This window comes from Oryzias latipes, chromosome 20, assembly GCF_053564925.1.
Source record: "Oryzias latipes strain Hd-rR chromosome 20, Olatipes_Hd-rR_3.1".
Taxonomy (NCBI): Eukaryota; Metazoa; Chordata; class Actinopteri; order Beloniformes; family Adrianichthyidae; genus Oryzias; species Oryzias latipes.
In genome coordinates this window covers 3,167,836-3,228,783 of record NC_136256.1, presented here as the reverse complement: position 1 = coordinate 3,228,783, position 60,948 = coordinate 3,167,836, and the positions used below count along the sequence as shown (strand labels likewise).

Genomic DNA, 60,948 nt, shown 5'->3' with positions numbered 1-60,948 from the left:
TGAGTGAAGTTACGTTTTTTTCATTTCCTCTCGGTGTTTGCCATGATTTAGCAAGCCATGAATATTAATTTGTGGGCGTTTCACGGACTATTTATGGGCAACTATGGGCGTGTCATGTAGCCGCAAAAGCTGCGCTGCATTTAGAATCGGTTGTGATTTATTAATGGAAAGATGCGTAGGATGTGCGTGCGCACGGTTTTATAAATCCGAATATTTCTGTGCGTACGCACGTCCTATGTTTCATCCGTACGCCACTTCTGACGCAAATCCTACGCAAAGTTTTATAAATGAGGCCCAAGGAGAGGAGGGGGAGAGACCCCCAGGCCAGGAGCCCCTCAGCATCAGGACCCAGGCAGCCCGGGAGGGGGGGAGGAGGGGATCGCCCAGCCAAACAGCCAGAAGCAGAGAAGGCCCCCTACAGGGGCCCCCCTCAACGCCCAGAGGCATAAGCGAACCCGGTGTCCGGCCCCCAGGCCACAGGACAGGAGCGCTTAGCCGTACCAGGCGGCAGCCATGGGGGCCACCGGACACCGAGACAAGGGCCAAGGGCTAAGCCAGGGCCCCCAGAAACCATGAGCCGCCCACCAACCGACCGGCTTCCCGTCTCCGCAAGCCAGCCCCGGCACGCGACACGAGCAACCCGGAGATTGCCAGGCACCCACAGCCACCCCATAACCCTACACACTACAGCCTCTCCCCCCCCCCCCCCCCCCCGCCATATTGTCTGAGCCCTCCTCCCCAACCCTCCCAGTGCCCTCCCCTCTCTGATGAGAGAGGGGAGGGCACTGAGAGGACCAGGGGGGTGAAGACCGGTCGCCCCTCCCCGACCCCACCCATGTATGGTGGTGGGGTGTGCTGTGTGTGTGCTGCAGTTAAAATAGGAGGTCCCCAGTGTGGGGGGCCCCACTGCTGCCAAGCCGCAGAGCTCCCCACTCCTGGTTCCCTCTGTGAGTGGTGTGTATTTGCTGTGTGTGTGCTGCTAGCATGCAGTGTGTGTGTCTACAGTGGGAGTTAAAATTGTGGGGGGGGCCAGTGATAGACGAGCACAGATGTTTCACCGTGCCCCCCTCCAACAGACCTTCCTCACAAGGCCCTAGATGAATCAGAGTGTCTAATATGCAAGTAAAAGCGGAATGGAGGGCGGGCGCCAACGCGAGAGAGACACCCCCAGTGAGCCCAGCCATAACCCACATATCCAGTTCCCGTAGTCCTATGTGCCTGTGTGCAATATTTGTTTGGGTGAGAGCTGGGAGGAGCAGGCGGATGGGTACAACTGGAGGAAGAAGGCTCCCCCGAGCAACCGGCCCCCCAGCCGGCCGCGGTAGGCTACCCCCTCCCTGGGCTGCCAGTCAGCCAGGAGGCGGCAAGCCAGACGCGGATAGAGGCCAGAGCCCCGTAGCGCCGAGACACAGCCACCAAGGAAGGGTCTCGGAGCCAGAACAGAAGGGCAGGGGGTCCAGCCCAACCATTCATTCAACAAAGTAAAAAGAATGTAATAATAATAAAAATAAATGCAAATAATAATAAAATTAATGAGTTAATAAAAACACACAAAAACCCAACACATACACATCCCTTCTTTAAAATAAAAACAAATAAAATTAGCTGTTAAAATTTTATAAAATCAAATGAAAAAAAATGTAAAAGCTTTACTAAAAAGATGTGTCTTAAGTTTTTTCTTAAAAACCTCCACAGTGGCTGAAGCCCTCACGTCCTCAGGCAGGCTGTTCCACAGGCGAGGCCCACAGTGCTGAAAGGAGGCCTTGCCGTGGGTTTTAGTTCTGACCTTTGGGACCACTAGCAGACCTGCACCTGTGGACCATATTCATGCCCTGACCTTCCTAAGGACTAAAACTCTCCCCCCTCCCCAAAAAAGAGAACCCAAAATAGATTAAATAATAAGAAGAAGAAGACAATAATAATAATAAAAAAAATGTTTTAAATAAAAATAAAAAATAATAAAATAAACCCGCCCAATTGAACCTCTTAACCCCTGCTGTGAATGCAGCGTCGACCCCCGGGAGGCCAGGCCACGCGCCAACTACTGGCCACGGGCGATATACTACTCCTGATAAAAATCAGCGCCCAATCCTTGCCCACAAGCACCTGTATGAAGGATGTATGGCAATGTCGGATTGGCAAAGGCGAGGATCGGAGCAGATGTTAATCTTTCAATCAGCACCTGAAAGGCACTGTCACATTCGGGAGTCCACTCATCACCAAACGGAACTTTTGAGTTGGGATCACCTCCCACACTGAGCCTTTTGTAAATTTTGCCTCTTTTCCGTGCTGGGTGATAACCGCCTGTTAGTTGGTTTAATAGTTTGGCTATCTTCAAATACCCTTCGACGAAACGCTGATAGTATCCTGCGAAGCCTAAAAAACATTTCAGCTCTTTCCGGTTTGAAGGATGGGGCCAAGTCTTCAGAGCAGAAAGCTTATCAGGATCTGTATGGACCCCCTTGGCGTCCACTACATGACCTAAGTACTTGACTGATGTTCTGAAAAAATGACACTTCTCGGGAGACAACTTCAACCCATAGTCTCTCAATCGAGTGAGGACTTTCATAAGTCGAACTTCATGTTCCTCCAATGTCTCAGAGAAAACGATTAAATCATCAAGAAAGACAAGTACTTCATTCAAATGCAAATCACCAACACACTTTTCCATGAGGCGCTGGAACGTACTTGGTGCATTAGTTACACCATGGGGCATTTGGTTAAATTCAAAGAAGCTTAGAGGGCACACAAATGCTGTTTTGTGCTTGTCCTCTTCAGCAACTTCAACCTGGTAATATCCAGACTTAAGGTCCATCACTGAAAACCACTTTGCTCCATTTAAAGCAGTGAAAGTCTCCTCAATATTTGGGAGGGCATACGCATCTTTAACAGTGCGTGAGTTCCACTTCCTATAGTCGACACAAAGTCGGATTGCTCCGTTCTTTTTCCGTACCACAACGATGGGAGAAGCAAATGGGCTCTCAGACTCTCTGATAATCCCTGAGGCAAGTAGTTCTCTCAGATGCTGCTTTACAGCTTCCCTATCACATGGGTGAATGGGTCTTGACCTTTCTTTAAATGGGGTTTCATCTTGCAACCTAATGTGATGTTTGACTGCGGTGGTGTGTCCATGAGTCAGATCTTCCATCGCGAAAACCTCAGAAATGCTGTTCAGCTTCTCTGTGATGCGTACTTTCCACTGTTCAGAGACAGGGGAGTCCTCCAAGTTAACCTTAAGCTGACTAGGAAAGGTTCCTCTGGGAGCATGATTATCAGAGCCAAGTGGTGTGACACATTGAGCTGCTGATATTTGAGCAAGAATCCTCTGTGGATGAAGTGTTACATCGTGTTTGCTCACGTTACGCAGAACAATAGGAACTTTACAACTAGCTTCACATGGAACATTCACCAGGGCAGGTTCGAGAAGCACACTGCCTGGGAGCGAATAACATTCATGCGGCTCAAGTACAAAGCCAGCATGCTGCAGAGCTTTTCCCACTCTAACAATGCCGGTAGTACAAAGTTTCTGTTTAGCATGAATGATGAGAGGTTTCCGCCCTCGCAGTTTAACAGTGTGGCAGCACTTATTGGTCTCATGAACCTGGGCAATATGCTGGAAAAGCTGAGCATAGCCACCATTTTCATTAGCTCGAAAAAAAGACGTAAGACCATCTCGCCCCTTATCACGTTTATAAAGTCTGTCAAGGACATTGGTGCCAATCAATAGGGGAATCTTACTGTTGAGATGATGTTCTGGAACCACAAGCACCAGAGCCATCAATTCTTCCTTTTTTCCTGTTACAATCTGAGGAAAAGAGATGCACGCTTCAATGTAGCCAAGATAGGGCACAATCTGGCCACCTGCACCTTCAACTTCAAGAAGAGCCTGAATAGGCTGAATAGTAACAGCAGACAAATACATTTTATGAAAGGACTCAGAAATGGTGGTAACCTGTGAACCAGTGTCAAGTATGGATTCACAAGGAACACCTTCAATAGAAACTGATGCTACACAACGAGGACCAACAAGTCCTGGAGGTAAGGGTGGAATGACATGGTAACTCCCCCCACTGCTTTCTGGTGTGATAACCTTACAGTCAGCTACTGTGGGACGGTTAAAGTTTGAACTCTGAGCTCCTGCGTGTCCCGCAGCAGGAGCCCTCAGTAGTTTAAAGATGACTGGGAGTAATTTTGCTGACGTCTGAAGTTATTTTGCCTTTCTCTCAGTTCAGCTTTCTTCTCCTGTACCAGGGTTGGGTTGGCGTTTTGTGAACATCTAACAGCTTTGTGGCCATCTCCGACACACTTAAAGCAAAACCATGCCCTTGGCATTCCAGAGGGCACAAAGGTTCTCTGGAAAGTGTTGCTGGCTGCTAGACACCCACTAGTTTCGATGTTACTATCCTCTCTAGCATTTTGTGTTTGATGTGACAGTCTTTCCACTTGTTTTGTCAATGCCTCTATCTGTCTTTTCAGTTCAGTGGTGCCTTCTTGATGTTTGTCTCTGTTCAACTTATTTGGTTGTTTTGCAGGCTTTAAGTTCACGCTTTGATTGTAGTTGTGCGTCACGACAGGGTCTGCATCATGAGCAGGCATACCAAGAATAGAATGGGCATGTACTGCAGCTCTAGTGGACCCCAAGTGCTTCTTCATACGGTCATATATTGCAGACCTGCGGTCTTCCTCTGTCCTCAGCATGAGGAGCAGGTCAGAGAAAAAAAAGGTGGGTGGTCTTTCTTAAGTTCTAGCTGCAAACTTGTGATGAGGCTCTGATCCCAACAGCCTCTACAAAACAGACGAAGCAGCAGTTTACTTGCATCATTACGGGAAGCTCCCCCTCTAGAAATAGCTTTGGTGAGAAGTGTGTGCAGTTTAGTGAGATACATAGATGTTAGAGTTCACGAGGCTGGACCCAGAAGCAGGACAGAACAGAGATGGTTGGTGAGAAAGAGTTTTTAATCAGTCCCAGTGGTGGGGGGGAAGTTCCGGCTGGATCCTGGACGGCAGATGAGACCAAAGGTGTGGAGGATGCTGGAGGCAATGTCGGAAGGAAACAGATTAACAGTGGATTAGGATTCTTGGCATAGGCATGAGCATATGCATAGAAATGGTTTTGACAAGGTCTAGAGTTTAGCATAGGTCAGTACTCTACCGCTGAGAGCAGACGGACTGACATCGGCTGGAAGGTGAGGAGTCCATAAATAGGCTGAAGGTTGACAAGGAGACTGGAAACAGGTGAGGCGATTCTTCCCCGGCAGGAGTGGGAGGAGCTCATAATCCTAACAGGACCCCCCCCCCCCCCCTCAAGGGACGCCACCCGGCGGATGAAAACGGTCAGGGTGTAGGCGGCGAAACTCCCGCACCAGAGCAGGGTCCACAATAAACGAACGAGGCACCCAGCAGCGCTCCTCCGGGCCATAGCCCTCCCAGTCCACCAAGAACTGGAGGCCACGACCCCGCCGACGCACATCCAGAAGGCGACGGACAGTGTAGACCGGATGGCCGTCCACCAGCCGGGCGGGAGGAGGGGGTCCGGACTGAGGGCACAGCGGACTGGAGACCACAGGTTTGAGGCGGGAGACGTGGAAGACCGGATGAACCTTCGTGGAGCGTGAGAGACGTAGCTTGACACTGGCAGGATTAATGACAGAGTCCACAATGAAGGGTTCGATCAAGTGAGGTGACAACTTCCGTGACTCTGTGTGAAGGCGAAGGTCCTTGGTGGACAGCCAAACCTCCTGTCCAGGAGCGTAAGGGGGAGCTGGAGAACGGCGCCTGTCAGCAGAGGTCTTAGCATGTAGAAGCGACTGTCTAGTCGCCGACCAGACCCTGCGACAGCGTCGGATGTGATCTGCCACAGAGGGAACAGTTGAGTCAACCTCTTCGAAGGGAAACAGAGGCGACTCAAATAGGCCTCAAAAGGGGACCTTCCTGTGGCGGAAGAGACCAGACTATTATGGGCGTATTCTATCCAGCTCAGATGGTTAGACCACGAACTGGGGTTCTGGGAACAAATGCATCGAAGGGCAGACTCCAAATCCTGGTTTGTGCGTTCAGTCTGGCCATTGGTTTGGGGATGGAAACCAGAGGACAAGCTGGCCGTGGCACCCAGTCCCTGGCAAAAGTTCTTCCAGACCTGGGAAGAAAACTGGGGGCCACGGTCAGAAACAATGTCACAGGGAATGCCATGGAGCCGCAAAACATTGTCAGTGAGGCACCTGGTGCTCTCAGTAGCAGTGGGAAGTTTGAAGAGCGCCACGAAATGAGCAGCCTTGGAGAATCTGTCCACAATCGTTAAGATGACAGTGTTCCCTTGAGAGGCGGGGAGTCCGGTGACGAAATCCACTGCTATGTGAGACCATGGTCTGGAAGGGACAGGAAGTGGATTAAGAAGGCCAGCAGGAGTTTGATGGGAGGATTTGCTGGTGGCGCAAATGGTGCAAGCAGCCACATAGGCCTTAGTGTCTGAGATGATGGAAGGCCACCAGAAATGCCGCTGGACTTGGAGTAGAGTCCGACGGAACCCCGAATGGCAGGAGAACCGAGACGCATGGACCCAAGTCAACACTCGAGACCGGACCAACGCTGGGACATACTGGCGATTGGGTGGTCCACCTCCGGGGTCCGGATCAGTGGCCAGAGCTTACTGGATGGCGGTCTCGATCTCCTAGCAGAGACTGGCAAGAACACAGGACGGAGGGAGGATGGGACTAGAGGAGGTCTCTGGTTCTTCAGGGGAATGCAGGCGAGTGAGTGCATCAGGCTTCACGTTGCGTGACCCAGGGCGAAAGGAGACAGTAATATTAAACCGGCTAAAAAACAAAGCCCAACGGGCCTGACGAGGGTTGAGTCTTCTGGCAGAAACGATGTATTCGAGGTTTTTATGATCTGTCCAGACTATAAAGGGAAGTTCGGCACCCTCCAGCCAATGGTGCCATTCTTCCAAAGCCAATTTAATGGCCAGCAATTCCCTATTACAAACGTCGTAATTGCGCTCGTAAGGTGACAGTTTGCGGGAAAAGAATGCACACGGGTGAAGCTTCCCATCTTGAGTACGTTGGGAGAGGACCGCCCCCACCCCGGTATCAGAGGCATCCACCTCCACCACAAACTGTCGAGAGGGATCGGCTTGGGCCAACACGGGGGCGGTGGTGAACCGGGTCTTGCGAAGGTTGAAGGCATCCTCAGCTTCCTGGCTCCACAAAAAAGGAGTCTTGGGAGATGTAAGAGACGTTAGGGGGCGTGCAATGCTGCTGAAGTTGCGCATGAAGCGACGATAAAAATTAGAAAAACCAAGGAAACGCTGAAGGTCTTTACGGGAGGTTGGTCGGGGCCATTCCTTAATGGCAGCGACCTTCGTGGGATCCATGTTAACATGACCCTTTTCTATAATGAAACCTAGGAACGAGATCTTGGGGACATGGAATTCACATTTCTCCGCCTTGATGTACAGTTTATCTTCGAGGAGTCTTTGGAGGACCAAATGCACATGTTGGACATGGGAATCGAGAGAGGGGGAATAGATAAGAATGTTGTCCAGGTAGACAAACACAAACGATTAAGAAAGTCTCTGAGCACGTCATTTACGAGTGCCTGGAATACTGCTGGTGCATTGGTTAACCCAAAAGGCATCACCAGGTACTCGAAGTGGCCTAAAGGTGTGTTGAATGCTGTCTTCCATTCGTCTCCCTCTCGCACCCGCACAAGATGGTAAGCATTACGGAGATCTAATTTGGTAAAGACCGAAGCTCCCTGGAGATACTCAAAGGCTGAATTTAGTAACGGCAAGGGGTATTTGTTCTTTACCGTGATGTTATTGAGATGATGGTAGTCAATACAGGGCCAAAGAGACTTGTCCTTCTTTTCCACAAAGAAAAAGGCAGCCGCCAGGGGAGAAGAGGATGGTCGGATTATGCCCGCAGCGAGGGACTCCTTGATGTACTGTTCCATGGCCGTGAGTTCTGGTCTGGAGAGACTGTACAGTTTGGAAGAAGGTAAGGTGACACCTGGGAGCAGATCTATGGCAAAGTCATACGGTCTGTGAGGAGGAAGGGTGGAAGCCCTTTGTTTACTGAACACCGCTGCAAGGTCATGATACACCGGAGGGACGCCAGACAGGTCTGGGGAAACAGGTGGCAAATCAGTAGTCTGTAAATCAGGAAGGGCAGAGCGAAGACAGGTGGAGTGACAGTAAGGACTCCAACTTATAATGCAGTTTGTCTGCCAGTCAATGTGGGGATTATGCAAACTAAGCCATGGACGTCCCAAAATGATCTGGCAGGAAGTAGCCTGAAAAACATAAAACTGGAGAGACTCACAGTGGTTGCCAGAAAAACACAGGGTAACGGGAGTAGTCTGGTGCTGAATCAGAGTTAGTCTGTCCGGTAGCTGCACTGACCTTTAAGCAGGGGTCCAGGGGGAGGAGAGTTAGTCCAGCTTCAAGGGCTAGGTTCCTATTGATGAAGATTTTCCTCAGCACCGGAGTCGATGAGGCCGGATATGGATCGGGACCAGGAACCAAAAGAGAGAGTGACCAGGAATTCAATTCTAGCTGGGGTTTGAGAGTCAGAGACAGCGCCCTTCAGTGTCCCCATGATCACTGAAGGGCTCTCTCTTTTGGCTTGAGGGGGAAGACTGCCACTTGGTGATTTTTACTGCCACAGTAAAAACATTCTCCTCTTGTCCGACGCTCATCTCTTTCCTTTGGTGTTAAACGCGTCCTACCAAGCTGCATCGGTTCCTCAGGGGTTAATGAGTGAGCAGGAATATCGGCAGAAGAAAAAACAGAAGGGGGCGTGACCGGACGTGACGTGGGTCTCGGGAAGGCCAGCTGGGACTTGTAGTTTCGAGAGCTGCGGCGCTCGCGGAGGCGGTTATCAGTTCGAATGGAAAGTGTAATCAAAGACTCAAGGGAGTCCGGTTTATCATAATGCAATAGTTCATCTTTGATTGAATCTGTTAATCCGTTATAGAACACTTCCTGTAGGGCTCGCATGTCCCAACCTGCTTCCGTGGCTAAGATGCGGAAGTCAACGGATTACTCAGCCACAGAGCGTCTCTCCTGTCGGAGACTGAGCAGTTTCCTGGAGGAGTCGTGGTATTTTTCTGGCGTTTCAAACACTTGTTTGAAATGCCCCCAAAAGGCTTGAAAAGATAATGGAGCGGAGCTGCGATTAGCCAGGAAGGCTTCTGCCCATTCCAGAGCCCGACCTTGCAATAAACCAATGACGAAGGCGATCTTGGCTTCATCCAAGGAATACGTGGCAGACTGTTGCGAGAAGACCAGAGTGCATTGCAGGAGAAAACCACGACAGGAAAATGGATCCGGGTTAGGAATACGTGCTTCATGTATGGGCGAGGAACTCACAGGAGGCGGCTGAGGAGGAGGAGCAGCTGAAGCCAAAGGTAAGTGCGTCGCGTCTGCGATGGTCTGAAGCAGAGATTGGAGTTGTGCTAGTTGCTGCGAGATGGTCTGTTGATTGTTTGACAGAGCGTCGATCATCTGTCCTTGTCGGTCCAGGGTGGAGGCATGGGTAGACAGAGTCTGATTAATGGGGTCTGTGCCTGCTGGGTCCATAATGGTCAGTCCGTTCTGTTAGAGTTCATGAGGCTGGACCCAGAAGCAGGACAGAACAGAGATGGTTGGTGAGAAAGAGTTTTTAATCAGTCCCAGTGGTAGGGGGAAGTTCTGGCTTAGACGGCTGGATCCTGGACGGCAGATGAGACCAAAGGTGTGGAGGATGCTGGAGGCAATGTCTGAAGGAAACTGATTAACAGTGAATTAGGATTCTTGGCATAGGCATGAGCATAGGCATAGAAATGGTTTTGACAAGGTCTAGAGTTTAGCATAGGTCAGTACTCTACCGCTGAGAGCAGACGGACTGGCATCGGCTGGAAAGTGAGGAGTCCATAAATAGGCTGAAGGTTGACGAGGAGACTGGAAACAGGTGAGGCGATTCTTCCCCGGTAGGAGTGGGAGGAGCTCATAATCCTAACAATAGAAGGTTTTTCACCATTTTTTTGGCTACAGTTCAGAAAGGCAGCAAACAAATCTTCCCCATCCTCAACAACTCCAAATGCAGACTCGAGCTGAGCAACATATGCGTTGGGAAGTGAGTCTATGCCGAGGGGCTTTACTACATCAGTAGCAGGAGTTATTAAGCTCTCAAGGATCTTTCGCACTTTCTGGTTGTTGGTTAAGTACGGATCACTAATTAGAAGATCAGCCTGAGTGCGCCAGGTTTCATAGTCAACTTCTTCGTTTAGGCAGGGGTATGCGCCCAGAAAAAGTCCGAAGTCTGGGATGAGAAGAGGACTGTAGTGGGGCTGACTCACTGCGAATGACATGCTCAACAATCACTTTTTGAAGGTGTGGGGGGTTCACAATACCTTCATCAATGGGGGCAGAGCTAGCTTGAAAGCTAGGTGAAGGTGCACTAGAAACACGTGGAACTGACAAGGGTGTGGCTGTCACACTCGGAGCACTGGAGGTGGTAGGTGAGGTGTATTCAGTACCTCTGCTACCTTGTAGCTCATCCTGAAGCGCTTTTAAAAACCCTGCTCGGCTGTTTCCTGCAACTGCCTCAAGTTCATCCAAATAGCGTTTAGCTAACCGCCTCCCCAGCTCTTCTTCATATATTCCCCGCACAGTTCTAACATGCCATGCCACATTTGGGTCATTTGGGCTGGGTATCTTACCCAAAACTATTGGATCAATCTTGGTGATGGCGCTGTCAGTTGAATATTCTATCAAGACTCTTCCCCGCACCCCGTTCTCCTCATCTGGGATCCTGACAACACAAGAAATATTGCCATTGACAGAAAACACTTGTTCAACTTCCTCATCAGTGTAAATGTCTTCAATGCCAGTGACTAAGAGGGTTTTCTGCCCATCCACGCTAAAACGATCACACAGATCCATTATCTGTCTACTTCTTGAAACAGAGAAAAGAGTGAATTGTGGGTAGGTGAAGCAACTAGCTATTGCATTCCTCCTGGCTGGCTCGACACTTTTATGTAACCCTGCCTACCTGGATAACCCTAGGTGGGAGGTCAACTAAGCTCGCACGGTGAACTTCTTTCTTTATACTCAAGGTTTGTGGAGGAGGAATGCGGTAGTAGATACTAATTACCCTTCCGACCCACAATAACACACTTGACACAGATCAAATTGTATAAAGGAAAAATATTCTATATTCAGACTTTTTTCAAGTTATTCAGTACACATTCTTTCAAGGAAATAAAATGTTGACATCAACATATAAATTGAGAACAAAAAATAAATTATGGGTGTGGTGTGGAAAAAGAAATAAGACAATGAAAGAACCGAAAAATTAATCAATCACAACATAGAATAATATTCAGTATTTCTTAATAAATCACCGTTGGATCCAACAATACCTGAAATGGTAACTGAATACAAATACCTTGTATGGAGTAAAGTCCTTAAATTCTGAGATCTCAGAAGAAAAAGTAGAAAAAACTGAAAAAGACTCCAGTAATGGAGCGGGGGGGAATAAGAAGTGCACTTAGAAAAATTGAAAAAATAATACTTGCACGTCCTGAGACGGGAAATTAAGCTTTACCACTCCTTTGGTTTCGAAGCTGTGAGTCTGGGTAAATCAGGTGAGCTTGAGTTCAGGTGGAGCCACAGCAAAAGTGTGAATTCTGCGTAGATCCGGAGGAATGCGGTCCACTCCTTGAAGCACATGGAAAAAACCAGCCTTCACACATGTGTAAGGTAGTTAGCCAACTCAAGTTTTTCTTCTTGCAGTATCCTCAAAAATAATATCTTGCACATTCCTACTCCTCAACATTAACAAGGCAATTGTGCTTTTTTGTTAAATAGAAATTCTCATTAAAGTAAACACAGAACATAAAATAAACATTTCTCTACTTGGCTCCGTGTACGCACGCTAGCTTGCTAGCTTGTAAGCTTGCTAACTCGGCCAGCTTATTCAACATCAACTGAAAACAACTTTCAACTCACCAAGATATCTTTTCATTCAAACACACTCTGTCTTGAATCCTTAAACCGATTTTCCAGTGTCTGGATCACTGCCAAGCTGCATATGATTTTTTCAAGGAGCACGATGTCTCGTCATCTAGCAGTGTCGTCGCAGATCAAAGAAAAACAATGAGAAGAAGCTTCCTCCTTCCTTGAACTTTAGGAAACGTCTTTCAAAAAGGGTGTCTCCCCCTAGTGTCTGAGTAAGGGTACTGTACATAAGATGTATGAGTGAACATCTAAACTTAAACAGGGTTACAATCACATTAGTCCTGTGCTCAGGTCTCTGCACTGGCTCCCTGCACCTCAAAGAATAGACTTCAAAGCAGCTCTGCTTGTGTACAAGTCTCTCCATGGCCGAGCACCAAAGTACATCTCTGGCATGTTAGTGCCATATAAACCATCTCGTACTCTGAGGACCTCAGGGGCCGGCCTCCTGTTGATTCCCAGAGTCAGAACTAAACAAGGGGAATCAGCGTTTCAATATTCTGCAGCTAAAATCTGGAACAGCCTCCCTGAAGTCGTAAGACAGGCCTCTTCTGTGTTCATGTTCAAATCTATACTTAAAACATTTCTGTTTAGCCGTGTATATGACTGAAAGTTCCTATCTGCACTTTTCTTTCCTTTCCTTCCTTTATTTTTAAATCAATTTTCAAATTTTTTTCGTGCTCAACGTAAATTTTACGTTGATTATTTCTATGATGTATTGTGGAGCCGGTTTAGCTCGTGCTGATTTGTGGCGCCTTCTGTCCGTGAAACCAGGGTTCAAATCCGGGCTGCTCCTTGTTCCCTTCTCTACTTCTGTGCCCGTCCCAAATCCGGTTGCTTTGAGAAGGTTGGGTCAGGAAGGGCATCCGGCGTAAAAACATTGCCAAGTTTACCATGCGACTTGTTCGCTGTGGCAACCCCTGATGGGAAAAGCCGAAAGAGAAAGAAGAAGATTTCTATAATGTATTGTGATTTTAATGCATTTTTCTGTTTTGTGAAGCACCTTGAATTACTTTGGGTACGAATTGTGCTATACAAATAAACTTGCCTTGCCTTGCCTAAATTGTTTCATCTATGTTGGATAACAACTTGTAAATTTTGGAGGTGAGCTTGGGATTCTTAAGGTCAATGAAATGTGTTACTGTAAGGGGAGGGTCTAGGTCTATTTGGGTCAGGCAGTATTTAGTGCTTATAGCTGATTTAAGCTGCTGATATTCTAGAAATTTGTTTATATTAATTCCATAGGTTGAGGATAACGTTGAGAGGGACATAACTGTTCTATTCTGAATTATATGCTGGAACTGCTGGATTCCTTTGTTCTTCCATGAAGCAAAATTAATCATTTTTTTGTTAATTAAAATGTCAGGGTTGTTCCCAATGGGGGTAAGTTTACATGGAAATAATGTGAGGTTGTTTTTTTTTTAACCCTTGTGCTATCTTAGATGGTCTAGTTACATGGGATAGGTGTTACATTACAACATCAAAGGTGAGCTTTCAGCATTAGATACATTCATCCTCAGAGGTTTAAGGATTGTTACACCGGTTTCTGTGAGACCCATTCTATTTACACCTGCCAATGAGAGTCATTAAGGAATTGTGCGCACTAAACAGCGCTTGAGGGACCTTTATTAATGGCCAGAGATGGACTCCCAACCAAGTGCAGGCTGCTATAGCCTCATGTGTGATTTGTCAGACTAATGACAAAACTGCCCAATCACATCCTGCTCCCCTGCAGCCTGTTTCACTTCCTGATGGACCATTGAAGAAGCTGGGAGATGACATTGTTGGTACTTTTGAGACAGCTGACCCTACCTGCAGATTTGCCATCACGCTGATTACTATTACTACTAAGTGGCCTGAACTTACTTTTTCACCTACTGCTACCGCTAATGATGGCATTCGGTTCTTGTATAGTGTTTTTAGTCGACATGGCAAACCTGAAAACATAGTCACTGATAATGGTACACAGTTTACCTCTCATGTTTTCGCCTCTTTTCTGTATCCAGACTGCAATTCAGCAGTCCCTACCTTGGACAGAGACTGTGACAGACTGGCTCCAGGTGTACCATGAGCTCCACATGCAACCACTTTCATTTCTCCTTATGAACCACTCTACAGCAGGAAGATGTGAACCAAACTCGACAGTCTTCCAATACCCCCTGCTGTTTCTCCTTTGAATAATGTAGCACGTTATTCAGCTCAAAACCAGCAGAGCACTATGCAACGTTACACCAACGCTAGACATGGTGCACATAGACCATCCTTTCTGCCATTAGAGAAAGTGCGAATAAGAAAACCATATCCTGTTGCTAAAGCACACCCCAGGTTTACTGCTGCTGCAGCTGTGGAGAGGGCCAAAGGTACAAACTCATTCCCACTCAGTGACAGGAGGATATGGAACGCTACACATATTGCTCGTCTTCCTGAGGTGACTGAACAAAATTGCTACTCGATCATCGCATACTGCTGACACTTCTCCAGCTACATAGAAACCAGTCCGTGCTAAAAGCCCAGATGGCGTAAGGACTATGTAGTGTAATCAATCGTTTTTAGCTGAATGTTCAGTAAATTTCAGATTTTCAAGTCATAGTTACTCATAGAGCAGAGAAACGACATGTTACAGATTTTGTTTACTGGTTTAATACTTATTATTTTGAGTGAGTGACTCGGATACTAAAGATGAAATGGGATGTAAGATGAGAAGATGAGGAAGTGGAGGAAAGGATAAAAATGGAGAACTGTTGTTGAACGTAAATAAAGCTTTTTGTTAACCAACAACGTTCGTCTTCTTACGCCTGAACACTACCCATCCATCCATCCATCCATCCATCCATCCATCCATCCATCCATCCACCTTCAAAACCTGCTGTATCCCTTTAAGGGTAACAGGGTTGCTGGAGTCAAACCAGCTGTGGTTGGGTAATGGCAAAGTACACCCTGAACAGATCACCACAACCACACTCACACACACACCCACACACACACACACACACACACACACACACACACTCACCTAATGACAATGTAAAAATCACCAACTATCCTAAGAAGCATGTTTCAGTCAGACAACTCATGCAGTAATAATATTATTTATTTTCACATCTTTGTTTGCATTTCACATTCCTTTAACTCTGCATTTCACATTCCTTTAACTCTGCATTTCACATTCCTTTAACTTTGCATTTCACATTCCTCTAGTTGGCATTTCACATTCCTTTAGTCGGCATTACAGATTCTTTTAGTTTGGCATGAGACAAATTTCCATAAACTTTTGGGTAATAACTACCCCTAACAGAGCTCACAGGTGGAAGCCGGGGAGGAGGATGGGGCGACAAACACAGTGCTTCAGTAAAGAAGGATGAACAGCTTACACACCTGTTGATTAACTGAACCACCCTAGGGGAGTAACCGAAGTAAACGCCTGCCTGAGTTATCTGCCCAAAATTGCTCCTAAGGTTGGTCACTTCAGTCAGACAACTCATGCAGTAATAATAATAATGAAGTGTGTTACAGAGGCATCCCATATTCAGACTTACAAGTATGACTGCTATGTGTGACCCGGCACCTTTGACCGTAGGGCCGCTCCCGTTCGAGTACAGTGCCACAAAGGGAACACACTGTCTATGTGTGACCCGGCACCATTGACAATTGGGCCGCTCCCGTTCGATAACAACGCCAAGAAGGGAACTAACTATCTAGTGGATCTGCTATATGTGACCCGGCACAATGGATCGTTGGGCCACTCCCTTTAGAGTACAGCGCCAAACACCAACCTACAGGTTGGTGTTTGGCGGCACAATTTAACATTCAAATTTGAAGCTTTCACTGGCATAATATGATAAAGCTTAAGTGAAATCCATAATTTAGAAGCTTCCATCTGTGAACTATGAGCGAGCTAAACGATATGATTATGATGCTTCCATCCGGCACACTATGATACGAGCTTAAGTAACCTCCAATTTCGATCGCCTTTGCATATCGTAACACAGCTTGAGAACATCCTAATTTGAAGGCTTCCACCTGGCAATATAGTTTCCAAACATTTATAATCCAAGATTTTGTATGCCATTCCGATGCTAACATATTGGTTCATTCAAGTAAGAAACTCATTGAAACTCGGATGAGGTTTACCACCCCTTCACTTTCAGTGCAAAGTAGCTACGTGGTGTGCAGTCGTCGTTGCAGCTCCAGATCAAGGAGTGCAGGGACAAGGATCTGCAGGGAAGCTGCCGGACGAGCAGAGACTGTGGAACTTGGAAGCCATCCGACTTTGTCGAGGGTTTTACATCATCCGCCAGAAACTGAATTGCTGACCGGGGAGTAGGGGTCGCAGGCTCAGAAAGTGATGCATAGATAAAGACAAAGCAGTATTAGTCTTGGCAATGAATATATAAATAATTTAGAACTGATTGCTTATGATAAAGGGAATAAAAGTGCTTTTAAGAACAACTCTGTGAAGGTGAAATCAAGTAGTGAGTTTAAAGAGAAGGTTCTATTTGTGTATTCATCTCACCATAGAAAACCATCAGAGCACAGATTCCAACAAGAAATGACATTTAATATGGAACCTGCCGTAATATTACCAAAACAATTTTTTTTACAAACACCAATGGTAAGAGAGAAGTAACCTTTCGTCAGTTCCGGAGGGACGCACCTTAAGCAGGCCATCGAGGAGCAAGCGAATAGAAGGGTAACCAAGGTCCAAGGAGATTACGTAGATGAGGAAGGTTGCCATCCCACGTAGCAATGGACGGCAGCTCGGCTGGATTTGATGGTATGTTTTTGATATCGTTGGTTTCCAAATAGGTGGAAAACAAGAGCACAGAGAACTTAAATATTAATTAGCAAAGGGGTGCCTTGATACCGCAATGAAGAACAATTTGAGATTGATGAGGGATCATAGGTTCTGATAGTATTTAAACTGGCTGAACCTTGTGCATTTAGAGGCAGATGACAACAAGTCTCTAAATGGAGATACTCTTAGTCGAGTGTCATCTGCTTGAAGCAGGGCAGACTGAGGATTGGCTTACTGACACAAATCTTTAACTCTTAGAACTGAAGCTGGAGATCGTCAGTGATCATTTCTACAGCCAGGATTAAAGTAGCTCGTAATGAAAGTTATTTATACACTAAATTATGTCAAAGGATGACGCATTAACTATTTATCATTGCACTTCTTAAAACAACCTTTGTTGTGCAGAATCTCCACAGCTGAATTCTCTCAGAACCACATGATCCGTAAATGGACTATTAGAGCTGTACATTTGGGTTAACGACCAAAATTTCCGGCAGCCGGACATTCATAAACCAGACTTCATAAAACTTTTTTCTCCCACACAAACAGAGGGCGCAGCCTCAGAAAACAAGTGGAGGGAGACCGAAGACCTGAAACAAACATCCTTATAACAATACCACTTCAAGCATCAAGAAAAAGAGACCAGAAACGCAAGACAGAAACATCCAGAACAACAGAAACAAGGAAGTCCAGGAATGAACTACCCAGAACAAGTAAACAAGATGACGGATGACAGTGGGGAATAACGCACATAGCAAAATTCAAGTGGCCCAACAGTGACAAAATCTTATTTATAACACCAAAGATCGAATAAACGTGTGCTGCACAAACGTGAGAGATGACATAGTGGCAGAGAGGCATGCATAAATAAACCAGAGATCTAGAGAAATAAATCTGTCATGGTGCCTCTGTCAGCTATCCTCCCCCTCCCCTCTCTGCTTGGCCACTGATTCATTCCAGCTGCGTCCACTCATCTCATCAACCCGCCAGACCTGCTTAAGGAGCGCCAGGACCAGAATTCAACGCCAGTTCGTTGCCCCTGATGGTGCTAGTTTGGTCTCTTTCAAGTTTTCTCGTTATGTATCTTTTCTCACGTATAAACTCAAGTCTTTCTATGTCCAGGACCTTCATATCCCACGAGTGGACGCACGTATTCACTTCTGCCTAAGCGGAGATTTCCTGAAGTTACCTACCTGCCTCAGCTCAAGCCTCAGCTCAAGCCACAGCCGAACCTCCAGCGACGCCACGGGCCAGAGTCAAACCCCCAGCCTCGTCAAGATCCAGCGTCTCGTCTGGAGTTGCCGCCGAGCCGTCCGACTCTTCTGGAGCCATCACCGAGCCCAAAGACTCGCCTCGGATCACCGACGGTCCTTCGTTCTTGCCGACCCCCCTGCCACAACAAGACAACTCAACCACCGGAACAATTAACCCAATTATTTACCTTTACTCACCTCCTGTCTTCCTTCCGGACAAAATCCAGATGGGCGGAGGGCCATACATCTCACTTAAATAAGTGAAAACCGAGATTCGAAAACAAGTCACAACTATGGAGTTGCAAAAGAGCGGTGACAAGGAGGAAAATAGAACACAGAGAAAACATCAAGAAGATGCAAAACAAAGGGGAGACCATAGGATTAAACCAGGTCCAACACAGGGCTTCAGTGGAATGAGGTCGAAAACATGATCAATACGACAGCTGAAAGGTAAACTGATACATAACACTTCGAGCCCAACCTAAGCCAGAAGACGCCACTGGGAGGAATGGAGAGGCAGAACAGTGGGAAAATCAACAAAATCCGCCTCCCCCAGCCATGCACTGCGGCCGGTGGAATTAATCATAGAGATGGCATGGTCGGCCAAAGTGCAAAAACAAAACCGGAAAGATCACGAAGAATTAGGCTGCTTATGCCCAATGGACGAACCGAGGCGCCGACAGTTCTCACATAATCGTGTCAAACATGAAAACGTCCGAGTGACCAACTTAGAGCTGACTCAAAAAACGATCACATAGCCCCACACACAAACCTGCCATAAATCCCTAAATCAACCAGAGAGAAAATAACAAAACATCTGTGAGGTTGAGAAGACAGGGCCACGTACAAACTGACACATTCACAATGGGGCTGGTGTGAGTTCCCCGAAGGCTAGGGCTGGACTCCCTGGGGAACACAGAGCTGGGTGGCTGTCCACAAACCAGCCAGCTCCAAGGGAGAAACGGTGGAGCAGAACCAGACAACTGAGCATGCAGTCTCTCCGTCTGTCTCGCGGGGAGACGGACGCAGTCATGATGACACGAGGATCGCTGTTTCCGGACCAAGCGAAATAGAATGAGAAAGGACCCACAGACGCTGCATACAGAGACCAATGATAAGGAAAATGTCCACAGATGAGACAGGTCCATAGACTGACCAATCCAAAATGCATGTCAAACTATTAAATGTACACAGCTTTAACAGAAAAGAAACAAAAAACAAAGAGCCACCACAACAAAGCCAGCACCGAATGATGCCCCACACAGCAGAAACCGGACCTGGTTTTGAAGGAAACGCACCATGTACTTATAACAAAAGAACTGCAAGTCCCAGGGTCCTTAGGGGCGTGACGTCGCTGATGACTGAGTCGAGCAGGAAACAGAACCCGGTAAAACAACACAGAAGCATGTAAGATGGCAACTGACACCAAGAGATTCCGGCGATCACGGCACTCAAGAAGGCCAACACATCTCCCGCTCGATCGCCACTGACAATCCGAATACTGCAGGAAGCTTACTCTGCAGATACGCACCGGAGACACGAGGACCGCCGCGCCGAGAGATGCGCCGGGACAGCAGTTAGCAGAAAAAGGAGGGGCAGACGCGGGGAGACGGACGTCCACACACCATAAGAAGGGGGATCAACAATCCGAAAGAACGGGGGGAGGACACCATGACGCTGAAAATGAGAAGGAGAACAGCGAGCATGGACAACCGGCAACAAATGCAGTACTGCAGTAAAGAAGGATGAACAGCTTACACACCTGGACTTAAAGAGGACGCTGAACAGGTGAGTTGATTAACTGAACCACCCTAGGGGAGTAACCGAATAAACGCCTGCCTAAGTTATCTGCCCGAAACGCTCCCAAGGTCGCGCACTTCTGGACAGTGGGTTGAAAACCAGAGTGTCTGCAGAAAACCCACACATGCATGAGGAGAACATGCAAAATCCACCCAGAAACAAACAGCAGGGATTTGAACCAGGACCTTCTCACTGTGAGGCCAGAATGCTACATCTGTGCTATTTGAATCAATATTTCCTCTTTTTTCCAAAAGAGAATCAGTTTGTTTGATTAAAAACCAGCTTTGATCCAAACAACAACCATGTGTGATAAAAAGTGAGATTCTCTTCTATTCTGATCTTTTAGAATCATTCTCTATTCTCTTCAGAAACTTCGGCACATTTTCTGCTCACTGTCTCTTTTTCACATTGATTCCAAACTAGAAAGAAACTTGTAAGCTGGATGAAACCTGAACCAGAAGTTGTTCAGTGGTTTGTGTTTCCAGTTTGGATGAAAAGATTTTCAGAAAATCAATGTTTAGTTTTTCAATGGAAGACTTGAGTCCAAATATTCCTGATGGTCCAACATTTTCTCCTGGATCAAACACAAGCTGGGATTCTGCTCTGCTTTGACACTTTCAACACATCCATCCATCTTTCTTTCTGTCTTTTCTGCACTTTTGCAGCTCAGCTCCATTTCAGTCCTTTTTCATCTTCTGGAGACTCTGGAGCCTCAAAGTCAGAGCAGCTGAAACTCAAAGACTGTTGAGGAAAAATGAAGCTGAACTGCAGTCATGAAGCTGATGGGAGGGTTTGTTGAAAGCAGGCCCACAGAACTGCAGCTGACCTCTATCACCTAAAGGTCATCTGCTAGATCTGCATTTCTGATTCTGCTGTCTGAGCAAAAACTGAACACAAACCTGTGAGCAAGGCAGCAAACAGACACACTTACAGGATTATCTCTGTGTTTGAGGCCACTGATGAAACTTCAGCAGCTTTTCTCTGAGCTGTAACAGAGAAGAGGACACACACATTAGTGTTTAACACAAAGACGTGCACAGACACGTGCACTAACACACATGGATGTAAATTCTCAGCTGGGATGTTCATCTCTGAGCTCATTTCTAAATGTCAGACAGACTCTGCACACAATAAAGAAACTAATCATCTTCTTGTTGCTCTTCATCACCTGACCTTCATGTCTTCCTCACACAGAGCAGTCCTAAATATACAAACTCTCACCTCCTCAACTTTATTTTGAAAATCACTGATCTACAGCAACTTCCTCAACGGCTAAACAACAGCAGGATTTGAGGAACTTTACCGTTTCTTCTTCTTCTTCTGCAGAAAAACACCAGAGCGATTACAACAGCAGAGATCCCAATAACTGTTAACACTATGATGATGGTGACATGAGGATTGTCTGAAACAGAAAGCAGTTATCTGGTTCAAAAAGGAGATTTTATTCTTTAAAACTGTGAAACATGAAAGAACATTTAGAGGAAAGTTGACAGAAAATCTTCTGCAGCTAAACGTTGCCGTCTTTGGTAACTTCTTACTCAGCATCATGTTTTCATGTGAACTCAATCTAAATGTTGCTGCAAGTTTCAAAGTAAAACACAATCACAAAGACGGGACGAGTTCTGACAGACTTCATGTTGATCACGTTCTGATGTCTGGAACATGGGAGCAATTTCTCTGAAACATCAAGTCTAAATGTCTGACAGCCTGAAGCAAAGACACTGTGATGTTTGCACACAGCCTCCTGCCTCCATATTGACATGAATGACACTTTGAAAGACTTGAAAGAAATCATTTCAGAGCTGAATCCTCCATAGTCTGCTGGATCCTGGAGGATCCTGTAGGTCTGCATGCAGAAACAGTCCCACAGTGACAAAGAACATCAAGGTCTTTGATTCTGGAAAGTTCTGCCATGATCAGACAGAGATGTCTCCAGATGAACTGGAACACTCACGTCCTCTCCTCCATGAAGCTCTCCTCTGGTTTGATGGAGTGCTGATGGTGCAGATGTAGTCCAGGTCATCTTCACGGTCTGAAAGAGTCAGAGAGCTGCTGATGTTGTAAAGAAGTTCTTCAGTCTCCTGGACTCTGGTTGTGTTCTGGAAGGTTCTGCTGGATGGAGGACTGATGGACCAGCTGAGATCAGGTTCAGGATAGATCCCATCTGAGCTGCAGATGATCTGGTTTTCCGTCTGCTTCATGTTGATCTTCTGAGGTGGAGCTGCAACAAGTGGAAAAAGTAGAATTTCAGCTTCCAGCAGTGTAGAATCAGTGTTTGTGTGGAAAAGTCAATCCTCTCTTCCTGCTGCTAGAATTCCAGCTTTAAGCAGGTTCAGGATGAACTGATCCTCAGCAGGTGTGTCCTCCTCTAATCCACACTCTCACTAATCTGCAGCTCTGCTTGAAATCTTTCTTCATTTCCTTCAACATTGGAGCTGAACCTCCTTCAATTCTGCAGAATCTCTCACTTGTTCATTTCTTTTGGGACATTTTCAGCCTTAATGACAGATTTCTCTGATAAATTTCCAGCTGTAAAGTCAACAAATGTCTGCATTTTCCCATTTCCTGTCCTTCCTTCATCTCTTCTGGTTCAGTTTTCAGAGCTTCCACATCTTTCTGTTCTTGCAGTCGTCTCTGCTTCAACAAAGAAAACCTTTTAGTGACTCCAAGATTTGGAGGATTTCAAGAAGCTTTTAGTTTCAGAGACACAGAACATTTGTTCATCAGAGAATGGGACAGATTCAGGAGAATCAGGAACTTTGGATCATGAACTACTGTCTAAACTCTGAATTCAAGTTCATTTCATGACTTACTGTGGAACATTCAGCTTGAAGAATGTCTGATGGACTGAATGGGAGAAACTAAACTAAAATATTTGGACTTTCTCCAGTTTTCTGGGTTTCTCGTACCGTAAACCTTCATGTCGATGTAGAATTCTCCTGTTTCAGTGATGGTGCTGGTCAAACATCGATATGGTCCTTCATCCTGAACCTTCACTCCTGTCAGCTGCAGGGAGGCGTTTCCTTTGGACATCTGCTCCTGGAACAGAGACGTTCTTCCTCTAAACCTCTTGTCCTGGACCTCCAATTGGTCCTTGTTGTCATAGTAGGAGTGAAATCCAGCCTGTGTTGTTGTCAGCTGAATCCAGTGAATAACTAGATCATCTCCAGGTGTAAACCTGCAGGGTAAAATGCAGCTCTGTCCAAACTGACAGGAGACCTCTGCATCTGTGAACATCAGAGACAGATGTGTCAATGTTGAGCTGCACAGAAACACTTTTTCTCATAGAATGAGATTTAATGAAGGACATTTCTCAGATGATGCTGCAACATTTAGCTATTAGCAACAGTTTGGTCTGTTGCTTAGTAAAAATCGTATTACATTTTATTTATATAGCATTTTCCTGGAAACCCAAGGTCACCTTACAGGTAAAAAACAAAACATAAAACACAGTTACAATAATACAACAGTCCTTTAGTTCATACAATTAAAAAAGTCAGTACAATTATAAATCACTTATGGTTGTTATGCTTGTCTGAAGAAATGTGTTTTGAGATTTTTAGTGAACTGAGGGGCTGTGTCAGAATTCCCGCCCTTTCCCCCAACTAAAAACTGTGTAGTGTGGGACGATGTAGTGTCCTTGACTTTAAAAGCAATTCGGACACTACTTTAAAAAATGTATATAAATGGCAGGTACAACGTCATAAGTGATTTGAGCGTTTTGCGATGATTATTTATGTGTCCAAAGTGCTTTCAAGACAAAAGCGTTGATAGTTTTCAATTATTTCAGCCATTTTAAAAAATCTTGCTCAATAAAAAGGTCTGTCAAGACAAGAAGTCATCCATTCATCTTGTTCTTGGAGGCATTTATGGATGGCAGTGTGGATGTTGTTTAGAAAGATTTGATTTCCTTGTAACGTTAAAGTTACTCCATCAGGTCCATACATTTTCTCATCATCAAGTGACAAATCTTGATGCTCCACTACATCAAACCGGTCGGTATACTGGTCAGTATGTGATTATTATTATTATTTTTACAGTTAAATGTTTACATTTTAGTATGTATTACTATTTTGTTCCTCAGGAAGATCAGGGGCATGAGTGGTGGTTCTGGACCTCCTACCCTCGGGTCCTGCTCTGTGCCCCTTCCTTGCTGACTGTCTCTATGCACTGGCGCTGTCTCTGGCTACGTTCACACTGCAGGGCTTAATGCTCAATTCGGATTTTTTCAAAAAATCCGAATTGTTTGCTAGACCGTTCACATTTCCAAGTAAATCCGAACTTTTGTGATCTCCAGTGTGACCGTGACACGACCCAAACGAGACCCGCATGCGCAGAAGCCAGAAGAATACTCAACGGTGAACGACGTCACTTGTTGTTTGCGGAACCAACGTTAACAATGGATGTCAACAACAGTGTTGTCAAAAGCGGAGCTCTTTTTGTAATATTAAATTTATTTTCACGAAGGAGCAGCACAATTACAATCTTCTCATTTTAAGAAGGCATTGGAGTCGGGATCGTCTGGACCCACTGTAGTGGAATAGGAATGTGTATGTGTTGGGGCCGCGCGCGCGCGTGTGTGTGTGTGTGCAAGCGCGTGCCGCGATAGAGAATAGGGGGGGGGGCAGTGTGGGCGCGCATTCATGTTGTGTGTTACGGAGGACGGTAATAAAAGAAGGTTTCCCCCAGAATAAATGCTATGGACTCTTTATTAACCCGTTCTGGAGAATCTAAGGATCAGAACAGGGAGGAGGAGGATCGCCTCGGGTCCCCCGCGCTTCTGAGCACGGTCGGAAAGGCCGGGGAGAAAGATAAAAAAGTCATCGCGTGAAAGGTTCAACACCACGCTCGGCCATTTATCTGGAAATTTTTTCAAAAACCGCCCAGTTGCGATCAGAGCCCTGGAGTTTGGCCTGAAAAGAGCGATCAGCCCAAATATTAATCCAATCAGTGACCTCCCTTCCCTTCCACTGACTGATCTCAGCAGCATCGTCCACCATGGTTGATGTTTACGTTCTCGTTCCCGCCTACTTCAACGCAAAATGATGACGTTTGTTGCGTGTCGATGACGTACAGTTCGGAATCAAGTCGCCTGGCCGGTCAGACGGCGGTCGCAATTGAAAAGAACGGCTACAATTCGGAATCAGGACGGCAAACCCACGGGGCCTGGGTCGCAATTGAAAAGATCGGATCTGTGTCATTCAGACTGTCATGAAAAGATCGGAATTGGGCCGCTTAGGGGCAAAAAATTCAGAATTGGGTCGTTTCAGCCTGCAGTGTGAACGTAGCCTCTGTCTCAATCTGCGGCTGGCTGGGGGAGCAGTCGCTCAGGGGGAGCCTCTTCTCCCGGTTGTGCTCATGCGCCTGCTCCTTCCCGCTCCCACCCAAAAAAATGTTGCACACAGGCACATAGGGCTCCGGAAATGGATGGGTGGGACATGCTGGCGGGGCTCACTGGGGTTCTCTCTCTGGGTTGTGTCGGCGCCCACCCTCCATTCCACTTTTACTCACATATTAGACACCTTGATTCATTTAGGGTATTTAGGGGATGGTCTGGTGGAGGGGGGTAAGGTGAAACATCCATGCTCATCTTTCATTGGTCCGCCCAACAATTTTAACTGCCACTTTAGGCACACACAGTATGTGTTAGCATCACACGCACAGCAAATACACACCAATCTATCTATCTATCTATCTATCTATCTATCTGTCTGTCTGTCTGTCTGTCTGTCTGTCTGTCTGTCTGTCTGTCTGTCTGTCTGTCTGTCTGTCTGTCTGTCTGTCTGTTTGTCTATCTATCTATCCATCTATCTTCTTTTTTTCTAAAGGGGAAGGAAAGAGGAATAGTGGGGGTACAAGGGGAAAGATTTCTTGATTTCTTTCAAGGGGGGTACAAGACATAGAGAGGCAGCGGGAAACAGTTAGGGCAGGGGTCGGCAACCCATGGTTCCAGAGCCACATGTGGCTCTTTCATCCTTCTGTTGTGGCTCCCTGTGACTTTGGAAAATAATGAGTATTTTATAAAAATTAAATTTTATTTTAGTTTGTTCATTTTTCATGGCATTTCAAAGGCGCTGCTGGCTCCATACGAAGCGTGTGCCACGTAAAAAACAGCTTCGTAATGGGCTCGTATTTATCGGGCGAGAACTGCAGAGCTGATAGCAGGAGGAGAAACGCGGGGCGGCTTCAATAAACACTCCGATTGTCTGGAGTGATCTTATGCCGGGAACTTGACGTGCCACGGGGCAGAGAGCAACTTTCTGATGACAGAGAGTTTGCGCTCAGTGTTTTTAAACACGCATGTGCATTGATGTATGTTTCAGAGCAGGGGTGCTCATTACGTCAATCGCGATCGACCGGTCGATCTTCAAGGACATGAGGGTAGATCGTGGGACAGAGAAGATTTTAAAAAAAAAGTACTTCTTAAAAATCCACCAGCTAATCAAAATCCTTACCGAGAAGTACGGGACTTGATTGACATGCAGAATGGCCAATCGGACATCCTCTGAAGCATACGTCACTGCAGACGCGTGTTTAAATTCACTGAGCGCAAACTCTCTGTCATCAGAAAGTCTCTTTCTGCCCCGCTGCACATCATGTCCCTGGCAGAAGACCACTCCTGACAACCGGAGTGTTTATTAAAGCCGCCCCGCGTTTCTCTTCCTGCTATGAGCTCTGCAGTTCTCGGCCGATAAATACAAGCTCATTAAGGAAGCTGCGAGGCACGCGCTTCGTACGGAGCCATCAGCGCCAAATGCCTCATAATATGCCACGCTCCCCGCATTGCACCGTTTACAGCAGAGCATGACATACAATGGTTGCTGCTTTCTTTGTAATAAAACGCCTCATCTGTTAATACAAAAGTATCTTTGTGTAATCTTACTGTGTAGTTTTTAATCATAAGTACATAAACAATAATGTTCAAATAAACATGTAACTAATAAACATGACAATGGAAAGAAAGAAGTTCTTTTAAAAAAAAAAAAATTTTCTGACAGCGATCTACACTCATGTCCTTTAAGATCGACTGGTCGATGGCGATCGACGTAATGAGCACCTTTGACATAATATATACATGCATAATATATATAATGATGTCAAAACGGGTTGTGGCTCCGGGTGCTTTCTTTTCATTAGGGGCGGTCCCAAATGGCTCTTTGAGTAAAAAAGGTTGCCGACCCCTGAGTTAGGGGATACAAGTGCCGAGTAGCTAATTTGAAGAGGTTATTGTTTTAAGATGTGAAACATTTATAATAAATCTGCAGAAAGGCAAATATTACATCCAAAAATGAAATTCTGACTCGAAGATGAGCGGAAGGTATCAATACACTGTGGGTTAGGAGAGGGGATAAAGCAGACAGGGAGCAATGTGGCAGTGTACACGTGCACGTGGGGGTGGAGATACGTGCATGCTGCCAAAGTGAACCATGTTATCATTAGGGGGACCAGATCGTCCTGCACACCCACCCAGCCAGGTGCAGAGGAGGCCCGCCTACAGCGGCCCCTCCAGCACCGGGAGGAGCATCACTGCTCCAAGTGGGATGAGCCGACACACCTCAAAATGACGTCCACCTGTTGAAAAGCCTTTGAACTTTACTCTGATAAAAAAAACATAACTTTCGACGCGGGGGTGTGGTTGTGACAGAGCGGCAAAGTTGGGCGTCTCGCCATGCACACAAAAGTTGCTCTCACGTGGACATTCCTTGTCCAATCTCACTGAAATTCAATGGATATGATGAAGCTTCCATTCTGAACCCATGGATATGACAATCTTGGACGAGCTCCATAGCGCCACCTAGTTATTGAAAAACACACTTTTTTTCGCATTCTGCACTATCTTTTCTCTGTGCTTCGTCTGACGTGCATGAAATTAAAACTGGAGATACTCAAAAGGGTCTTCTCTCATAATCTGCAGTTTCATGTCTGTACACACTACGGTGCCTGCGTAAGTCACTGCCAAACAGAAAGGGTTGATAGCATTGCAGTCATATAATCAAGCTTCATAAAACATCAGCCGTTTGTCTAAACAAGCTGAGATTTCAGAATTAGATGCCTCTTACAAATCTCCACATTTGATACTCAGCACTATAGGGTCTACGAGAAAAATTTAACCACCTTCATCACTTTATTGTGCTGAAAGTAATTTTTAGACATTTTGGACTAAAACAAATATTTTTATCATAACTTCTGTTTTGGTTATTAGCACCAAATTTTCCACATTAATAGTCATTTATGTGCTACTGTTTTCTAAATATTTTCAGAATTTAAAAAGTTACAAGCGAACTTTCAGACAACTTTACATCCAAAAAGGTAAAGGCAAAACTACAATAGCTTATAGCTCTAAATATAAAAACAATGCCTTTATATCACTTAGACACAGATGGAGAAGCATATCAACTGGATTAGTAGCAGGGTGGCATGTTTAGGTTTACTCAGGTTAAAAACTTACATCACTAGACAACATGAAGCTGTTCATCTCATTATTGACCTAAACATGTAAACATATACTTGGCTCTGCAGTTAGGAAACGGTTTTTGGGAATCTCTTCATTCCAGGAGCCAGCTTGGCCATAGGAACATCACCACAGCACCCACCCAGACTGGGACAGCAACGGGGTCCACTTCACAGCCGGGAGACTGCAAAGTTTAACCCCAGCTGTCCCAGCAAGGGCGACAACTGCAGCAACAACCACCGACCAAGCCGGCAAAACCTGGCAGAAAAGATCCCCACAGGAAACACTGGCTCGGGCAGGCTGTTCCATAAAAAATATATAGTTTTGTCATTGCCTTGCAGCTCGCAACTGAAGTGGTTTAGTTTTCCAGTAATATCAGTCAAAAATGCACGTTCAGATTCACCATGTTCATATTCACCATATTCAGCAGACATCTCCTCCAATAGCACCTTGAAAATCCTGTGCTTTTTTGCTTTGCAGCTGAGGTTGTTTACGATTTTCACAATAGGAGTCATTATGTGTCCAGAGCCAATCACTTCTGCACATAAGGCCTACTGGTGAATGACGCAGCAGTAATGCAGACATTTTGGAAAGTCTGGGTCAGCTTTACAGTGAGTGATGAAACCTGTTTGTCTATTGATCATAGCAGGAGTCCCATCTGCAGTCACTGCTGGCAGCGTTTCTAATGGTACCTTTTTCTGAACAAAAACTCCTTCACCATGTTATACATTTCAACTCCTCTCGTAGTTGTCTGTTAGGGCAGTTGTGTCAAGAGTTCTTCTCCTGTGGAGAAATCTTTAAACATCATGTTAATAAAAACCAACAGCTGCGCTGTATTGCTGCTGTCCACAGACTCATCACACTGGATGCTAAACCACCTGCACTTTGCAAGATCCCGGTCCAGCTAATCGGCCAAGTTATCAGACATAGCTGACACTTGTCTAGACATTGTAGTGGAAATTAGATCAGTTCCATTTTTCTCATCCTTAGCTACAGTGTTAGAAATTATCATCATTGCTTGTTTGACAACTTCTTAATCTGAGAATGCCTTCTTCTTGATGAGAAAATGAGCAGGTCTAAACGAGGCTTCGGTTAAAGAATTTTTATCATGCTATGCACAAAAATCTCTGTCGTTAAAGGAAACAGATTACAGCCCCCACCCCCCGCCAACATGCTGCTTTCATGTTAAATGTAGCTTGCAGCTCCAGAATGCAGAAGAAAGAATGACGCCATATGGCTCGAGAAGGGCATTGCTCGCGGGGCGGTCGCCCATGCCAGGCGGTTGCACTTGCTCAGGCCCGCTAAATGCTACTTGTAGCTTTAATGTGGTACTTTTGTTTGTTGATGGGCGCTGTAGACGGTGGGCATGTCATTTGGGAGGCATTATAAATGCAGTTGTTATAAAAGTGTCATTGGAATCAGTGCAAAATGAAAGAGCTAAGGAAGCATATTGTCTTCATCGGGATGCATTAAAGATGCTGAAGAGGAGCTGGATGCAGAAGTAGAGGAGTTGGCTTATATAAGCATTATATATTTTTATTTTTATTTTATACATTATATATTTCAGCTTAATTTCTGAAATTCATGACATAGTTTCAGAGTTTATCAGACAGAAATATAATAATTCAGGTAATACACAAATACTTTTCTGCTCTTTTAAGCACATTATTTACACATTTGTTGGATTTCTGTTAAAAACAAATTGTTATCTCTCTTACCACACACAATCCTCACGGTTAAGAGGCTTGTATTTTTATTAGTGACGGTACTGGTATGGCATTGATATCTTCCTTCATCCTGAACCATCACTCCTGTCAGCTGCAGGGAGGCGTTTCCTTTGGAGATCTGATCCTTGAACAGAGACGTTCTTCCTCCAAACTTCTGGTCCAGGTGTCCCCATTGGTCCTTGTCGTTATAGCAGAAGGAGTTAACTTCAGTCAGTGTTGGTGTCATCTTAAACCAGTGAATCTCAAGATCATCTCCAGGTGTAAACCTGCAGGGTAAAATGCAGCTCTGTCCAAGCTGACAGGAGACCTCTGCATCTGTGAACATCAGAGACAGATGTGTCAATGTTGAGCTGCACAGAAACACTTTTTCTCATAGGATTAGATTTAATGAAGGATATTCTTCAGATGATGCTGCAACAGTTAGTGATTAGCAGCAGTCTGGTCTGTCATATCATGTAGACTCTGAGGGAGAAAAACAGAGTTAAATACATGAACATCTGTTAGAAGACAAGACAGACAGAGCCAGTAACAATGATGTTAGTCAGTTAATGAATTTAACAACTTTGCTAGAAGCTGTTTAACATTTGAAATAAACCTAAAGATGTTTTCAGTCAGAACATTATCAACACCTTCTCAATGTTGTGCTCTTTTGTTTGTTTTTTGGATTGAGAAAGTGTGGTAAACATTATTGATGGTCTGTCTGTCAAACTTTTATTTTAAGTTATTTGTAATTTTGTTTCAGTTCATCTGTTTTGTTTCGTTCTCATCTTTTTCTTTTCTGTGCGGGCTGTGGATTCTAAAGAGCTCCGCCCAGTCACATGTGGCTTTATGTGCAATTCATAATCAACAATTTAATTTGCAATTTAATCATGCAATTTAAAAATGCATTTTGTAATTTATTTTGTTATTTACTATAAAATAGTAAAAACTAACATTTTAATACATGGTTTGCTCTAAATTCATTTTAAGGAATCTTAAAATCCATTACATTTTAATAGATTAAAATGTTGGGGGGATTTTAGAAGAACATAAACACTCACCTGAGCACAGGTGTTAGCTCACCTTTGCACTAATAGTTTGCATGATTGAATGAATGAAAGATTTCACACTGGTTGGTTTAAAGGCATAAGTATGCGTCTGTGAACACTATCTGTTTTGTGTACATGTTGACATGTGGACATTTTTGCAGCTAACAGGTGTGTTTATAACATTTGAGTCTGTGTGTGGACAGGCCCCGCCCTTTTTGTACTACATTTGAACCTTACAGCAATGATAAACAACCAGTAAACCTATCTGCTCTATGCTGCTTCATGGTCTTATCCCCCCCCCCCCCTCTCACTATCACCCCCCCCCCCCCCCCTCTAACATCCCTCCCTTTTCTTCCCCTCTTTCCTTTTCCGTCCGGTCCAACACCAAAGATTTTCAAACATGATTGAAATTAATAAAGTTTGGCCTCAATTACAAAAGGGGTTTATTCAGACATACCTTTGGTTTGTCTGAAGATTAATAACCCCTCCTGTTAAAGTAAAATATGTCCAACACAAGAGGCTCCCAGTTCTCATCTGTCTGCCCAGCTGTTGGACAGGACAAGTTAAAAAAAAAAAACAAAAAAAACAACGAGTGTTACATTGTAATAATGATTATTAAAATGATTACTATTGATTTTCTTTACTTGATCTGCAATGTTTAGCAATAATTACTGGTGTAATGTGATCATGTGTTCTAATAATAATCAATGATGATAACATATTGGTTACCATCACTGTTTAATGAAATCATAGATGAATTACAGAAGATCATCAATCATTCTTAGACACTGGATTTTGTTACTTGAAAATAATCTATTGGATCTGAACCAGATTACAAAAACTATATCAAACTATAAAATGAATGAACTCAGTAGGGGTGGGATTATATAAACTCACGTCTTCCTGCTCCTTTTCAAGCAATAAATCAAGCTCAACTTGACTTAAGTTAATGATCGCTATCTTAGATTAAGCAAATGTGATTCGAGTGTCATTTTTGTTTGTTTTATTTTTCTTTTATCTGTGCATTTCATCATTTCTGTAATGAGTTTAATAAATCTGTGTATATTCTTTTTTGCTTTGACTACAGTTTTTGAAATAAATCCATCAATCAAATCAAGGCGAGTTCAACCTAGGCAGCCTGTCGTCGGGCCGATGGAGCTGGAGCGATCGCAATCACTGTTGGGTGTTGAGCTGGCGGCCAGACAGAGACCTGCTGTTGGATGAGGAGCCAGCCTGCTCAACCTCCTGAACTTTATGAAAAATAGACTGCCTTGATTTCTGAAAAAGATATGGAAATGTTTTTTCCAAAGCTCTTTGTTGTGGCTATGAGAGTACTTGCTGTACCTGCCACAAGTCCACCAATAGGGAGTGGTTTAGTCATTTCATCCATCCATCCACTCTACTACTCATCTGGGACCAGGTCATGGGGGAGTTTAGGCAAAGATGATCAGACTTGTCTTCTCCCTGGACACTTACTCCAGCTCCTCTGATAGCTGATTCTGAGTCAGTCTCCGTCAGAAGTCAGAACTCTGTCTCCCCCTCTGGTCACCAGTGGGAACAATCTTTAGAGTTCTAGTCACACTTCCTGGATGATGCAAACCTGACTCTCATTCATTCATCCAGGTTGGAAGGCTGTTTTTATGAGGCATCACATTTTTAAAGAGTGATATCTAAATATTTCGAATTTCATATTTTCCTGAAACTAAATTTCAACCAAAAATCAAATGGAACATGATGATGATTAGTTTTAAGCGACATACTGTCAGGCGTCGGGGTCGTCCCCGCACACCTGCGTGATGATCCGGTCTCGCACACCTGTTCAACATCCAATCAGGGACCCTATTTAGTCCATCTGGCCCTCCAGCCATTGTCGGTTCGTCTGCCCTAATGAAGGACTCGTCGATCCAAGCCAAAGCCAAACTAAAGCCTACGCCAAAGCCCTCGCCAAGGCCAAAGCCGAAGTCTACGCTAAAACCTACGCCGAAACCCAAGCCAAATCCAAAGCCAAGCCAAGTCAAGCCAAAGCTAACGCCCACAGTCCACACCAAGCCAAGCCGACGCCCAAGCCAACGCCAAAGCCAACGTCCACTCCAAAGCCACCAGAACCGAAGCCACAAGAACCCAAGCCTCCAGATCAAAATTTCGCAAGAAACTCTGAATCCTCCTCCAAAGAACAAAAACCCAAAAGAACCAAGACCAACACCAAAAAGCCAACGCCCAACATCATCTGTTTCATCCTACAATAAAACTCACTAAATCAAACCAAGTCCTCGTCTGCCTTTTTGGGTCCAGCAACTCCAAACCTAACACATACTACACCGGGCATTTTTTGTGCATTCACGCTAAACACTTCTTAAAAGCGAGTTTATCTCCTGGTTTTTCCCCCCTCTTTTTTGCATTTAGTCCAACCATGTGGCTTTCAAAATGGATGGGGTGGGGGTTCTGTTTCTACTGTTTACTGGTGCTTGTCGCCGTATTGGGTCGGAGGAAGCTTTGTGCGCAATCACTGTCCACTGGGTGTTATAGAATTTTGACTGGGCACAAAATGCAATCAACTTGTCCTTGAAAAATCACAGACGTCACTACCAAATCCAAGTTGCCGATTGGTCAAAGTTCAACAAGTTAATAATTTCACACTTGCAAGATTCCTGTGCGTTTTGTACAAGAATTGGAACTAAAAATTAAACGCGCATTTTGAGGCCTGGTGTGAACAGAACATGTAAATGGTGGTGAAAACATGAATCGAAACTTACCAGTTTAGGTGGTGACACAATTTACAATTTACACACAATTTACAATAAATACTTGCGGGGGGAAATTGTCCTATTTAAAAATTTTTACAAAAGAATGGAGCTTTAAGGAATCTGCAACAATAAGCAAGCGCAAGTAAGCAGAGTTATTACTAAAAAACTTCATCTAAGGCTAGAGTTATTTTAAAAGAGTTCCAATAACTTTATTTAAACACACAAACATGCAATATAAGTCTAAGGCATTATTCAGTTTACTTTAGGGGCAGATTTTTTTTCTATTGCTATTATGAACAATTTTAACCCTGGTGCTATCTTAGATGACCCCCCCCCCCCCCCCCCCTTCCATTGACGTGTTCACCCTACCATGAAAAAGGTAGATAAAGGTGGAAAGATCTCATGTAATCCATAGACACCAGTGAAGATCACAAATCATTGAAGAAAAAAGGTTCAGAGCACTGTCTAGTGCACATGTGTCAAACTCAAGGCCCGCGGGCCAAATGTGGCCCCCCATGTCATTTTATGTGGCCCGCGAAAGCATAAAAGCTTTTGATTTCTTAAAATAAAAAAATACAAATTGGTGTGTATTTGTTCAATCTAGCCACAGGGGTTGCAAGCCAGTTACTTCTGTGCCGGTCCCAAGCCCGGAAAAATAGAGAGGGTTGCGTCAGGAAGGGCATACGGCATAAAAATTGCCAAAATAACCATGCGAATCATCCACAACACTTTAATACCGGATCGGTCGAGGCCCGGGTTAACAACGACCGCCACCGATGCTGTTAACCTACAGGGTGTCGGTGGAAATTTGACTACTGTTGGTCGAACAAAGAGGGGAGGCAGAAGGGTCCGTGGCCAGAGAGAGAAGGGAAAAGGCAGGAACATAGGTTTGAGAATAGGGACTCTTAACGTTGGCACAATGACAGGGAAAGGCAGAGAGCTGGCAGACATGATGGAGAGAAGGAAGGTAGATGTACTGTGTGTGCAGGAGACAAGGTGGAAGGGCAGCAAGGCACGTAGTATTGGAGGAGGATACAAACTGTTCTATCATGGTGTTGATAGGAAGAGAAACGGGGTAGGAGTGATTCTGAAGGGGGAGTTTGTAAACAGTGTTCTAGAGGTGAAAAGAGTCTCAGACAGGATGATGAGCCTAAAGTTAGAAATTGAAGGGGTGATGGTGAATGTAGTCAGTGGGTATGCGCCACAGGTTGGCTGTGAGTTAGAAGTGAAGGAGAGATTCTGGAGTGAGTTGGATGAGGTCATAGAGAGTTTTCCCAGAGGAAAGAGAGTTGTTATTGGAGCAGACTTTAATGGACATGTTGGTGAGGGCAATAGAGGTGATGAGGTGATGGGCAGGTTTGGTGTGAAGGAAAGGAATCTGGAGGGACAGATGGTGGTGGACTTTGCGAAGAGGATAGAAATGGCTGTAGTCAACACTTACTTCCAGAAGAGAGAGGAACATAGAGTGACATACAGAAGTGGAGGTAGGAGTACTCAGGTGGACTACATCCTATGTAGACGAGGTCATTTGAGAGAGGTTAATGACTGCAAAGTGGTGGTAGGAGAGAGTGTAGCCAGACAGCACCGCATGGTGGTGTGTAAGATGACTCTGGAGGTCAGGAAGAAGAAGAGAGGGAAAACAGAAAAGAAGACCAAGTGGTGGAAGCTACAGAATGAAGAAACTTGTGAGGAATTTAGGCAGAAGTTGAGACAGGTCCTGGGTGGTCAGGATGAGCTTCCAGATGACTGGGAAACTACAGCAGAGATTATCAGGGAAACAGGTAGGAAGGTGCTAGGTGTGTCATCTGGAAAGAGGAAAGACGGTAAAGACACTTGGTGGTGGAATGAGGAAGTACAGGAATGCGTCCAGAGGAAGAGGTTGGCTAAAAGGAAGTGGGATGTAGAAAGGACTGAGGAAGGTAGACAGGAGTACAAGGAAGCGCAGCGTAGAGTGAAGAGAGAGGTGGCAAAGGCCAAACAGAAAGCTTACGATGAGCTATATGACAGGTTAGACACAAAGGAAGGAGAGAAGGACTTGTACAGGCTAGCCAGACAGAGAGACAGAGATGGGAAGGACGTGCAACAGATAAGGGTGATTAAGGACAGAGATGGAAAGGTGCTAACAACCCAGGAGAGTGTACAGAAAAGATGGAAGGAGTATTTTGAGGAGCTGATGAACGTGGAAAATGACAGGGAAAGAAGGGAGGAAGATGTGGTTGTTGTGGAGCAGGAAGTAGCAGAGATTGGAAAGGATGAGGTTAGGAAGGCTCTGAAAAGGATGAAGAGCGGAAAGGCCGTTGGTCCTGCTGATGTACCTGTGGAGGTATGGAAGTGCTTAGGAGAGACAGCAGTGGACTTTCTAACGACTTTGTTCAATAGGATTTTAGAGAGTGAGAAGATGCCTGAGGAATGGAGGAGAAGCGTTCTGGTCCCGATCTTTAAAAACAAGGGTGACATGCAGAACTACAGCAACTATAGAGGAATGAAGTTGATGAGCCACACAATGAAGCTGTGGGAAAGAGTAGTGGAAGCCAGGCTTAGGAAGAAGGTGGAGATTTGTGAGCAGCAGTATGGTTTCATGCCCCATAAGAGCACCACTGATGCCATTTTTGCTTTGAGAATGTTGATGGAAAAGTACAGAGATGGTCAGAAGGAGCTGCATTGTGTGTTCGTAGATTTAGAGAAGGCGTATGACAGGGTGCCAAGGGAGGTGCTGTGGTACTGTATGAGGTCGTCTGGAGTGGCAGAGAAGTATGTCAGAGTAGTTCAGGACATGTATGAGAGAAGTATGACGGTGGTGAGATGTGCTGTAGGTCAGACAGAGGAGTTCAAGGTGGAGGTGGGACTACACCAAGGATCAGCTTTGAGTCCTTTTTTGTTTGCTATGCTGATGGACAGGCTGACAGATGAGGTAAGACAGGAATCTTAAGGAAGTTTAAGTACTTGGGGTCAACAGTTCAGTGTGATGGGGAGTGTGGAAAAGAGGTGAAGAGGCGAGTGCAGGCAGGTTGGAGCGGGTGGAGGAAAGTGTCAGGAGTGTTGTGTGACAGAAGAGTGTCAGCAAGACTCAAAGGAAAGGTGTACAAGACAGTGGTGAGACCAGCTCTGCTCTATGGGTTAGAGACGGTAGCAGTGAGACAGAGACAAGAGGCTGAGATGGAGGTAGAGGAGATGAAGATGTTGAGGTTCTCCTTAGGAGTGACCAGGTTAGACAGGATAAGGAACGAGTACATCAGAGGGACGGCTCACGTTGCCTGTGTTAGGGACAAAGTCAGAGAAGCCAGACTGAGATGTTTTGGACATGTTCAGAGGAGGGATGGTGGATATATTGGTAGAAGGATGTTGGAGATGGAGCTGCCTGGCAGGAGGGCAAGAGGACGGCCAAAGAGGAGATATATGGATGTCTTAACAGAGGACATGAAGTTGGCTAATGTTAGGGTAGAAGATGTTCATGATAGAGTGAGGTGGAAAAGGATGATTCGCTGTGGCGACCCCTGATGGGAAAAGCCGAAAGAGAAAGAAGAAAAGGGTGTGTATTTGTTCAGATCAAGGGGAAATGAGACTTGAAATATTGGATTGGGCAACTATACATTTATATAGGACTTAAACACTGTCCAATATTATGTTACCTGACAGAATCAAATTTAAAAGGATTTATGCTAGAGTAACAAGAAAATGTGTTTTCTATGCAACTGTAATTGTCACTTTAAAAAGTTATAATAAATAAATAATGAGTTATTTAACCTTAAGGAGTAGTTACATTCATTTTTCATTACATTTAGTTACATGTATAAGTTTTATCTGGCCCTTTGAGGACAGACACTATGCTGATGTGGCCCACGGTGAAAATGAGTTTGACACCCCTGGTCTAGTGGGTCTAGATGACCCAACTCCCAACGTTAATGTTCCTAGGATAGCACAAGGGTAAATAAAGATCAGAATAATTTTAACCAGTCAAAGTTGGTTAGAATTCCTATTGGATGACAATCTACAAAATCTCTGACAGGAAGCATGTGGCGTAATCGCACTCTATGATGGTAGTGATGGTAGTGATGCCATCTGTGGATGGGACAGAAATTTTGTTTAAAACGGAATGCCTAATTTTGAATTGATAGCTGCCGATGTTGATGAGGAAGCCTTGCTAGGTCTCACCCCGGTGGACTTGAAGAATCTACTGTATTTTCTGGATCAGAAAACCTTTTCAGAAGGGAGCAGCTCTGGGATTTCATCCGTCAAAAGGTATGGCAGTAAAAAACAACATTCTGGCCATAATCTTGTGAAAGTGATGTCATCCCTGCAACTACAGCTGTATCACCATGCCAACCTTAAACTTCAACTACCATATCTAATGACAACAAAATGAAAATGCCAGACCCACCAGAGTATGTCATGTACACAGATTCAGAGCTGGAAATGGTGCACAGCCAGTACTTTGCGTTACTTCTCAAAGGGAAGGAAAAGGACTGCAATTTGTCTAAGGAGTTTTGTTGCAGGCTTGTGAGAAACACAATTACCAGTATGGTTGCAAATCTGCGTGGAGGTTCTATGGGGAAAGCGTCAAAAATGTTTGAGGCATATCCATGCTTCAAAGAAGTTAAAAATGTACGTTTCTTGCCTCATTTTAATTGGATTTTTTTGTTGTTGCCCATGGTTGCTGTGTATTTAACGTCAATTGTGATTAAATAACTTGAGAACCCTTGATTCATGTATTTTGCAAAGGCCATGGATGAGCTGTGTCCTATTGTGTGTGGTGCTAACATAAAGTACATAGATGAAATGAAGGGAAGGTGGAAGGACTTTTTTTTTTTGCAAAAGTTCAGTTTTTTGGAGTGGGGAAGAAGGATCTGAAACCCCGTTTTTCCATTAGATGTGTGTGGAGGTAAGTTCCTGTTTTGTTTTTCAAAACATGTTTCGTTTTTGTCCAAAGCACTCAGTTATTTATTTTGTCTCTTTCTTAGTGGATTTCACTGTTGCTCTCATCAATGCACTCCCATCACTCCTACCTTCACCAACTCTACCACCAAAACGGCTTGGAAGTGCCAGCGAGGCTCTCCTTCATGTCCTAAAGGTATAGATTTTGTTTTATCAGTGTCCGTTATATGCATAATTTCATTACATGCAGAGTTGTTCTTCTACACATTTAATTGGATATTATTTTTTTTCTTTTGCGCAGCAAATCAGTTTTTCTTTCACTTGCAAGGTCAACATTATTTTCAAACATTTTCTAATGTTTGACAATAATTTATATTGTTTCATTAAAATCCTGCTTTTTCTATTTTATTTTTTACACTCTGACCATTCATTCTGTCCGTTATTTTAGCAAGGCGAGGACCCCATGATCTACTTGCAGAAGCGACCTTTATCTTCCCCAGTGCTCCTCTTCGATGGAACAACCAGCTTGAATTAGGTGGGAACTACACTTGCGAGCCCCTTCCTCTGGAGGATTCTGTAAAGGACTCGTGATATTAATGGCGTACTACTACACTTTACACCTTACATATCCAAAATGTGTTGCTACACTCGTCTCGGTCTTCCAGACTGAGGTCATCGGGGATGCCCATTCACAACAAAGATGCCACTAGTTCTTCGAAGAAGGCAATTGCCGAATGATAATTCGGCAGTGATAATCATTGTTATTATTTTGAAAAGAAAAAAATAGTTTTATTTTCTAAGAACAAGATCTAGTTTTATGCTTTGAGGATTTTTTTTAAGATGGGCCAACTTGTTTTAAGATCTTATTTTAATTTCCATTTGCTTTGAACTAGTAAAAAAAATATTTTGGGGATGTATAATATTCAGTTTTAAGTAATCTATCTAGGATTTAGCTTTTTAAGCCTTTTTTACCCATTTTAAAACCTTGTGTGGAATTTCTTGTTTCTAGATTTTGATGTCTTATTTCAAGAATTCTTCTCGAGTAAAAATTACTTGCTGCATGGACAGATAATTTGACTACTTTCTAGTAATTCTTTTTTATTTTAGTTTTTTTGTTATTTTTGAATAACGTGTGCAGCATCCAGTAAGTGTGCACGGGGGTTTCTGGGAGATGAAGTGCATATAGTCCTCTGGAGGCTGCTCCCACGGGGGACCGGAGGGGGAGACAGAGTTCTGACTTCTAACAAGTTTATTAATGTTTTATTTATTGATGGGGGGCTTGCAGGATCTCTGCCGTCCGTTGATGAAGACATCAGTATCTCTGCTGTTGTACATTTCAATTCTTTCTTCCTCCACCAAAGACAAGATCACTAAGGCCGCATTTACACTGTTCAAGTGATCGAATTCTGATTTTTTCCTCTCATGTGGCACAGATCAGATATGACCGGTGAACGTGTAAGCAGGACAAAAGCGCATGGATTCCGATTTTCTCAGATTGGAATCAGGCCTCATTCATATGTGGAAATAAATCGGATGCGACTCGGATGCGTGCAAATCGGATTTTACCCAGTAAATGCGAGTCGTACGTCAGTGACGTCAATTCTGGACACCACCAACTGAGATCACATGACTTATTCAGGTGCTTTTGTGCGCTGATTTTGCTGTCAGCGTGTTACCTTTCAGCCTCAGGCTTCAGACCGAAGTCGGAAACCGCTGTTATGTCCGGTCTGGTTGGGACGTAAACGGTAACTAATGAAGCAGGACACCGTTGCTATGGAACAGGCTAGAAGCCGTTTATATTTTTGCTTGTATTGCGGAGTGTGGGCGTGTATGATGGCGCCCGCGAATCCTGTGTGTGTGTGTGTGTGTGTGTGCGTGTGTGTGTGTTTGTGTGTAAGGAGTGGAGAGGGGGTGGGAGCGGGGAGCAGGAGAGTGTCGGAGAACCGTAATAAAAATAAGGTGTCTCCCCCAAAAGATTCTTTGGAGTCTTTCTTAACCCACCCTGTGCAGAATCCGCCTTCGGCCCTGGAGAAAATCTCCCGTGTGTTTCTGACTACGGTCGGAAAAGAGAAGTCATCGCGCAGGAAAGGGTCAACACTTCTTGGATCGAACTGTTAGTACAGCACGTCTGCAAACACTTCCTCATTCAAAACTCAGAGAGAGCACATAAGCCGGCCGAGCAGCCCTCATTTTTACTCCCCCATGCATTCCCTCAGGAGCGCCCAAGGCAACGCCTCCGTCCGTCGCTGCGTTTCCTCCATGACAACCGCAGTCACACAAAAGTACGAAGGAAGTCCACGGAAGGCGGAAATACTGCTACGTAGTCCTCAGAACGTCTACGTTTGATAGTTTCAGCATTTTGTAGTGTAAATGCAAAAATCGGATACGGGTCACTTTTAAAAAATGATGTAAGCGGGTCGTCAACAAAATCGGATATAGTCAGAAAATCGGATATGGGCATCAAGACCTGCAGTGTAAATGCGGCCAATGTCTGTGTGAGGCTTCCATCTAAAGAGGCACACTTTTTGGCATTTTCAATGTTCCTCTGCTAATAAAACAGACCATTTTTTTCATTCATCTTTGTTGTTTAATGTTGAAATGGGACGTTTCATCTGGAGGAGGGGACGTATGCAACACTGTTTTACTTTCACTTTGATGTTCTGCGCACTAATGGTTCATGACAAAATGGGACAAATGGGCTTAAAGGGCAGAATAAAGTAGCTGTCCTCTACACCCAAACGTGTCTCTGAGCTCCTCATTTTACAATAAAACTCTGCTTTACTGACACCGAATCCCAGAAAGCCTATTACACTAACAATAATCTGATTTTGAGTCGCCAAAAGGTTCAGAATGTCTTTGTTTTTGTAACCATATCTGGAAATAAGACTTCACAAAACGCTCCACATCTTTCATCTTCGAACACGGCTCCAATAAAAACAGACAAATTTGGTGTTTTTTCTTGTTTATTTAGGATTTTAAATTTGTAATTAAAAAGAAAAGAAAGTTGTTTATTAAATGGCCCTGAAACTTTGTTTTCCTTAAACAAACATATTTTTTATTCTTTAAATAAATTGCTGTTTAGAAAAAATGTCAATTTATTTGGTCTCTGTGAGGTTTGCATTAAATTGAATCGGTTAGTTCTAAAGGGGTCCAAGTCCACAATTTTTCAAAATAGAGATATTATATATTCTATGGTCTTCAAGGGAAAAGCTATCTGATTATGTGCAAAAAAGTCCCAAGTCTGTTGTAATGTATTGACTATGCTTGACATTTAAAATGCATTAAGTGCTAAATTCCTGGCCTTGGGCCTCTCTTGCATGGGTTTAGCTTTATCCCATAGATGGCAGCACTAGTTTTCCAATATGGCAGCGCCCCTGTTTAATTAAAGAAGGCCCAAGTCCAGAGACTTTAGTTTGCTAGTCCTCTGAAATGATAAAAGTGAGGTGCTTCATATTCTAGCATTTGGAAGCTATGAACTGCTGCTAAATCTGGGTAAAGTATGAATCATTTGGTGTATCCTCCCTTTAAGCTATGCTATTAAAATCATTTCCTGGAAAAACAAACCTCTTGGACTTCGGCCCCTTTTTTAATTCACCGAGTCAATTGCATTTTAATAAACTGGAGGGAAAAAACAACTACCTGGGCAAAAGTTCCACTAATTTAGTTGAAAACTTTTGGAAAAGAAGCTGTAACTTAAATTTTTTGGTGCCTCAATTATTACAAATAATACAGAGATCATGGAGGGACTGTAGATCAATACAGACTATAGAGTCTCTCTTTAATTTTATTTTTGGTTGCTGTTGGGTTATCTTTGCAGAAAAAAGGGGAGTTAAGATAGAGACTCAGCCAGAAAAAGAAATAAAACAGATTTTAGTTTTACTCACCTCCTCTGCTTAAAATCCAAACATCAATCAGGAAAAACAAAACACTAAAAAGTTTGTTCATCATCAAAGTTTTCTGAAAAAGAAAAACTCCCACAACTCAAAAAACTTTTTTTTTGAAGACTCAGCAAACAGTCTCATGCTTGTGGCTGTGAACGGTAACTTTTTGTTTCCCTCCTCGGTTGAGCAGGACGGTGAGAACAGCACAGTCGCTCTGATACTGGAAATCATAAAGGCTCTGGACTTTGAAACTGGATCTGGATCAACATAATCATAAACACATGAAAAAGAAAACCAAACGGGTCTGAGGCTGATCGATCAGTATCAGATCCTGCACTGAGCAGGCATCAGAATCATCTCTTTAGCCTAGAATTTCAAATCTTTAGATCAGCATTAAAGTGATCCGGATTACCAAATTCACTGATCGAAATCCACGGATCAAAAATTGTTATATTGGTATTTCAAAATGTTGCTGTATCAGATCAAATTTTCTTAGATCTGTTCTGATGGGGCCCACAGGATCAGAGACAAGAAAACTAGAAAGAGCGGAGCTTTCTCCAACAATGAGGAAGACTGCAGGACTTTAGCAGCCAAACATAAGACCAGTATAAACCTGTTGTGTCAGTTGAGTTGTAGGAAAAGAAATGTAGACACCCGCTCAGTTCAAGATCCAACTTTATTCTTCTTCTGTAGCTTCTCTTAGCCTCAGCTACATTAGTGGTTATCTCTACCTACTGGTCAAAAGGTGTAATGACACTCCATAACAACACCACATTCCCCCCTTTTTTTATTTTTTTAAAAATAGAGGATTCTCCACAAGAGGAAACATTTGACTCCATAACTTTTCAAATGGTATGAATAACAAAAATACAAATGTCAATTTGAATCAACCCCTTAACATTAAGGTTAATAATATTCAATCGTCATTAAGTGTAACCGTAAAAGATAACCTGTGGCCAGAATGTTCAACTTAAATATATGACCTTGGTAATATCAAATGTTATATACATATAACCTTGGTAATATGAAATTGTATTATCAACCAATTTCAAAGTCAGGAACAACATAAACATTTGTAACCGTTTATCTTAACCTGTCATCCCCCTGAAAAAAAAAAAAACTTAAGTGACGTAATCACTGAGCCAGGTAGGAGGCAGAATGTGCCTGCAACCAAGCCTGCGCCCCGGAGGAGAAGGTAAAAGAGCAAAAGATGGTAAATACACCTCCTCAGGCTGTACAATGCTGTCATGAGCCTCTGCAGCAATGGCAGATGATGCTGGGGACAAATGAATAGATATAGATCTATAGAAACCTTTTCCCACGCTGCACTGGGAAAGGGAACCAGTTGCAAGGGGGCAGCTCTAGTTATAGCAGTTTTGTCATGCTGGGAGCAGGTTGTGCATGATTTAACAGCAGCTTCCACATCCACATCCAATCCAGGCCACCAATAGAGCTCTCTCAAATGTTGTTTGGTCCTAACAATACCTTGGTGTGAATCGTGAGCTAGCTGTATAAGCCGAGATCGCAGTGAGGCGGGAAGACGCAAGACGATGAGATCCACGGATCAGGTAACCGTGTATTTCGGCCCGCTCCACTTGGATGCGGTAGTAGGGTAAAAGAGCCGGGTCAAGGCCTTTTGCATTACAAGGCCAGCCTTCACGAAGATAAAGTAGAACCTGTTGTAACACAGGACAGTCCAGACAGGCTTGGATCAGCTGGTCTTTTGTGACAGGGGCAAAGTCCACATTAGCCACCAGTGCTACCATGTTCTCTTCTAGCTGGTCTGGTGGAGGAGGAGAGATAGGTAAACGAGATAAACAGTCTGCCACAACGTTCTCATGAACCGGTTTATACTCTACAGTGTAGTTGAAATACATGAGGCGAGCTGACCATCTAGCAATCCGCATTCCTACTCGTCCAAAACCTTTAGTAGATAGCAGTGTAGTGAGTGGGCTATGGTCAGTGCGTAGAGTAAAGTTTTTACCCCATAAATATTTGCGCGAGTGTTCAGCAGCCCAAACACAAGCGAGCGCCTCTTTCTCAATGATAGAATATTTCCTTTCACACTCACTAAGAGACCGTGAAGCAAACGCAATAGTTTTATCGGTGTTCCCGTGTAACTGGGTAAGGACTGCACCAATACCATAATCACATGCATCTGTGGTAACTATGGTGGGAAGAGCTGGGTCAAACAGAGAAAGAGCAGAGCTAGTAGCTATCAGTTTTTTAGCGTTCTCAAAAGCCACTTGTACCTCCTCAGTCCAGTTGAAGTTTGCGTTCTTACGCAACATGGCACGAAGTGGTTCCACAACACAAGCATAGTTGGGAATGAACTTAGAATACCACCCTGTGAGGCCCAGGAAAGAGTGTAGAGTTGTACCATCACAAGGGAAAGCAGCATCTGTGATAGCACTGACGTGAACAGGATTTGGCTTGATACCTGCAGCAGAAACAATGTGCCCCAAAAATGACAGCTCAGTTTGTCTAAACAAGCACTTTTCCATGTTAAGCTTCAGCCCACTACTGTACAGCCGGTTTAGCACAGCCTTTAATCGCTTTTCATGAAGATCAGGCGTGTTAGCAAACACAATCACATCATTCAAATAGCATTGAACACCATCCAAACCTGACAGAATCTGGGTCATCATCCTTTGAAAAGCACTGGGGGCTGAAGCTAAACCAAAAGGTACTCTGGTAAAACGGAACAGTCCATCATGTGTAATGAAGCCAGTAAGGTCCCTGCTTTCAGGATGAAGGGGTACTTGGTAGTAAGCATTCTGCAAGTCTATGGTGGAAAACATCCGTGCTCCACGTAGCTCATGAAACACCTCCTCAATGTGTGGTAGCGGATGGCTGTCAACAACCACTGCTTTATTGGGCTCTCTTACATCAGGACACAATCGGATACGGCCGGACCTTCTTTTCACGACCACAATAGGCGAAACCCATGGGGATGAGTCAATGCGTTTAATGACGCCTTTGTTTTCCAATCTCTGCAGTTCCTTGGAAACTGCATCCCACACAGCAAATGGCAGGCGACGCAGCGTTTGTTGCACTGGGCGAACTTCCGGTCTGACCTTCACCTTGTGGGCAAAACCCGCCACTAGTCCAAGTTGGTCAGAATTATTTTGGGGTTCCTCAAGGTTGTTGGCAGGAGCTGTGTACTGCACAGAGACCGAAGGATGTTCTGAAGTAGAAGGCACAGCTGGAGAAGGCACACCTGCACTGACCCGGCCATCTCTGATAACAAGGTTTAAAGCGTTGAAAAAATCCAAACCCAAAAGTGGGTTTCCAATTGACACCACATACACATTGATTGTGGCACAGCTTGTTCCACAGCTCAGTTAGTTCCAAGCAGCCTAAGACAGAAATAGGTTCTCCTAAATATGTAACTAGTCTTCTTTTTGCTGCGGAAAGTGGAATACAGCGGGGAAAATAAGTATTAAACATGTCAACATTTCTCTCAAAAAACATATTTCTAATCGAGCCATTGACATGAAATTTTCACCAGATGTCGGCATCAACCCAAGTAATGCACACATAGAAAGAAATCCAAACATTTATGTCCATAAATGAAGTTATGTGTAATAAAGTGAAATGGCACAGGGAATAAGTATTGAACACGCTTACTGAAATCTATTTAATACTTAGTGCAAAAACCTTTGTTGGTGATTACAGCCTCAAGACCTCTCCTGTATGGAGAAACCAGTGGAATACATTGCTCAGGTGTGACTTTGGCCAATTCATCCACACAAACTGCCTTCAAATCTTCAAGGTTCCGGGGGTCTCTCCTGTGAACCCGGATCTTCAGTTCTTTCCAAAGATTTTCAATTGGATTCAAGTCTGTTGATTGACTGGTTCATTCTAGCAGCTTTATTTTCTTTTTCTTCAAGTTGAGTGTTACCTTGGCTGTGTGCTTGGGATCGTTGTCTTGCTGAAAGATCCACCCTCTTTTCATCTTCAGCAGCCTGGCAGATGACAGCAGATTCTGATCAAGAACATCTCGATACTTTTCTCCATTCGTTTTTCCTTCAATGATATGAAGTCTACCAGTACCACATGCTGAAAAACAGCACCATGCCATGATGCTCCCACCTCCAAACTTGACTGTTGGTATGGTGTTTTGGGGGTGATGTGCGGTGCCATTTTTCCTCCAAAATGTTGTGTCTTATGACCAGTGTTGGTCAGATTACTCTGGAAAAGTAATCTGATTACTGATTACTTCTTCAAAAAGTAATCTAATTACTACTCTAGTTACTTTTTTCAAAAGTAATCTGATTACTGATTACAAAGTACTTTAATACAGAAGCGTTTCACAATAAAAACTTTATTGTAAAGTGCAAAACTCGCAAAACAAACAAATTTAGCCTTTGGCTCTTTAACTTAAAACAATGTCGAGTTGTTTTCCAAATAAAAATACAGCATATTGTAAATAAATAAAATCAGCTCCCTTTATAATTTTAAGGGAATCTTATAAATTTAATTGTTTGTAGTTGTTCAATTTAAATCTCAAAACTTAAATGAGACCTATTGTGTGTTTTTTTCAACTCTTTAAACTAGAACATATGTAGATCAGCACAGCAGTTTACATTTTGTTCACTGTAACACCCCAAATTGATCTAAAACGGCTTAAAAACAAACGGCTCTGTTGACTTCCTGTTCAAAAGTGCAGAACTGTAAAGTTTTTCATTTTAAAATTTAACTGTAACAGACAGCAGTTTTTAAATTACTCCTTTATATTGTTGGAAAGTGGCTATGGGACGGTTTTCAACCATACCTGCTGCTTTACTATAAACTCAAGCTCCGGCTGAAGAACAAAACAAGATTACTCAAACATGCATGAATCAATTCAAATATAACTTTAAGTAAACTAATGATGAAGGAAGGCCATGATAACAAGGTAAAATCATTGAATCATTGACCTCTTTAACTGCCACTCTTTTTTTTTGAACTGCTGAAGGTACTAACAAAACAAATCACAAAAAGTATAAAGGCTTGACACTACTGTTCACTTTTTTTCAGATGATCAGGGCTAGTGAAACAGTGGTTGTATCTCATTAAAAGCAGCTTCTCAAATCGACTGTCAGACAGTCTATTCCGTCTTGGGGTCAGCACCAATCCACCTAAAACAAAAAAACGCTCTACTGGTGCACTTGAAGGGGTTGGAGTGTTGTACTTCAGGAAAACCTTTTTGACTGCGGGGAAGTTGCTCAAGGTGTCAAGTTCAAATCCCCCTGAGCTCAGATAGTTCATTACTTCTTGGTCTGCAGAGTAACAGTCCTCAGGCTCTGACTCAAATTCAAAAAACTCCATACCAGTTACTGGTGTTACTACTTTGATTGGCACATTGTCAGTTTTGTCTGAGTCTCCTGCTGAAGAAGAAAGTATTTGGCACTCTGCTACCAGAAGATTCTTCAGTTGCTGTTTTCTAGCTCCATCTTTCACCCATCTGAGTTTGAACTTTGGGCAGCTTATGGCAGCAAGAAGAGCATCTTTGTTGTCGAGCACAATGGAGAAACGAGTCTGGATGGCCTATAATAAACAATAATACAGTTAAAAGTGTTTAACACAAGTGTTTCTACAGTTTGGCCAAATGTAAATAATTTGTTATAAATTGTTTGCATGCACTATATCACCCAAGTCAATTCTAAGTTTGTGAATTCTGTTCACCAACAATGGAAATACTTCTTTTTTGTGATTCTGAATCATACACACCTTTACAATAACATCTGGCAGGTCTGCTGTCATCTTGGTGAGCAAATCTTTTAGGCTGAGAGACTTTGTCATCAGGATCTCAAGTGTAGGCAGCAAAGCACCATATGGACACTCATCACCCTGCAGTATGTCCAGTGCTGCAGTAAGTGGCTTCATTGCAATACAGAATTCATGCATGAACTGATATTCTTTTTCATTGAAGCACTTGATACCCAGCTTGTTGCACAGGTTATTTAGCTCATTCATAGGGATCTCTGCAACTCTGGAGACTGCATCATAAAATGAATTCCACCTGGTTGATGATGGAACCAGGAGCTTCCTCTGGCTGACCTCCTGCACTTGTTCTGCTGCAACAGTTGATCGACTTGCTTTAGTCCAAAGCGCAGTGCATTTTGCAATAGTAACCCTGTACACAGATTTTGTAGTTGGACTAGATGTGAGGTATTTTTCAACGTCACTTGTGGAAATGAGGTTGATGGTGTGTGATGCACACCTGTAGTGTGGGGGGAGAGTGATGTGGCCCTCATCAGAAACAGAAGTGAGGGCTTCTGCTATGTCTGTAAAAAGTACATCTTCCTGCTCCTCTTCCTCCTCCTCTTCTTTTTCATCTTCATCAGACTCAGGTGGTGGGAAAGTCTTAAATGCTTTCACAAAATTGGATGCATTATCTGTAACTGTAGCAACAAGTTTGTTTAGCAAGCCGAAAGATGAATGAATTTGCTCCAGTTCAGCAGCAATGACATCAAAAGTGTGCCTGCCTCTAACTCTTTTGCAAGCCAACGCAGCTTTGTGTCTTTCCAAAGTGTCTTGGTTGAACCAGTGAATGGTTACACCCATATAACTCCTATTATTAGCAGTCCAGATATCTGCAGTTGTTGATACAAACTGTACATCATCTAACGCTAACTTTAAAGCGGCTTTCATCTTTTTGTACTCGTTTTCCAGATATGAGGTGAATGACTTTCTGTGTGGCAGATGTACATTATTGTTTGAGGGAATTTTGTCGATAATTCGGCGAAAGCTTGAGGAGTCCACAGTAGAAAGTGGCAGCATTTCCTCCACAATGTATCCCGCAACAAGTTGATTAAGCTCTTATAACGTTACACGGGGCTCGCGGGAGAAATCCAGTTTTGGTTGCTTGGCTGGCAGACTCACCCTAGACTCTCTTGCTGTCGCTAATCTGACTTCTTTTTCAACAAGTTGCGTCGTGCTGTGTGTCCCTTTAAATGCTTCAAAAGGTTTGATGTGGAGTTTTTCGCCGTCGAAAACGTCTTGCTCCCGCCACATAATTGGCAACGGACCACAACATTCTTTCCACTCGTACCAACTAAAGTAAAATAATGTGCGTACTTCCAACTCGACAATGCGTATTTTTCTCCCAGCTCCATGATGCATGTTGCATTTGTTTTGCTAAGTTGGCTGCTGCAGCTGCGCACCGGCGGTAGTCGCGTCTCAGGGGGATTACGTCACTCAGTCGCGACTTGCAAAAGCAACGCATTTTATTGACAAAAAGTACAAATAACCTGTTATTCTGCTAAGACAATATCGTACAAAAGTAACGCGTAGTTACTCGTCCATGTAACTATAATTTGATTACTAGCTTTTTCAAAATAACGCGTTAGATTACTGCGTTACTGTAAAAGTAATCTGATTACAGTAACGCGTTACTTAGTAGCGCGTTACTGCCCAACACTGCTTATGACATCCGAAGAGTTCAATTTTGGTCTCATCTGACCAGAGTATCTTCTCCCAGAATCTAGTGGGTTTATCCAAATGTTGTGACGCAAACTCCAAACGAGCTTCAACATGCTTCTTCTTCAAAAATGGATCCTTGCGTGGTGTGTGTGCATGGAGCTCATGGCGGTTGAGTGCATTACTTATTGTTTTCTTTGAAACAACGGTACCTGCTGATTCCAGGTCTTTCTCAAGCTTTTCACGAGTGGTCCTGGGCTGTTGGAGGACCCTTCTGATGATTGTTCTGACTCCTCTGTCTGAAATCTTGCGAAGAGCACCTGGCCGTGGCAGGTTTATGGTAATGCCGTTTTCATGCTCGGTGGTAGCGTAGGCAGACCCAAACGCTGAAACCCAAAATGACAGACACTGGAAGTGGCGTGAATGGATTTTAATTTTTTGATGAAGCTTTAACAGCTTGGAGCCTAGTGGCGAAGACGTCACCGGAGTAGGCGAGGACAGATGCGCCGGAGGAGGATTTTCGGAGCAGGGCTGGAGCGGCTTCTAGGAGGTAAATGGAGCTGGCTTTGCGAGAAACGGCTTGATGGCAGGATGGAGTTAGTGTGGTGGAGTTCCGAAGAGGTGGAATACGGACTTGAGGTTGATGGACGTGTGGCTGCACCCAGGTCGGCGTGGATGGAATCGAGGATTCATAGAGGGCAAACGAACTGGCGTAGAATTCTGGTCTGGAGCCGTCTTAAATACAGGTGCGGGTGATGAGGTGAATGCCAACAGCTGGGTCCAATCTAGGAGCAAGCAGAGAAAGGAGGGGGCCTCTCGGGGGTACCATGACAGCCGTGTTCTTTCCACTTCAGGATGATGGCCCCAATGGTACTCACTGGAACTTTCAGAAGTTTAGAAATGCGCCTGTAACCAATGCCTTCAGAGTGTTTTGCAACAATAAGGTTGCGTAGGTCTTTGGACAGCTCTTTGCTTTTACCCATCATGCAATGCTTCTTGTCTAACACCTTGCTGGTGAGAAACTTTTTTTAAAGGAATCAATCAGGACTATACCAGCTGATATTACTTTGCACTAATAGGGGGCAGGTTAACCTTCTGAATACTGACAAACTCCAGCTGCTTTCTTGGCTTGCCAGACCTTTTTACCCCTCCTTTTCTTCATGTGTTCAATACTTATTCCCTGTGCCATTTCACTTTATTACGCATAACTTCATTTATGGACATAAATGTTTGGATTTCTTTCTATGTGTCCATTACTTGGGTTGATGCCGACATCTGGTGAAAATTTTGTGTCAATAGCTCGATTAGAAATATGTTTTTTGAGACAAATGTTGACGTGTTCAATACTTATTTTCCCCGCTGTGTGACCATAATGCTTCTGGTAGAGGCGCATAGGGAGAATGTAATCTACAGATCCAGTATTGACCAGCAAGTCAACTGTAATTGTAGGTCCCTCAGCTGCAAGCATAGAGACTTTGCACATCAGCCTGCTGTTAAGGCTCATCATGTCCTCTTCTTCCACCAGTAATATTTTGATTGTGTCAGACTGTTCAACTGACACTTCCCTCACTTTATTCAACACAGTCCCACTCCTGCAGACTCTCTCAAAATGTCCATGTTTACTGCATTTTCGGCATGTGGCTGATTTAGCAGGGCATTTAGGAAAACTTGCAATGTGTGTTGAAGATCCACAGCGGTAACATGTCTTACCAGCAAACCCAGGTCCATGTGGCAGGACTTTCTGTGGTACTTTAGCTTGTGGACGCCCGTGACCGTGTCTGTAACTCCCACCGCCGGTGGAAGTCCCCTGCTGCACCATCCCAACTACAGCTTCACAGGCTGGTGTAGCCATAGCTTTAGCTTCTGCCAAGGCACTTTCAATCTGAGCAGATAATGTCAGAGTTTTCTGTAGAGTGAGATTGTCTTCCATTAGAAGGCGTTCTCGGATCCTCCTGTTGTTGGTTTTTTCCACAATTTGGTCACATATCATGTCATCAGACAGCGCGCCAAAATCGCACGTAGTAGCGAGCTCACGTAAGGCAGCAGCATACTGAGCAGTTGACTCACCGACACGTTGAGCCCGCTGACGAAACTTATTTCTCTCTGCCACTGTATTTAACTTGGGTATGAAAAACGTCTTTAATGCATGGAGGGCATCCGCGTTGGAGTCACCCGTATCCGGTAAAGTGTAGAAAATGCGCTGGGCTTCCGCGCCAACAGTGTGGATCAGCAGCGCACGTTTCCTCTTGTCCTCCATCTTGTCGCCTAACGCCAGCACGTAGTTTTCGAACATACGTATCCACCTGCTCAGTTCAAGATCCAGCTTTATTCTTCTTCTGCAGCTTCTCTCAGCCTCAGCTACATACATCAGTGGTTATCTCCACCTACTGGTCAAAAGGTGTACTGACACCCCATAACAACATCCCAACCCCCCCCACCACCACCAGTTGGAGCAACTGGTGCTTGAAATATTCATGTTTTCTTTGTATTATTCTGACAAGCACGTAAATACTTGCTTTCTTCTTCTGAGGGAAAAGCGAGTTTAAGAAGCATAAAGTTGCGCAGCGCCACCTTGTGTACAGGAGTATTTCTGTTTACATTAAACACCATCTAATGTCAGGGAATGAAATTGCATGTTCGCTCGGCTCATCGTCAGCGAAAATCGCCTGGGTGTGAACACAAAAAACGTGGCGAAAAACGCTGGCGAATTACGCCTGGCGAATATTCGTCCCGGTGTGTACGGGCCTTTACACAGAATTGAGAAAGCCCTCCAGGACAAGAGGCAAACTTGTTATCAGCTTAAAAAACTAAGTCCAGCCAACCCTGTTTTTCCAAACCAGTTCTACTGTGAACCATCCAGGATGAATGAGTCTTTACAGATTTGATTGGTAGTTTTGTATTTATTCCAAAAAGCTATTTATGTCCTTTAAAGAGATTTATTCATTTTATGGTGTCTCTGGCAGTCTCTCCTACTCCTCCATTCTCTGCTCTCATGATTGGAACCAGCTGTGGACACTCACCTCATCTACCACCTGCCTTCATAAAGAGATCCAGCCCCAGCATTCATCACCAGTTCATTGCTCCTAATGGTGCTTAGTCTGGTTGCCAAGTATATTATTGTCTTCAGGTTTTTTCATGTGACTTACCTCGTTTTGTCGCCTCGCTCTCAGGTCCATTTCCACGAGTGTCCACTTCCCAGCAGGGATTAGCTCTGGGGCGCCAAGCCCAGTCATTAACTCAGATAGCCTCGGTTCAACAGGGTCTCTTCCGACGCCTCGACGGCATATCTCAAACCCTGATGGAACTAGTGTTGATTTTCAGACACGAGTCACCCCGTTCATTTATTAACTCTTTGTAGGACAAAACAATAACTGTCCAACTGACACTGACACCTAACACTCCCACATAATTTCATATCATTTAGAACCTTAAAGACAAATATTTTTCTTCTCTCTTTTCACAAAACAGCTTTATAATTAACAGTTTTTTTAAAGAAAACTTCAATTCCAGATATCTTTTTTTTCAAACTCACTTATTGTATCCAATACCTTAAGAAACTTAAGGTTTCACCTTTCTTTTAAATTTCTCATCTACATATTCATTTTCTTTCAAAACAAAATATTTATGGATACATTCAGTCAAAAAATATTCAACTATTCTCACACAAAACAAAGTCCAATCTCTCCTCTGAGACTTTTAAACCTCTGTTTGGTCAACGGCTTGGTCAAGATATCTTCTTTCATATTTTCTGTTGGACAATATTGTAGTTTTATCTGTCCATTTTGCATACATTCACGGATGTAGTGATGTCAAATGTCTATGTGCTTAGTTCTGGAGTGATCCACTGGATTTTTTTTACAATTGCGATGGCACTTTGGTTGTCTTCCAGGGTCACTGTGGGTGAATCCTCCACTCCAAGATCAGCCAGTAATCGTCTCAGCCAAACTCCTTCTTGAGCAGCTTGACTAAGTGCAACATATTCAGCTTCTGCTGTTGAGAGTGCAACTGTGGCCTGTTTCTTGCTGAGCCAGCTCACCGCTCCTCCACTCAGTAGAAACTCATGTTGCCTGTTGTCAAGCGTCGGTCATCTTGGTCACCAGCCCAATCCGCATCTGAAAATCCAGTTAATATCATATTTAAGAGCAAGATTCACTGTCCCTTCCAGGTATCGAAGTATCCTATTCACACCAGTCAGATGAGCAGTATTGGGATCTGCGTTGAACTTTGAGACAGCATTCACAGCTTGAGCTATGTCTGGTCGTGTGGCTATTGAAGCATACAGCAAACCACCATTGACTGATAGTTTTGTTGTTGTACTGGTTTACTAACACCATCACCTTTTTCAGTTTCACATTGGTATCAGCAGAAGTTGCTACAGGATTAGCATTTTCCATCCCGTATTTCTTAAGTATGGCTTCAATTTAATCCTTCTGATGTAGAAAGACACAGTTCTTCTCTTTGTCTTGAACCACAGAGATGCCCAGGAAAGCCGTTGCGGAAACTGAAGAAATACCAGGGACTCGGAGAAGAACTGGAGAAAGCATAAAAAGAGAAAGGTGACAGTGGTACCCGTGGTAATTGGAGCACTTGGGGCAGTAACCCCCAAGATGGAAGAGTGGCTACAAGAAATCCCTGAACAAACCTCAGACCTATCAGTCCAGAAAAGCGCAGTGCTAGGAACAGCTAAGATATTGCAGGACCCTCAAGCTCCCAGTCCTCTGGTAGAGGACCCGAGCTTGGAGGAGAAACCACCCGCGGAAGGGTGGTTTTTTTTTGTTTTTGTTTTTTTTCATATACAGCGATCCCTTGCTATAACACGGTTTACTTTTCACGGTTTCGCTACTTCACGGATTTGCATCGTGCATTGTGTTCTGCATTCTGATTGGCTAAAAAGTCACTCCGCTTCTTCTCTACCTGTGCGTCAATAACGTTGCAGTTTAATATGTACACGTACGTAAAACAGCGTCGCAGGGATACCCGTCGGTGGGCGGGGCTAATCTCCGCGATTTGAAGCCTTCTGTTCACATGGATGATTAAAATTATTTTTATTAGACATTACAGTACAGAAGATATTTGTTAAAAAAACGTTTCCAAAAGTACTTTTATTTGTGAAACAAATGCTTGAGCCTGTAAAATGGTCTGTTCTTTCTTTTCAATGTATAATAGAGTATTTAATTGTAGAATAATTTTAAGAAAAAACAAAGGTTTCTACTTCACGGATTTTGCCTATCACGGGTTCTTTTTGGAACGTAACCCCCGCGAAAAACAAGGGTTTACTGTAAATATCTAGCTAACTAGCAAAATATAGCTAATAGCTAAATATATATACATAGCTAAAAAATAATGTGCAATGAAGTATCAATTAAAAAGTGAGAGCTTTTAGATTACCTTCAGGCGGGCCAGTCTCTGAGTCTCGTTTCAGGAAATGAATATCCTTGCCGCATAATCTGCCAAATGGAGTTAGAAACTCCAGGGTCTGTCCACAAAAAGGACAATACATATTCTTCTTCTGTAAGAAAAACAAACAACTGTAAGTAGACAAATAACCCCCCAAAAAATCGCACACACCACTTTATGGTGAAGATGCCTCATTATGTTATTTTTAAGTTTTATTTATTCAACCTTGTTACCACATCCATTTGTTACACACACTATTTCAAGAAAACTAACTTATGCGTTATTAAGCACTTATTATTAAGATAATATGTAACCGCAGCTAGGGTCTCAGATTGGGGAAGCCAATGCGCGGTCCACAGTGGTGAGACTGCAAACCTCCAATGTGCAACATCTCTGTAAGAACACACCCCAGTTAAAGCATTTCCTATAGCGCATATCAGTAGTTAATCTTCTTTCTCTTTCAGCTTTTTCCCATCAGGGGTCACCACAGCAAATGAGTCCCATAGTAAACTTGGCAATGTTTTACACCAGATGCCCTTCCTGACGCAACCATCTCAATTAATCCAGGCTTGGGACCGGCACAGAAGTAGAGAAGGAAACAGGGAGCAGCCCGGATTCGAACCCTGGTTTCACGGACGGACGGAAGGTGCCGCAAACCAGCATGAGCTAAACCGGCTACCTGCATATCAGCAGTTTATAATATATTATTAAAATAAATGCTTGTTTTACTTACTTCTGAAGATTTTAACAATCGTCTCTGCTGCTAGCATCTCCTGTAGAAAATACGTGTTCCATCCAAAGCTCACTGTGACGTTACTTTCTGTTAGCCGCTTAGCCCAGTGGAAATTTCAGAATAAAAGCACCTCCGTCGCAGCTAAACTTCCGTTGTGAGTTAATGTGTTGTTTTGGGAGTTATTGTGTTGTAAGTTATTATGTTGTGTCATGAGTAAATGTGTTGTGAGCTATTGTGTTGTGAGTTCATGTAATGTGAGTTATTTTGTTGTGAGTTATTGTGCTGTGAGTTTTTGTGTTGAGTTGTGAACCTTCTGGGCCACCGTACCATTGGCATCCATCATTCCCCTCTGTGGCTTACTGATGACAAATGCAATTGCACTTTAAATAACCAATTCAAAGCCCCGCCCCCAGGCTCCGCCATTGTCATAGTGTTATTATGTTAAGTGTGTTAACCCTTGTGCTATCTCAGATGACCCCCCCCCCCCTTCCATTGATGTGTTCTCCCTACCATGACAAAGGTGGATAAAGGTGGAAAGATTTCATGTAATCCATGGACACCAGTGAAGATCACAAATCATTGAAGAAAAAACTTTAAAATATTGTTGTTAAAATATTGTTCACAAAATGTAACGTCGTCTTTGTTTTTGCAATTTGTTTAATAAATGCATGAACAAAAATGAATTATTTACATGTATTATTTAAATCTGAGCCATTTTTAACAATCTCAAAAGGATTTTCATAGAAATATCAAATGTACATATTTACATTTTCGTTTTATATGTTAACATTTATTTTATATATGTTAACAATAATCCTGGTCTTCTAGAGTCATGTGTGTCACAGTTGGAGCTGAAAGGAAAGCAGAGATTTGTCCTCGCAGACGAACGCCACTTTACCCGTCCTACTGGTTCCTGGTGTGGTTCAACATCTGTGGCTCCAAGCAGTCCCCTTCACCGATGCACAGATTGTGCAGAACTGAACTGCAGGCAATGATTTTCATTGCAAAGGTTGGTTTTACTTCCAGTGCCCCCAGAAATATTGCTCTCCTCCTCATTTGCCAAATGCTCTCTCTCCACCACAGAGCGTGCCTTGGCGTGGTGCTGGTTGTAACGGGCCTGAACTGCATTCCTCATGGGTTCCCTGTAGGGTGTCAGCAGCGTGATGGGATGAGCAATGCAGGGATACCCACCATCACCCAAAAGGATCCTTCAGGTGGGTAATGTTTTATTTACATAAATTGGGCTTTTACTTAGAACCTGTGAACTGTGGACTGATCCTTGATTCCCAACAAAAATATCTCTAAATTTGGCATTAGTCACGTACAGCCTGCAGTTGAATGGAATAAAAAAGCTTCCTGTTAAAATAACAAGCTGCATTTTCTTTTAGGGCCTTTATTCTTAAGTGGCAGCCATCGATACTCCCTACGACCTTTTGGAAGGTGGAAGACTCAGCGAGCTGCTAAAAAACCTGAGGTGACTAATGGCAGTTCATTCCCACTGGATGCTGGGTGACCCTGCTCATCAGCTGGAGGATGCGGTCTGCCGTCCTGTGGACAACGTCGCTTACAGTGGACCGTGTCATGTCAAAGGCCCTGGCTACCACACTGTATGATGTGCCACACGCCAGCCAGAAAAGAAACACCAGGACCTCAGTCTCCTGTGCCCCCCCCCCAGAGTGTGAGGAACCCGAAGCTGCTCCACCAGATGCTCAATGGTCCTGCGGGTCAACCGATCCCCGGGTCTGTCGGTCTGGTCTTGTGTCGGACTGAGCGTCAGCGTGAAGGGCCACGACAGACACCTTTATGTTGGCAAAGCAGTAGAGACGTGGAAGACCCTGTAAAATAGAAAAATAATTATTTCATTGAGAAAATTAAATCTGATTTTTTTGAATGTTTCATTTTATTCTGGTGTCTTACATTTTAGTTTATGACATATTTATTAATGCTGGAAAATCTCGTGTTTTTTTTGGCTGGGTTTTTGGATTTTTATATACATATTTAAAAATTAAAGTATTTTTGTTTAAAACAAGTGATATGGTTTGACTCTGAATAAAAAATACTAAACTTAGATCTCACAAGTGTTTTATGTAGTTGTACTATACAGTTCATAATCCAGTGTTGAAAAAGAATTTTTAACTCTTACCCAGCAGACTGTGTAACCTTGAGCACAATTAGTGACAAATGCCTAAATTGAACTAATAAAAAACTTTTAAGTTTAACTCACAAGTTGTTCATGTCTGGCCAGGGCATCCAGAGTAAATCTTCTGAGACGTCTGCTTCTCCTTGCCGTCCTGTGATGGTGCATATCTGCTCGTTTTTGGTTTGATCCCATGAAAAACGGTTGAATTATTGCCAGGAACAAGGACAGATTCATATATAAAGCTATTTTCAGTAAGGTAGAAGAGAAAACTACGGAAAAAAAATGCCTCCTCGCAAGAGCCCGTAAATTGTTCAGCGGCACAAAAATAAATATTGCCATGGAGTAATAACATGGGGGTTTATTTATCAACAAATACATAAAATCCCCACCAATGTGTTTGTAATTTTATTATCTACAAATCAGCCACATTTTCCATGATAGTCTTCATAAAATGTTCATATTTTTTATATTTTTAATTTGACAAATGGGTGTCATTCTCCGCGTTAAATAGAAGTAGTTCCCCTCCAGACCAGGTGGTGGCGGTAATGCGCCACTTTGTTTTCGTGCCGAGCGCCATTTGAAAACACCCGAAAGAGAAAACTAGTGAGCACGGGTGTCCGAATTGCTTTGAAAATTCAGAGAACTATATAGAGCAGTGTTTTTCAACCTTTTCTGAGCCACGGCACACTTTAACCTTGACAAAAATCCCGCGGCACACCAGCATCCAAAAAAATAAATAAATAAGCAGAAATTCATGGTCTCTATTGATCGACAGCCCCCCCCCCCCCCCCCCCCGCAATCTCACGTGCATTTTGTGATAATTGTGGCCAAAAAAGCAGGAAGTTGCGGCTGTTTTTTCTAAGAGATGAAATAAAAGTTAAATTAGAAAATTTAGAAACTGTTTGTTTGTCCGTTGAGGTTTCTAGACATTTCACGCGCACTCATTGTGCGCTGGGACACTGGCCCTTTAAGCCAATGCATCATGGGAGATGTTGTGTGAAAACTGCCGAAAAAGGGCAGAAAGACTCGCGTCTGTGAGCTTCATTGTTTTGTTCACGGTCTGACACCGGACTCTGTGGAAAGCTACACCGCTAAAGACGAGCTTTAGCTGGTATTTTTGTTGGAACTGAGAGACTTTATGAGCAGAATTAAGAACAAGGAAGTGAAGACTTTAACCACTTCTGATTGGTCAGACTGCTGACATGTGATTAAGCCTTCAACAATGATTGGCGGAGACAGGTAAAGGGGCGGGACTTTCCCGCAAACCGCTATAGCTGCAGGTAAATACCGTCATTCTTATCAAAATGTCTTTAATAGAATCAAATAAACACAAAGAAAAAGTAATTTTAAGATCTTTTATATTCCTCACTACTCAGTGTTTTATCAGGGCCTGTTTGGATGAACAAAGAGCTGATTTCCTGGAGATGGAAAATGTTTTTAGATCAGTGAATGATTAATGAGGGTAATTTCCCACGGCACACTTGACCATCTCCCGCGGCACACTGTGCCGCGGCACACTGGTTGAAAAACACTGATATAGAGAACTATATAGTGCCGCACTATATAGGGTTTTAGTAGTTAGGGGTTAGGGCGGTAATTCGGACACAGCCATAGATTTTGTTAGTCAAAGCACTTTTGTTATGTTCCACTAGATGGCAGTGTGAGACACCAGATGCTTTATTTTATAAACACTCACAGAAGATGGGCTGCTGCCTTCAGAAGACAAACTGCAGGCTTTTAAAGACATTCAAGCTCCACCAAACACTAAGGAACTCCAAACACTCCTGGGAATGGTGACGTACCTTAAGAGATTCTCAACCAAACTGGCAAAGATAGTTGCTCCCCTAAGAGAACTAATTAAAAAAATGTCCACTTCAGATGGGAACCCCATCATCAGCAAGCTCTGGATGACATCAAAAAGGAACTGTGCACAAAGCAATTGATCAGCTGTTATGACTCTGACCCTAATACAGTAACCCTCCTGCAGTGTGACGCCCGCACCCTGGCTCTCGGAGCCTGGATCAGACAAATTGATCAGCATGGGCAAGAAATAATTGTTGGTATGGCATTGAGATGTTTGAGCCCCACAGAATCCAGAGACTCCAACACTGAGAGAGAGTGCCTCGCAGTTATGTTTGGACTAGAAAAGTTTGAATACTACCTGCTTGGAAGACAAGTAATGGTGGAAACTGACCACTCACCCCTGGAACAGATTTTCAAGAAAAACCTTGCAGAAACACCCACAAGACTCGAGATTCATTCTCAGCTATCTTAAATTTGACATTGAAGTTAAATACAAACCAGAGTGTTCAATCCTGTTAGCAGATGCTTTGTCACAAATCTGCCAAAAGACAACAAAAGAAACAACTACAAGCAACCAGTCTGATGTGCACTTCATTTCTACCTCTACACGGCTGATGGATGACAAAGCTGTCAGAGAAGCAATGACTCAACAATGAACATGCTCAAAGACACCATCTACAAAGGCTGGCCTCAATACAGGAAGCAGTGTCCACCCAAACTGTGAGAATATTAGACATTCAGATGTGATCTTGTTTTGGAAGATGGCCTCATCCTGAAAGGAGAGAGAATTGTCATTCCAGAAGCACTGAGAAATGACATTCTGGACATTCTTCACCAAGGTGAGACTAAATGCACACTGCTTGCCAGAGAATCTGTGTTTTGGCCAGGTATTAGCAGCACCATTAGAGAAATGGTGAAAGG

The 60,948-nt window shown here is 43.8% G+C and overlaps 1 protein-coding gene and 3 long non-coding RNA genes across 4 annotated transcripts; 1 reads left to right on the top strand and 3 right to left on the bottom strand.

Moving 5' to 3' along the window:
• Positions 1-9,319: 9,319 nt before the first annotated feature.
• On the bottom strand, positions 9,320-12,135 carry LOC105357488 (uncharacterized). The gene is made up of 3 exons (XR_002288596.2): positions 10,699-12,135; positions 9,865-9,991; positions 9,320-9,756 (listed from the first exon to the last, which is right to left on the bottom strand). It is a non-coding gene; the product is annotated as an uncharacterized LOC105357488 (long non-coding RNA).
• Positions 12,136-15,068: 2,933 nt separating this feature from the next.
• Positions 15,069-45,562, bottom strand: LOC111946668 (butyrophilin-like protein 2). The gene is made up of 8 exons (XM_078938824.1): positions 42,551-45,562; positions 30,014-30,337; positions 22,753-23,070; positions 21,798-22,064; positions 21,147-21,245; positions 20,775-20,829; positions 17,984-18,180; positions 15,069-16,757 (listed from the first exon to the last, which is right to left on the bottom strand). The coding sequence occupies exons 1-7, from the start codon at positions 42,612-42,614 to the stop codon at positions 18,006-18,008; spliced, it is 1,302 nt and encodes a 433-aa protein (XP_078794950.1). The 5' UTR covers positions 42,615-45,562; the 3' UTR covers positions 15,069-16,757; positions 17,984-18,005.
• Positions 45,563-56,699: 11,137 nt separating this feature from the next.
• On the top strand, positions 56,700-57,975 carry LOC144988435 (uncharacterized). Its single transcript, XR_013652358.1, has 2 exons — positions 56,700-57,298; positions 57,473-57,975. It is a non-coding gene; the product is annotated as an uncharacterized LOC144988435 (long non-coding RNA).
• LOC144988436 (uncharacterized) lies at positions 57,781-60,018 on the bottom strand. The gene is made up of 3 exons (XR_013652359.1): positions 59,757-60,018; positions 58,309-58,867; positions 57,781-57,919 (listed from the first exon to the last, which is right to left on the bottom strand). It is a non-coding gene; the product is annotated as an uncharacterized LOC144988436 (long non-coding RNA).
• Positions 60,019-60,948: the final 930 nt, after the last annotated feature.

Bases quoted from the DNA above. Each gene is read 5' to 3' on its own strand.
- LOC111946668 (XM_078938824.1), bottom strand. From the start codon at position 42,614: ATGATGAACAAACTTTTTAGTGTTTTGTTTTTCCTGATTGATGTTTGG. The intron at 23,071-30,013 runs GTAAGAGAGATA...TGATGTTCACAG, and splicing joins AACCGTGAGGATTGTGTGTG to ATGCAGAGGTCTCCTGTCAG. The intron at 20,830-21,146 runs GTAAAGTTCCTC...TCTCTGTTACAG, and splicing joins CAGAAGAAGAAGAAGAAACG to CTCAGAGAAAAGCTGCTGAA.